The sequence below is a fragment of the Lytechinus pictus genome, chromosome 14 (assembly GCF_037042905.1).
Source record: "Lytechinus pictus isolate F3 Inbred chromosome 14, Lp3.0, whole genome shotgun sequence".
Classification (NCBI taxonomy): domain Eukaryota; kingdom Metazoa; phylum Echinodermata; class Echinoidea; order Temnopleuroida; family Toxopneustidae; genus Lytechinus; species Lytechinus pictus.
In genome coordinates, this window is record NC_087258.1 from 25993453 (window position 1) to 26065541 (window position 72089).

At 37.1% G+C, this 72089-nt stretch overlaps 2 protein-coding genes across 2 annotated transcripts; one reads left to right on the plus strand and one right to left on the minus strand.

Annotated features, from left to right (window-relative positions):
- Nucleotides 1-4296: 4296 nt before the first annotated feature.
- On the plus strand, nt 4297-33723 carry LOC129276857 (alpha-2B adrenergic receptor-like). The gene is made up of 2 exons (XM_064109183.1): nt 4297-4423; nt 28977-33723. Exons 1-2 carry the CDS (start codon nt 4297-4299, stop codon nt 30155-30157), a joined length of 1308 nt encoding a protein of 435 aa, XP_063965253.1. The 3' UTR covers nt 30158-33723.
- Nucleotides 33724-45199: 11476 nt separating this feature from the next.
- On the minus strand, nt 45200-50033 carry LOC129276406 (uncharacterized). Its single transcript, XM_054912779.2, has 2 exons — nt 49683-50033; nt 45200-48689 (listed from the first exon to the last, which is right to left on the minus strand). Exons 1-2 carry the CDS (start codon nt 49897-49899, stop codon nt 47734-47736), a joined length of 1173 nt encoding a protein of 390 aa, XP_054768754.2. The 5' UTR covers nt 49900-50033; the 3' UTR covers nt 45200-47733.
- Between the last annotated feature and the right edge of the window lie 22056 nt (nt 50034-72089).

Here is a 72089-nt window from a genome sequence, read left to right on the forward strand (position 1 = left end):
ACTGGTCGCATCTGAATTTGAACATGTTCAAAATCCAAACGCGATCAAATACGATTGATTTTCTCGCATCAGGTCGTACCATCGGTCGGGCGATCATCGTGTGAGTGTTGTTCAACGTTGTACGACTTGGTGCGAGAGGTGACACAACTACGTATAGTCGCATTTAGTCGACTGGAGGTCGTACAACACTTGCACATGCGCTAGATACCTACAGAGACCAGTCTTGCGACTGGTTGCGATAATACAAGACTGTTGCAAGACCGATCGAAATTACGGCTTACAACATTCCACTACCGTTGCATTCGCATGTATGCGACTGTACAGCCCCTTTCACAATTGACATCCGACCAGTTTACGACCGCCTGCAACAGTTTTTTCCTGCTGTTGCACGATCGATCTCTTGGTGACTTGCGAGCACTCGCAGTCGTTGTAGACGGTCGCACGAACTCGAGGTGGTCGTGGCTGGTCACATCTGAACTTTGAACATGTTCAAAATCCGAACGCAATCAAATACGACCGATTCACTAGCATCAGCTCGTATCCGGGGTCGTACCATCGGTCGGGCGATCATCGTGGGAGTGTTGTTCAACGTTGCACGACTTGGTGCGAGAGGTGGCACAACTAAGTAGTCGCATTTACTCGACTGGAGGTCGTACAACACTTGCACATGTGCTAGCGACCTACATGTACAGAGACCCGTCTTGCGACTGGGTGCGATAATATGATGGGCCATAAGACTGTTGCAAGACCGATCGCAACGGCTTACAACATTGCACTACCGTTGTGTGCGACCGTTCCCCTCGCAATCCCTCGTGCAACACTCGCATGTGATCGCACGAGCACAATATGATCATAAGCGACTTACTCGTGCAACGGGTTTTACTGGTTGTTTTTGTTGTACGACAGCTGTTGCAACTGTGAAATCCTCTGTGCGATATTATGAGATGACTGGCGATTGATGCCTGTTGCAGCCTGTCGCACGACCAAAAGGTCGCAAGTGGTGGTACGTCAATTGTGAAAGGGGCTTAGATTTACACCAAGAAAGATATAAATTATGTTTCCTCTCTTTCATTAAGAAGCCAATCTCAATGTTCATAATTCCCACATGATTGAGTTAGAACAATAGAAAGAGGTGCTGGTAAATTTATTTTTGCACAAGCAAATTATAATTTCAAGTGAGCTTTTCTTGCTTTTACTGTGCTATCTATTCGGAAAACAAAGTTCATTACTTAAATATCCATTTTGTCATCTTTCATACGAGACCTTGTGCGTCAAATATGATTGCCGCATGGTCGAGAAAACGTTGCTTATGAAAGCATATGATTACTTTATGCTTGGGCTTTTTTGTTATAGTTTTTTTAAATCATAATTATAGAAAGTTTACAAAGGTTTAGAAGCACATTAACGAGTGAAATGTTCTTATATTATGCTCATCAATTGCAAGTTTTGAATGAATTCTTATATTTAAAAATTATTTTAACAAGCTATGTATTAAAGGGAGCCTTCTCTTCAATCATTCGATTTCCAAGGTTTCTTCCGCATGACACACTATATTCATGTAGCGTAAAGTATCAATGCTTGCTAATAATGTCATTATATCAAAATTTTGTCATGGATTGGTGGAAATAAAACTTAAATGAAAAATAAAAAACGACAAATTATTCGATACAGGAAAATTGAATCCTCATTTTCAATAACTATTATAACCACTAGGCTCGTTTCTTATTAATTGTATCTGTGATAAAATGGAATATAGATGTCAACCAATCGATTTCCGTCTATGAAGAAAAATAATTGAAAAACTGCTTCTACGTCTTTATGCAATGAATAGACTTCTCAGAAAATATTTTGTAGTATTTAGTAATATGATAAAGTGTGATGCTGAATGTCGGGGCTACGTAACAGGAAGGTGAAATTGACATCATTGATATCGAATGAAACTATTATACATATTTACCAAAGAGCGAATGGAAAATTGTCTGAAGCACGACTGAGCTCACCTTTCAAAACAAACTGCAAACACACTTTAACTTTCAGACCACGATTGCAAATGGTCGAGTGGCTCTCCTATTCTTCAATTGGTTGTATAGGGGCAAGGGCGCGTAAAACAGGTTCATCATTTCATTGCCATTTTCATCATTCCTGTCAGTAGCTGATTTTGCGGCGGGTGGTAAGTGTATATTGGATTTTTTTGAATGACATGATAGAAAGATGATATCACATTAAAAACGATTTTGGCTGACGCCATGGTCCTTAGATAAAATAGGGAAAGAGCTGGCCATAAAAATATGAAGAGAAGATAAAGCGAGAGAGAAGGGAAGGAGTGGAGGATACAGCAAGCGAGAGAATATAAGATGTCGGGTAAAGGGGAGTATAAAAGCATGTGAAGAAATTCTGGTATGAAATAGATATTCGCAAGGTCACTGAAAATTGAAGCGAAAAATGATTGGGAGCTACATTCTTCGTGAAAATAGGCTTATTATGAACCCTATGAATGAGTTATGATACATTAGGACCTTTTTCACATTGAATATTGAATCATGATTGTATTGATGATTGCAATTCGTCTTTAAAAATAATCGGACCTTTCACCTTTCGAAAACTGTGAATTGAATTCGAATTCCCGAGCGAAGGCGGTATGTGTCCTTGGTGACTTGTCAATCAAAGCACTACATCGATACGATGCGTGCATGACAATTGTATTATCTACGGAGGCACTTGAAAGGAAACGTAAGTTCCATCCCCAGAAAAGGTTTTGGAGGTCAAGCCTTTCACACGTAAAATTCGTACCGCTATTTGAGTGAAACTTAAGTGGAATTCACTTCCGAAGTAGAATTTGAATTCGTGATTGTGATTAGCGTTCGTGATTGAAGTTTGGTTTCACACGTGCTAAAAATTCGTCAATGACGAATTTTTAGCACGTGTGAAACCAAACTAGAACATGATAAGAATCATGAACGTTAATCACAATCACAATTTTCGAGTGAACGTGTGGAAGGTCCGATGATTCTAAAAATGAATTGCAATCATGATTACATGATAATTCAAGATTCACGTGTGAAAAGGCTGGCTAGTAAAAAAAAAACACTTTTCCAGGTTTATCTTACATTGTTCATAATTCATGGTCAAGCCGAGGGAATTTGATTTTTTGGAGGATTATGCAGATTATCTTATTGCCCCATCAGAGGTTACTTCAGCTATACTGAGAAAGAAAAAGCTAATCTCCTTTCAGACTCAAATGGGGCCTTTATAAATAATAATTTTCTCATCATTGTTTTTCCCAAATTTCAACACATTTGGTGGAAAAATAAGGGTACTGATCAGTGGTCGTATATCATTTCATGTGGTTTATTTCCATTTCGATCAATAAGTCGTCTTCTGTCATACATCTTGGCAATAGATGATGCACATTATACAAGAAATGCACGTAAGCGCGTGCATGCAGGGCCAAATAACGAACTATGTGCGATAAGAGCCAACGGCGAGTCGAGCACAGAGTTCATTATTTAGGTCCTCTATGCACAAAAATGCGTGCATTTTTTGTTTTATACAACCCATGTTACTGAGCTACCCCGAATGCTATAGTTGATCTAAATTCTAGATAATTCTAGATAATTCCAGACCTCGTACGCACTATCCTGCACTCTGACGACAGAGTGCAGGATAGTACATTTGGTATGACGTCAGAGTGCAGGATAATGCATTTTGGATGCCATAGTGCAATTTGCTGAATAACATGTGATCCGATATGGACCAATCAGATTACAGAACATTCTTGTGAGTTTTATAATATGAACTATAAATTAGCGTTTTTACAGTGTATGGCTGTGATCTAAAGTAGATAGTAACATACTGGGCGGTGATAGTATCAGAAACTCGTGATTTTGGCTAAAATGTTTTGTCCACAGTGTGTTAACAATGTGTTCACAGTGTGTTTACAGTGAGGGGGCAATGTGAAATCATTTTCACACTGTAACAATGCCCAAAGTTAACCTTGGGTATCGCATATTTACATAGTATGTGAACACATTGTGCGACATTATGATTTTCAGCAAGGGTAAGTGCGATAGGTTTACTTCCAATTCGTCTTATGCCAATTCGTCCAATTGCAAACTCGTCTACAATCAGTTCGTCCATTATCTTCATGTTCTAATTGCCAATTCGTCCACTCACCATTTCCCAGTTGGTACAATAGCCATGTAGTCCATATACCATTTGGTCTATTTGGACTAAGTGTTAATTGTGTAAAATGAATGAAAATGAAACGGATATTAGACCAACTGGTTATGATACGTAATGGTCATGGACGAAATGGTGGTTAGACGAAGTGGTGGTTGGACCAACTGGTTATTGGATCTAATGGTTCTTAGACGAAATGTTGATGGATGGAATGGCATTAGACTAAATGAAAGTAGACCATGTGGTGAGTGGACGCAATTTACCAGTGCGATATTAATTCAGACCCCTCTCTTTAAATATTAAAGCAAAATCATTATCATTGTATTTGTTTATACAAAATTATACAAACTGCCGATTTCCTGCGACGAGTGGAATTACATAAACCAAATATTGTATGCAATGACCTTTGGTATCAGTCACGATTCCTAAAGAAACTCGTCTGTTATCATGGCTATTAATCCGCGATAAAAAAACCCTCCCCTTTTAAACTGTTTGAACTCATGAAGTTTATGCCTTACGACGAAGGCTTTTCAATCGCCTTGAAGTAATGCATTTTGATTTTGTCAAGCTCTATATTGTCCGGCCTTGACGATATTGAAGCGAGCTTCGTGCTCTTTCTTGCAAGGAATTCATTCACGTGAACTCTAATTTCATAAGATGTTTTTTTTGCTCCTTTCTATAAAATGATGTTTGATATAGCGGTGGAAGTATCGAGACCGACTCAATTCAGACAAATTACAATCTTTATTATCCCACTGCTGCCAACATTATATGGGGTCAATTAATGTGTTACCATGGTAATCACCATGATGGAAATATTACCATGTCTTTATGAAAGCTTAGCAATCATCGTAGATTTTTTTTAATTTACAATTGATTGTATTGACTACAATGTACAATAAAATTGTAAAAATCAAGCGTGCAATTAATATCTTAGCTTCGTGTTACGGGACTCCGGTGCATCTCCCGCACACCTTACGAATAATCCACGGTCCTCCTATTTTGGAACAAATCGAATTCTGCTTGTTTTCTGAAAATGTGAGATTTGAGATTTCAATTAATTGTCATGATACTAATATATCTATCTTTGATGATTACAAGCTATTCTAGAGTGAGGCCCTATAATTGGATTCAAATCGTAGGATTGCAATGACGTCATTACGACTAGATATTCAATTCGCTTGTATTCTAATAAGGATTTACATATTTGAACGTATTTTTTCGATGATTTAGAACTTAAAACGGTAACACGGGCCTTCAAATTGTATTACGCTTTATTCCGAAATCGGGTTACAGGCTAATCATGAGATGTTGCAGAACTTTCGGCAATGGGGGATTTCAAGTTCAGTGTTGACCTTTTGGTGTTGGTGTTAGGTCAATTTTTACATGATTATAACACCAAACATAAAATGAAGATGGTCCCGAAAAGTCACTCACTAATTGTTGAGATGTCAATAATGTGATCTGGGTCAGTTTTACAAACTCTGAATAAGTTTTGGAGCAAGGGGAAGCAATCCAAATTTCAACACTAACACCAACACCAAGGCCAACACCGGACTTGAAATCACCCATTGTAATTTGAAAGTCAAGGAATTAATTCCGTTAAACTGGTAAGCAATCGATACATGAATTAGGAATGACTGCTAAACGTTCTATTCGACTTCAGTGATTTTAGTACAAACCTTTTATGTAATGATAGCTATTCCACCAATTGGTATTAGTAAGTAATGTCATGAACATTCTTTTCCTGGAGATGAGTTCTTTAACATTGTCATCTGTCAACTCTCCTTCAATTTGACTGGCTGAGAAAGACGGTTGTCCAACTCTTACTTTGGCAAAGATTTATAAACAAAATTATTGATTTTTTTTTTAATTTTCACATTAACAAATTAACAAAGAAAATTCAATAAATTGAGTAGGTAACAAAATTATTTGAGTTGAAAAACAATGAACAAAGTTTTATTATGACATATCAATCTAAAAATGTTCAAAAACTAACAAGTCATTTCATGAAACGCTGATCGGCATACTGAATGTATTACCTACGGAACAATATCTTCACTGACCTAAACAGATTTAAAACTTATATTTGGTTAGTTGTAAAATCATTTAAAATCAAATCTCATCGAAAGAGATATATAATGGAAAAGCATAAATACAAAGTACACTGAGAAGGTTCACCAGCATGACCAAGGTATTAATATATTATGCTAAAAAATTATCCGAGGCAAAACACTGTCAGGAGGAGAAATAGAGATTGGTAGAACGTAAATGCAAATTAGTGGGTCTATGAAGCGGGGCATGAGACCTTCTTATCAGTCAAAAAAATGAAATTGAAATAACCGGAGCAGATATACCGGAAATTCATATTGAATGTGCATTAAACCAGGGGCGGATGCATGATTTCCAAAAGAATGGGGGAGGGGGAATTTTCTCGTAGAAAAATTTGACAACCAAATAAAAAAGGTCTTCTCTTTCAAGAGTTTTAATGGCATTTTTACATTACATATTTTATGTGTGCCTCTCAAGGGGGGGGGGGGGGATGGCGGTCACGGGCCACCTTTGCCCCCCCCCCCCCTCCCATGGATCCGCCAGTGCATTGAACCATTGCGTTTGGTCGGCGGATCTCTCCAAATACCAGACTTATCGAATAAGATTTACCATGTCAGCGTTTTATCGAATCAAGATGAATGACGACCATGAAGACTGGGTGGGTGCCAAATGAAATTTGATCTGCCGTTATCGACCAAAATGTTTTGACCGCCAACATCGCCAAGCTCTTCGGGTGACTGTAGCTGATTTTCTTTTCTTTTAAATATTTATGTAGGCACGATATTTTATTGTTTGTTAACATTGACATAGACTCTTGTAAAGCCCCCAAACTATAGATTAGCACCACCTAACTACGTCTACTACTGCTGCACTACTACAACTGGCTCACAGTGACGATCATGAATACTGGTGCCAAATAAAATTTGATCTGCCGTTATCGACCAGAATGTTTTGACCACCAACATCGCCAAGCTCTTCGGGTGACTGTGGAACGACTACTGCTGCACTACTACAACTGGGTTACAGTTTGGGCGGGAGGGGAGGGGGCCTTGGGAGTCATGAACCCCAAATTTTTCACGAACAAAAAAAAAAGAGAAAATGGAAGAAAAGGCAAGAAAGAAGGGTGAAAAGTATTATTTCCTTTAAAAATTGGTCAAAATCTATCACAACATTATATTTTTGGTATTAAAATGTCAAAGATTTTGCCCAATCCCTTCGCCCGCTCGCAACTTTTTACAAATTTTGCCCAATACGCCTTTCCTGGGCCCCTTCAATTTTTATGACTCATTACGCCACTGAACGCTACTACTACAAGCACCGCCACTACTACTACTACTACTACTACTACTACTACTACTACTACTACTACTACTACTACTACTACTACTACTACTACTACTATTGCTACTACAACCACCACCACCACCACTACTACTACTACTACTACTACTACTACTACTACTACTACTACTACTACTATTGCTACTACAACCACCACCACTACTACTACTACTACTACTACTACTACTATTGCTACTACAACCACCACCACTACTACTACTACTACTACTACTACTATTGCTACTACAACCACCACCACTACTACTACCACTACTACTGCTACTGCTAATATTGCTACTACCAATATTTCTACTACTACTACTACTACTACTACTACTACTACTACTACTAATACTACTACTGATACTACTACTACCAATACACTTCTACTACTATTTTACTACTACTACTACTACTACTACTACTACTACTACTACTACTACTACTAAAACTATCACTACTACTACAATTACTTCTACTACTACTACTACTACTACTACTACTACTACTACTACTACTATAATACTACTACTACTACTACTACTACCACCACTACTAATACTACTACTACTACCACTACTACTACTACTACTACTACTTCTACTTTTACTACTTCTACTAACTTCTAGTAAGATACGTCTACTACTATTATCAATCCCATAAACAATGAATGAAACCATATGAAAAAAGTAAAAGATGAAACAAATAAACAAATAAATGTATAAATAAATAAAAATAACACAATAGCAAATTTAAAAATCGAATCGTGATTTTTTAATTAATTCATGCATAAACTTACAAAATGATCTTTAATCGTTTCTGATCTGTTGTACTTCCTTTTCTTTATAAACTAAAACAATTTTAACGCTATATTAAGGAAAAATTTAACCTTGAAACATAATGTATTTAGCGCATTTGCATCGTCGGAAATATACAGAGTTTACAGATATATAAAACATTCTACTAAAATGGATTTGTTCAAGTTCCTAGTTACCTAAATACATTAAAAAAATAATGCGTTTGTTATATAAAGTGATTTTTTCTTCTTGTGTTTTTAGGAATTTATCTTAATTTAAGGTGAAATGTAATCTGATGCACTTTCTGACCAGCATTTCTATCCAGTGTAAAAAAATGAGCATTGAACATGTTTGGCTACTGACACTGATTTTACGTTTTTGACATGCACTGACAATTACTTTTTACCGAAGCAATTTGATAATATAACAGTGCCAGCATGAAGAAGATCCTTTGTGTTTGGCACTTGTGGTATATTATGTATTATTATTTTTTTTTAGAAAATTGATATTTGATATTCAGGGAAAAATGCCTGATATATATTGTATCCCAGAGGAAATTGTGTCTTAAAATACTGTATCCAACATAAACGGAAGCTTTGGCTTGTCATAAAGATGGCACACAAACCCTTCAATGTCTGTGTTAACTAGGGAACGAATAAATTCTTGATGTATCATCTAATTTGTTTGGGAAATTACATCTTTCCAAGGACATAGGGAAGCCAGCCTCGTCATTATTACAGATGCCATGTTCAAATGTCATCCATACGACATAAGCTGGGCCCCAACTTTAGGAGGATTAATTTCATTTTGAGAAACCATGATGAGGTTTAGAGCTAATTAGCCAATGAATTATATATAGATTAATCGCGGTGAACATTCTCGGCCTAGAGTACACATGTTTTCCCTCTCGAACCTGTTCTATTGCTACGAAATAACAAGCATGCTTTATACCATGGTCACATTTGCTCTACGGCGGCCGTACGGCGAGTCGAAAACAGCCGTTTCAACATTTTTTGTACCAACTTCATATAGGTGGTTTGAATTAAAATTAATAAAACGGCTGTTTTCGACTCGCCGTACGGACGCCGTAGAGCAAATGTGACCAAGGTATTACGCTAATTCTAGCTGATTAATTGACTAGCTTGTTGTCCGCAATATAAAAAAAAAGAGCCAGGGGCGTCGCTAGGACTTTTCCGGTAATGAGAGGTGTGGAGGCCCTGAATACCTGAATACAATGGAGCGTTGTGGCCCAGTGGATTAGTCTTCGGACTTTGAAACAGAGGGTCGTGGGTTCGAATCCCAGCCATGGCGTAATTTCCTTCAGCAAGAAACTGATCCACAATGTGCTGCACTCAACCCAGGTGAGGTAAATGGGTACCGGTAGGAAGAAATTCCTTAAAAAGCTGTGTGCGCTATGAACGCCTAGCTTAGCCGGGTAATATAGGAGCGCCTTGAGCACCTAACAAGGTGGATATGTGCGCAATATAAATACCCTATATACCGACAAATATCGGTACCGATTTCTGACAAATGTCGGTACCGACATTTGTACCATGTGCCATGCTAGGGTTCCGCATTCGTCTTGGTCACATTTCCTTTCGCTAAACCTAGGGGCAGATCCAGCCTTAATCAATAGGGGGAGGGGCGAACAAGATTTCCATTCGCATTTCCCCCGTCGTGGTTGCCCAAATCTTATTTTTTAAGGGGTTACTCCTTGCTAAAATTTCATTCTTAGAAACAAGGTATTTCACGTAACCTGAATATAAAAAAGTTACCGTGCGAGCTCGAAGAGCGAGCTCAAATTTGTAGATATCTTATATATTTAGACCTGAGAATTGAACATTTTGAGCAGCTTTTGTAATTATGAACTAGATGCGTATATAACTAGAGGATCCATGCGAGCGCGAAGCGCGAGCTGAAATTGTTAATATACTTGGCCTGCAAAAAGATATGTTAAAGAGAGTTTGCAGGGATCCATGAATAAAATACTTATCTCACCAATCCAATTTTCTTTTTTTTTAATTCGACCTGAAAACTCGATTGTAATAATGAAGAGGATGGATGTATTATCCAAACAATTGATGCGGGGGCGAAGCGCGAGCTGATTTTTTTATATTTCGACCTGTATTAAAATCGGACAGTCATTGCAGATTATGTAATCGTGAAAAGGAAGGGATATGAACTTATGATGCGAGTGCGAAGCGCGAACTATTTTTTTTAAATATATGTTATATAAAGGAGCAAACTCAAATTCAGCATCTGTATTTGAACAAGGTGTGTTTCTCTATAAATATTAATGCGAGTGTGAAGCGCAAGCTGAGAATTTTTTTATATTTCAACTTGAAAAATAGTTATGTTACACGTTTCTATATAAGAAACACAAACAAACTCAGATGTCGCATCTGTAATTTAACGAGCTGTGTATCTTAATAAACATAATGCGAGCGCTAATTCAGTGCGAGCTAAAATTTTCGATATGCTCACCAGAAAGAAAATTTTCAAGCACTGTCCAAAATGAAGAAAAATTTTTGGAGAGGGTATGGATCTCACTGAATTATGGTGCGAACGCAAAGCGCGAGCAGATTTTTGTTTTTATATATTTTGATCTTAAGCCGGCATATTCTAATCAATGTTCGTTTAGGAGCGCGAGCTGAAAACTTTTGATCTCTTGACTTAAAAACTTAAAATTTTCACACGTTTTTATAAAAAGAATAAACTCAGATTCTGCATATGTAATTGAACAAGCTGTGTATCTTAACATAATGCGAGCGCTAAGCGCGAGCTGAAATTTTTGATATACTGACCAGAAAGGGAAATATTAAGCACTGTTTAATATAAAAGAAAATTGTGGAGAGGATGTCGATCTCACGAAGCGCAAGCTGTATTTTTTTTTAAAGATTTAAACCTGAAACCTGGACATTCTAATCACTGTAGGTAAATAATCTGACAGCTTTGGATATTCGAATTACTGTCGGTACAAAAAGCTCCCCATGTTCGCATTGCAGAAAAAATAATAAAATTTAGCGATAACAGTATTTTTCCCGACAGGCATCAGTCCAACTGCCCTGTGCTTGCCTAACAGAGAATTTATAATTTTTCCAACATCTCAAAATCCGCATCTTTAATTACTTAATCAAAACCTTGTCTATCCTCTTCCCTTCTCTCTGATTATTCCCCTTCCTTTTATTTTCCTTTTATTTTCATTTTGTTTCCTCTCTTTCTTTCTCTCTGCTTTCTTTCTTTCTTTCTTTTTCTCTTTTTGTTAACTCTTTCTCCCTCCTTTTTCCCCCTCTCTCTTCTTTTATTTATTTTTCCCGACGGCAGCGCATATTTACCGACGATATCTGGAGTAGTGGCGGGGGGGGGGGGGTGTCGCCACCCCCCCCCCCATTTAGCGAAGGCCCTGTCTAGAGCTCGTTACTAAATGACTTTTATCATTTTGACTTGAACACTCTTAAAGTGATTTTTTTTGCATTATTGCTTACATTGATATTACTATTTTATACTAACATAGCTAACACGCTAGCATGACTTAAAAACAAGGAACCCAATGTTTGTGCCTGTGGGAATAATACTACGTGACTCAGGAAAATGTCATTTGCAAGTTACGGGTCACGTAACCAAATATGTTTTTGCCCTTTTCTTTATATTCTTGACAAAAATATTCCTTATTTCTTCATTCCTACCCTTTTGTCAAAGCTAACGTCTACTTAAAGTATTAAAGCCTTCTTTAGTCTTTAATTGAAATGTCTGTTCACTTCTATATTAAACCCTGCCAACCGGATATGCCGAGGGGGCAATCAGATTTTTCCATTATTTTCACCCCTCTTAAGATTTTTTGCTATTCTTAATTTCCATATTGCATACGTACATGTAGGCTCCATTCGGCCTCATATTGGGAATTCGAAGCATCCTTTTTATAAATTAATTCATAGGTCTATTCCCGTGGGATACCCTCCTATTTTCTAGGTATAGTTCAAAGGATTAGGCTGAAATTGAATGGAACCAGCAGAATTAATTTCTTAATGGAAACCATGTACATTATGTCGAATAAAAGAAGGTTTCTCCTCCAATGCCGTTAACTTTATAGGGTCTTTTTTTTTTATAGGAATCGTGCTATACATGTATAATACAGTATGCTAGACCTACATTTTTAAACAAGCTTGATTAATTATCCTGAATGAAGTCTTTAATTTGGTACTGGATTAATTTTCATAATTATTTAAGTTTGTTTTAGACGGAGATGATTAAGTTTAAACTTTACCTCAAAATAATATAGACTTGCTGTCAATGGCGAAATGACCCCAATATTTTTAGGGGCCATATATGGCGTATTGGAAAAAAATATATTGAAAACAATTGCAAGAAAGCGAATCGAGCGAGCAAAACTTTCGAAATTTGTATTACGAAAATCAAAATTTGTGATAGATTTTGACGTAATATTCAGAAATAACACATTTCACCCTTCTCTCTCTCGTTTTTTTTTTTTTTTTTTTTTTTTTTTGGGGGGGGTAGGGGGTTCCTGAAGCTCCCCAATCTTTAGGCCACTGCCTGCTATAGTAGTAATAAAAACAGTAAAAATTTATTTCAGATTTATGTTGTTTTCAATCATTACAACATTACAATCTGACAATAAAATGATAGATGCATGTGAGCTACTCATCTCTACAAACATATTTTCTATCGATGTTCTACCTTTAAGTTATTAAATTTCTTCCGCATTCATTGTCATGACAATTTCTAAATGTAAACACTGGCTACCCACTTTCAGTTTAGAATTCATAAATGGCATAAATGTCTCTTAGTAATGTCACTTATAATATGGAAAAATATGGAGAAGGAAACGCGACTGCTCGAATGTTCATGAACTTAAAATGAGCAAACTCATTTTCACCTCAGCTTCCAACGAAGTTTGAGATATGGAAATATGAGTAGAAAAGTCCTTTTCATGAAATGAATACACGAAAATAAGAAGAGTGGCAAAAACAATCATTTAGATGGCGTTCTGAACTTTCCACCTTCTTTGATTTTGCTTTCCCATTTTCATCATCTGTTAAATAAATGAATTATGGGACTGGAGATTGGTCATCAAGAACTATTTGTACAGGTCCGTTGATATCACATGTTATATTTACCCGTACAAATAAATTTCGAGCTAGCCTTTCATCCGTCCACGGATTTTTTTGCCGCACGATCTACACTATACTTAATGTTTGAAGACACTGAATTATTATTTTTTTGTTCTTTGAAAGGAGCTTTAAGTAATTTTAGTTAAAGTATTGGCAGTGAAAATGAAAGAAAATCTTAAGATCCTTATATTTCGCAGAAAGAAAAAAAAAACCCTGAATATACTAGTTTGTATTCTGTTAAGCCATGGTTACACCAAACCCGGATTCTCCAGAATAAATTCGGATTGATTATAGCCGAATTTGGCCTAATTCGGATGGTTTCGATGGATTCGAATGTTCCCGAATCCTTCCTGAATCGCGGAGGGAGAACAGAATACTTCCGAAACCACCCGAATACGTGTATTCGGATGTATTCGCAGCTGATTCGGTTCCGGTGTAACCTATCCTTTATGTCTGTAATGGTCTCAGTCACACTAATGAACAGACTCCAAACCGACTGACGGTATAACGTCATTAACAATAATGTTATAGGTTTTGTCGATACGGACTCAGCTTAAAGTGATTGGTTAACATTGGTTTGACTTTTAAAAAATCTGAGCTAGAAGGTCACACTTGTCACCTGTGTCTGTGATATGTTACAAAAGTGAAGCCCAGAAAAAATTGCGTTCGAAAATAATTATTTAGTGCTTCAAAAATTGAAATATAAAGTGACCGAAAACACCATCTTGATTTCATCCCATACACTTATGTGTACTATTTAGGCGTCTATAAGACGCCTATTTACAAAATCGGGGTTTGCCTTGTAGTTTTAGCTTTTCATTCTCAATAATGGTTGTTTTCAGGGTTTATTAGTTCTAATACATGCACTTGTACACATGTTTCATCTTGGTTTGAGAATTTTTTAAATCGGCTGCTCACAAAGTTAAACAATACCTTTAACTTGTGTGACTATTGCATTACCTGGCGTAGCGCGACCGACTCAGGGTAATAATTAATGAAGTAAATTTCTCCATATTCAAGATTATGAGTCACTTTTTACCGGCCGTACGGAGAAGGAGGAGGGGGGGGGGGCAGACGGCAGTTGCCACCAGAAATTTTTGAAAGCTTATCTTTTTGTAAATTAAAATTTGCACAAAATCCACTAAAAGTATGTACGGAATCCTTCTATTTCACTTTGCTTCGCTCAGACACTTTCAAGTTTTTTTTCCGAAAAAGTTTACGCGTCCGGCCCCCCCAGCAAGAAAGTTGTATGTACGGCCAATGCTCTCTTATCAGTGCTACATATTCAGCATTTGGATTCATCACATAGTTTGTTCGTTTGTTGTTTTATTTCTTTCTTTCGTCTATTTTGTGTATGTGTTTGGGTTTGTTCTTCCTTCCTTTTTTCTTGCTGTCTGTTTTTTTTTGGTGTTCAGTGTCTATACTAATTGGAAGGGGGTATATAATATATTTACTCGTTTAGTGTTATTTGATCCAAATTCCCCCTTTTCAAACTCATTGTTTTGTTTTATTGTGTAATATCTTAGACTATGTATTTGCCTAGTTGTAGACTCATTTACATATCATATTCTGTAATGCTTTTGACTAATGATGTATCTGTTCGATGCAATCACTTTGGTGTGTTATTTTCTGAAACATTTATATTCAGATTATGCATGGTTATATCTATAAACTATATTTTTATCAAATCTTCATTCAAATTATTAAAAATGATCATGATTCAGAACGTTAATTATAAAGGAATTTACTTGAAATTGAAATGAAAAAGGTTTTATTATTATTATTGCACTTTTGCACATTTGCAGCCAAAAGGCTGAATTGAGTACAATTTACAGGTACAACTGGTTAAAAACATCAAACAGGAAATAACTCAATTATGAAGAGAGTACGTGCATACTCAAAGGAAAGGGAAAAGTAAAATAGGAAAAGAAGTAGGCCTCCTATTTATTTATCTCGCTGTTTGTCTGGTTTTTCCCCTTTCCAATCGAGGCCTTTATCAATTTCAAGCTCTAAGCTTAAGTGGAGGTCTCCCACTTTTCAAAATGTATTATGTCGATATATGTATATATATTTTTTTTTTCTGCTATTTGTTTTTATAATAAAAAAAAATCATCAGGTATAAATATATTTCAATTAGATTGTTAGAATGTATGTATGCATATGTTATTCATTATGTCATTTGCTTATTGTAATGTTATGCTGAGAAAAAATTACTGCACTTGTATATACTTTTGTTATTGGAATGTGGAAATAAATCAAATCAACATCATATCAAAATATTTAACACCATTTAACACGGGGCTACTTTGTTACACACCGTTAACATATCTTGTCATACAGAGGATCATTTCCACAGTCAGTCCATGTTTCTGTGCTTCCTCGGGCAGATTCATCAAGTTTGAAAACACTTATTATCCAAAGATTTTGTCGATTACCTCGTAACGCGCGAGCTTTAAGATTATTGTAGCAGTATTTTGTAACGCCAGATAAAACTTCGTCTCCTGATCGGTTTTCCTCTTTTTGCAGCTCTCTGTACTCAAAATCTGTATTACAATGTAATACATTCGAGGACAGATTTCAAAGATTTCATAGTAACATGTTATGAAATACATTCTTTTTTAGACGAGGTGATGGCATCTTGATTGGGGGCATGGCGATCTTATAAGATTAACCTTTTTTCCGGATTCATAAAGAGGGGATATTGTAGAGTTTAAAGACAAAGATCATTATTTTGATGCTCTCTATTTTGTTACTTCCTTCATTTTATCTCTCCCCCTTTCTACGTATACGTATGTTCATGACTTGAAAAACCATAGGTACCCCCGGACACGTACCTTTTACCTTTTTAATTTCAGATTCGCTGACATCAAAGCTAAATTGGGAATATATGTTCGGTTTCCATAGTTACCTTTTGGTAACTAACGAAAATAACTATTATATGGCTTTGTCGGCTACTTAACTTATTTAGTAAATGTTACGTAAGTCCTTTTATATTAATGTAGCTATACGAATAAGTAGTTACCATGTTTTAGGTTATATTGGCCTAGCCACATTGCGGGGACTGCGGAACGATTTTGAAGGTGGGAGAAATTACAATATGTTATGATCAACTTCACTTTATGTGCATTGTTAGTAAAAAAAAAAAAAAAACGGGGAAGGGGGGGGGGGTGATTCTGCGCCCGTACAATGATGACGAAAATTTAACGAAGCTCATTTAGCATGTTTTGTTTGTCAGTATTTTACTCTGTTAATTTCAGTATTCGTTTTAGGCTGGTGGTTTAAAGATGTCATAATCTACCGGTTTGTACGTGAACAAAACGGTATCCATGGACAATTCACGAGCTGCATGTCAAACTAATTTGAGTGTGCCATTGATTCTTTCGTGTGAATACAGAAGGAATCGACCTTGAAATCATCCGTCTGTTTTTACACAAAATCAATTTTGAGAATATGTAAATACGAATGTTTACGTTACATGTTGATATAGGGGTGCGCAACTCTCCGGTTACTCTATAGCTGTCGCGTCTAGCTTGCGTTTACATTTAGCTAGCTCTCTACAAATACAGGAAAGAGTTACCTAGGCTCATTTAAAAATAATAACTTCGCCATAACAACGGATGCCTAAGAAATAACGAGCTTGGTGCTTTTTTGGCAAAGGCGCCTCATGAATGGAAGTGGGTGTCTGTGGATGGGAGGGTGCGTGGGTACGTGTGTGGGGTGTGAGTGTGTATGTTTGGGGGGGGGGTCGAGGTGGAGTGACCGAGTAGTCTAAGGTGCCTGGCAAGACATATGGAAGTCCGAGGTTCGATTCCCTGCCATGCCACTTATGCCATTGAGCAAGCCATTTATTCATCATTGCTTTTTTATACTTCATTAATATAAATGAAAACACTGAAGGCATTATTGAATCAATGTTGCAATGGGAATGTTCCCTATTGTGGTTTAGTCAGCTGTGCAAACCCTACAGGGCCTGAATTGCAGCCTATTCATGCCTTGTGTACTGAAGGCCCTCACAGCAAGTTTTGTATGTGCTGGTCTTTGCGTGGAGACACACTTGTTGATCAGAGTTTTAATCAGGGTCTGTGCCTGCAGACTAACTATGGTTAGCGTTTCATGTTTGTGAATGGGACTGATAGCTCGCCTTTTTCACGAAAAAATGAAATTTTCTGCTCCTACTCTAGAAAGTATAGAACTTTCACAGTCTGCTGGTTCATTATATCCTCTGAAAGATGCATCCACCAATCTCTCAATGTGGTTGGTGATTTTATTCAAATGTGCGTCTTGGAAGACGCATGAGCATTTTTATGAGCGGGCGGGGGGGGGGGGGGGAGAGACACCTATACAGAGATTTGAAATATAGTTGCCCCACCTATACGTCTCTCTGTTATACTTTTTTTTTAATCTCCTTTTTCCTTTTTCCCCCTTCTATATTTCTTGAATTTTCTCCCTTTTTTATATGCTCCTTGAACAACCTGGTGGGTGTTCGCCCCCTGTCGACCGGTGCCACAGCCCCTTGCCAAATCATTTGATAATATGCCTCACACAATCATTTCCACTCAATAATACATTGCGTTTCCCCGGCATCCTCCTTCCGACGCCAGGAGAAACAGATGGTGTGCAGAGTGCACCAAACTCTGTTGCCTAAGAGATGTCTTTGAATCTGACTTGGGTTATTGATTTCTGTTTGCAGTCTGCCATGTGATGGATGACATCCTTATGTTTTTTATAGCGATTGTACCTACACATGGGTGAATTCGCCATGTCTTCTTTGATTCAATAAGAGTTCATAATAAATATCTAAGTAGGTCTGCACAGAAATTTATTCGTTATTACTTTTATAATATTATTTAAAATGGTTGTATTACTTAATGGTCGTATAAAATGGCGGTTTTTACCCAATGCATTATGTTTGATTAAACTGAGCAGTTTATTCGTTCATAATTAATGGCATACTTGGAAAATTACTTGACATATGTCTTATGCAATGAGGTAATGCATCAGTACATTATCATTGCTCTCCACTACGCCTCTGTCAAGAAATATGATAACTTTAATTTTAGGCAGTACATTTTATTCAAATAACTTATGGTGATAGTACTTGCTCTTTAGTTCAGTTTGCGTACTTGGGGACGTGTGTATATGTGGTGTGAGGGTGTGTGCTTGTATGTTTGAAAGAAGAGAGAATGAGCTGGATAAGGAGAATTGGGATGGAATAAAGAAGGAAAGAAGATAGTGAAAGACAGAGAGAGAGAAAAGAGAGAGAGAGAGATGTAACAGAAATATGTAAACAAGAACAAAGTATGAATAAAATTTCGGCAAGGAAGGTCGTGAGTTTTAAACTGAACGAAATCCCAAATTTGCACCTTCAGTTAAAACGTTCTCTTTTTTATACTATTGAAATCCAATCGGCTGTAAATGCACATAAATTGAATCATTTTAATGCGTTAATGGTCATTTTAATCCTCTCCGAATCCCCAATAATCAATTAATTCCGAGTCGTTTAACAGTGCGAAATTGTGTTCGTTTATTGATTCAATTTCGCTGGTTCGAATATTGAATGCGCGTGACGGTCAGTTAACATGAGGACTGTAGAGACGTGTGGGCGCCGCAAACATGGATGAGTTCAAATGCTATATCCCGTATACAGCTATATCAAATTCTATTAATTCAAAAGATGGACAATGGCTTATTTTTCAGTCCATTTCTAGCTTCGCCATTTTACATCAGAAAAAAATAATCAGGATGATTGCATTTGGATATCAATAGTACAGGCCTACTCCTAAACTTTGGTAGAAGCGGTAATTATCATGATTATTATGTACTTCTCCTAATTGCCTCACCCCGGATTACTTTTAGTTATATATTTGTTGATTGATACTGGAATCAACCTTGGCTTGCTTATGAATTTATTCATCATGTGTATGCCAAATTTTTACATTTGATCCATTTTTTAGAATCATAATGTAGATATAGATCATGGAAGGTTATTAAAGACGGCTCACGCACATAACCACACACACACACACACACCCTCTCACAGGCACCCTCATGCACACAATAAATGTTCGAGGACTAAGTCACTACTTGGCTATATTTGACAAAAAAGACAGCAAAACCTACATGGACGCACACGCACACACATATACATACACCCTCACAGATACAACTGTATACCCATCTCTCTCTAACTGTCTCACGCCCCCATTTCTTCAATTTTCAACCCCCTTCTGTCTACGACCCCCATTCTCTTTCTATAATTATTCTACCCCTTCCCCTTTCCTTGGACTTCTTGCTTACCCTTTCTGTCATTGCCTTGCCCTTTGTCAGCTTGTCAATTCCCCTATATCAACCAAACTATTCAAATTCTCTTGTCGAGGATGATATTTCTGATTGCATTTAACCTTAACTTTGTTTCTTCTTAGTTTCATGAACAGTGCATAACTCTCCCTCTCCTTTCCACTTTCCCCCTTTTTTCTACCCACCATCGCTCATTTTTGCAACCCCCGAAGCTAAAGTCGCACCAAGGAAACCAACTCCAACAGACCGGTGATTGGTTATTGGTAATGACTTAATAGCTTTGATCGATCTAGGGTCAGATTTCGCCGTTGTGACTGCAGCCCCGTCTCTAGGCACATTTTCCACGTGGATGCTAGATTGTCATTACCATATCGAGAAAATGGACGTCAATAAATTATACCTCATGAGTAGTTCGCATGTCAAGTTAAACTTATCTTTTGCTCATCATCTGAGGGTTTTTTTCCAAAGGGACTGACACACTCTCAAGAAAATAGCCTTCCCCGATATTTCATCTTTTGCCATGAATTCAAATTTGAATTCGATTTCTTTAATTCTAATATTAATTTCAATTTGTTTTTGGAATATGAACTTAAATCTAGATTTCAATTTAGGCTTGGATTTCAATCTAATTTAAGAATCGAATTTGATTTTGAATTTGAATTTCAATCTATATATTTGGATATGAACTTGAATTTATAATCGAATTTGAATTTGACTTTAATCTTAAATTTGAAGTTGAATTTAGATTTGACTTCAAATTCAAATTTTAATTTCGAATTTGAATTTGAATCTCTAACATTATTATTAATATGAGTATAGAGGTCATTAAACTGGATTTGGCACGGTTGCCACATATTCTGCCCATTGCAAAAATGTAGAGTGACTGTTTTCACCATGAGGGCGTATTTTCTTATTCAACATGTTGAATGCTTTGGTTTTGCCATTGCTATATCGATGTTTTTTTTCTTTATGCTTTGTTTCATCAATAACGACGTATGATCCATGCACTTCTATAGGATCATTCCCTCCAAGAAATACGCTAGCTACTGAAAGTCGTCATGTGAAAATATATGCACATGGAACTAAGGAGAAACGGATTGAATTGCTTGCAGCATTAATTGTGCATTTCACCCAGAAAGCTCCTTGATTTCACGCAAAAAATGTATTTTCACTTGTGTGTATATATGCGTTTCAGAAAGATATCGGGATGACTTTGCACTAATCAAATTCACCGTTGCCGATCGGAGCAGCAAGAGCTTGTAATGAAAACACACATGAGAAGTCCATTGATTTTCAGGGACATTATACCTCTAAGTTCTACTTCAGCAAGATAATGATGATAATAATAATAGGCATTTATAATGCGCCATCTATCTAGAAATATTCTATTCCGAGGCGCGTTGTTATCATTATTATTACCCCGGCTTTAGCTCGAGCTGCCTTTCAGCGCACATGCATTCAAGGAATCAATCCTTCCGGGTACCCATTCACCTCACCTGGGTTGAGTGCAGCACAATGTGAATAAATTTCTTGCTGAAGGAAATTACGCCATGGCTGGGATTCGAACCCACGACCCTCTGTTTCAGAGTCAGAAGACTTATCCACTGGGCCACAACGCTCCAATGCGATGCCCCGTGATTACGATGGCATAACTATTTCAGTCCAGACCCTACCATCCATGAAGGCCTACACAGAAATACAAATCTGCACCCCACATGGAAAAGGTGAATCCCTGCGCCATCATAACAAAATTTCTTTGCACCCTAAACATGCTAAATGGTGCAACTCCTATAGTATACGGGTGCGAAACTATTAACATACAAAGGCGTGGAAATTTTGACACTTTCTTGGAGGGTACAACTCTGCATCCATTATGGTGCAAAATGTAGCTAGCTGCAACAATGAAAACAAATCTAGTTCTTGTGAAACGTACGTTGCGCCCCCCCCCCCCCATTGATTAAACGTACTTCTGAGTGATGTGATCTTCCTAAAGCCATTAAACCTTGTTGCTTCTGCTTTACGTGTATTCAGGAGTTACTGACAGGTATATAGTGTTACAATGATGAAATATCTAGTTGAGGTGGCGTCCGTGATATGAAGCTGGAATAGATTTTAATAGAACAAATACAGAGCGAATGTGAAATTTCAACAATAATTTTTTGTAAATGTATAATCTGATATTTACAAATGGCAAGGTACATGTACTTTGTGAAACAGATGAATGTTTTTCTCTGGCCCTGTTCTACAAGAAATAATTGAAAATAGAGGCAGATTTCCAAGAATAGACAGGTGGATCGTGCCTGGGAATGAGGAGCTTTTTTTTTTGTTTAGTCGAGCATAGAGATCGGGTGTGTGTTTCGAAAAGCTGTTCGTAATTTGAGAGCGACTTTAAGAACGACTGGCGAACCTTTCTTACGCGCTAAATAATCACCAATGAACATTCAATGGTCAATATCATTTACCACAAGAAATGATCACTAGCCGGAACAGCTTTATGAAACACACCCCCTTCACAATTTGTTATTAGTCTGTATAAATCTTCCCTTGGAGACAACATTCTTTTAAATGATTTATTTGCTCGGCAGATTTCTAAGGATTCAGTTGTGTTCTTAAAGCAGTAATAACTTTATTTATGGAGTGGGCGGGAGGGGGGAGGGTCTTTCGAAAATTCTGAAATTTCGATGTCCCCTTCTTGTATGAAACCACATGCTTGTCCATGGTCGACAAAATACAGACATAAATGATGAATTCAGTGACCGAACATATAACCTAGGGCAAAGGAGATAAAGTGTCTAAGAATATTACTTAGTAGTAAAGCTGAATTTGAGCTATTACTACACAGAAATTACAGCTTTTAGCCTTTTATTCTCATATTACAACCTGTATATTAGCCGGTGATAGAACTATGATTGTGTCAGCTTCAAATACTGGAATAATTTGCCACCTATGATAAAACAGTTTCCATCAATATCAATTTTCAGAAAGGCAGTAAAACCCATCCCATTTGTAGGTTTTAGTTTTAGCATTATTCCTTTTATTTTATTGATTTCCGCTTTGGGCCTTATGGGTAAAGCGCCGTATATAAGTAATAATAATCATTATAGACGTGAGATAAGTAGGTTAATGAAGTTTCGTCACTACATTGTTTTCAAGTGACCCAGACGGAGTACACTAGTGATGACAGATAAATTTGGTAACATGATTTCCAGGCAAGATCCATCCTGTTTATTCCTGGAAATCTGCCTCTTATATTTTCAATTATTTCTTGTAAAACAAGGCCAGTGGAAAGTATTCATTCTGTTGCACAAACTACATTTACTTTGCCATCTGCACATACAGGTTAAACATTTACCAAATTAATTGTTTATATTGCACCTCCTCTCTGTATTTTTTTTTCAATAAAAAACTCTTCCTTCACGGACGCCTCTTCCAATCCACAAGTTATCACATAACTGTAACACTATACAGCCGTCAGTAACTTCTGAATGCACGTAAAAGCAGGAGCAAAATGGTTAATTTTTTCAGGAGGGTCACGCCATTCAGCCGAGCATTTTGTCATTTTCTGGAATATAGAAATGTTATTGGATGACTCGTCTTGGAAAAAAAGTCTTATAATCCAAATTATTAATGGGGGGGGGGGGATATAATTGCGTAGAAATGAACGCATTGATACAATAACCACATATTCGTGTTTCATGTCATACAAAATATGAATGAAATGGAATTAGGGTGGCGCCATAGCATTTTTATATGGGTATTTGGGGTGTTTTTTTTTTTTTTTTTTTTTTTTTTTTTTTTTGGGGGGGGGGGGGTGTTCTCATCGAAGGAAATTATGCACTTGCACTTTTCATCCGGCCCCCGACGTACTGTGTCCTTCACTTTAGGACAAGGTCACAAGAATCAAATTATAATGTATTTTTCAATTCAAAAGGTGCAACTGTTTTTTTGTTTAGATTAACCGTGTGATTGAAAGCAATAGTAACAATCATTTCACTGTGGAATCGTTTTAATACCCAGCGCGTGGAGATTGTGCTTTCGTGTAGATCTTCATACTCTTTAAGCGGGCTAGAATGATCAAATCCGTGGATCAGGGTTAAGCGCCTATAGACGACTAGCTATATGTACATGTAGCTCTTCACACGCGTAAATCAGAAGCCTCGGAATGCAGAGGGGGGGGGGGGGGTGGTGGTTAGCCTCACTTTTTGATAAATGTCTTGAAAAAGGTAAAATTTACAATATGATTCCTCGTTTTGCAAGGCCAGTACGTCCCTTTGTCCCTACGGAACACTTTCAAAACCGTTCCGCGGTCCTTGGACGATTGATTCGGACAACAAGTCAAGGCAATTTATTTTATTTTTTGTAATGGCGATAACCGTGATAGTGCATGGCACAGCATATTACGCGTATACGTGTTCTTAAATGAGTATTATTTTTCATGGGAAAGTAAATAACATGGGAAAGAAAAGCTTTACTTCTTTTGATCACATCCTGTCCTCAGGTCAGAAGCCTGACACTGCAGTCACACCAACGAAACCGATATCAGACCGACAAAAGTTTTTACGTTGTTTCCTATGAATATATAATCGGTTGATTAGGAGTCGATTTCACGGTTGTGGCTACAGCCTTATCCAAGCTCTCAGTCGGTCGTATCACTGACAACCAGTGACGGGTTTGAAACGTTATCACCGTATGACAATCATTTGACAGGATATTGATCGAGTTGTTTGTGTGTGAAATAATGATATTCAAGCTCAGGTTTTGTTTATTTAAGTCAACATATATTAGGAAATCGATCATGAAAGTTCATACGGCTGATAGAAGGTATTAATAAATTCAACCTTTGCTGCTAAACGCTGGAAAATGTAGCTCGAAACGTTTGGTATTCTACTGCCCCCGCCTCCCATTATCGATATAAGCAAAGGCATCGCATTATCTCGTGAGATGATTTTTTTGGAGGGGGGGGGGGGTGATTGGGGCATAAGGTGACCCAACCTGAAGAAGAAGAAAAAAAAACCGTTATTCTGAATAGGTCAATTCCCATTTCCCCTCTTTTCTAAAAAAATATGAATAGGAGAGCGGGGCGAGTCCGCCCCCTTTTTCACGCTCTTCTAGAATCGTCATTTCTTTAGCAGGAAGGTCGTGCTTCATCATGTATAAAGGTCTAGGTAATATTTGCCTAATACCTTATTTTCGGCAAGGACATGCATGCGGTTTTGGCAAAAATGGGCCGTAAAGAAAATTTACAGTGCAGGGCGAACCTGCCCCACCCTGGGGTAAGTTCGCCGGTTACGTGGGGCGAGTTTGCCCATACGGAAAACAGTGATATATGAAACAAAGTGATGTGTTCAAAGACACCAAACATTTTTTTCACATTTTTTTTTTGGAACAACGACGACTTCTAGTTCGATAATCTATGAAACGTTATCATGATTTAGCACATATACCGACATACTTGCATGTCATGTCATGTTAAAGATATTTTTGTAGGCCTATATGAAGATAAAGTCGGGGCGGACCTGTCCCGTCGCAAAAGGAGCGAACTAGCCCCCCCCCCCCCGGGCAGACATTTTCTTTTATCTTGTTTTTCTCAAAATGTACAACATATTTTGAAGTATTAAAGACATATTTCAGTAAGCAAATATCACACCTTTCGAACAAAAACAAAAAAACACTATGCATGTAAATGCATTCATAAGTGCCTATAAAAAATATAAGTAATTTGAAAAAAAATATTAAAAAATGGCCTCGAAATGGACGAGTCGCCGTGATTTTCTGGAATTCCGAGCAGATGATATGTTGCTACCTTTGGGCAGGTTAACATTACATCATCAACAAAACTTACGTGCAGTCACAGCAAAGTGGAAGATCACGTGGTGGGCGGACCTACCCCGGGGGCGGATTAGCCCCGCTCTCCCCTACATATCATCCAGTTACTTTCAAATCAATATTCAAAGAATAAATATTAGAGCTTACTTTTTCTCAAAGACCCACCCTTATTTGCATATTCTATATTTTGTTTTTATACATAATATTATGCTATAGTCGCACCAACGAGACTCTAAACCGACCGATGTTATACGTCATTGGTAATAATGTAATAGCTTTGATCGATCTGGAGTCGGGTTCGTCGGTGTAAAAGTGGCATTAGATAGGATACTTTTTAACGCATGTGTCTTCCGGTAATAGGTCTACAGTGATTTAAAGGTAAAGTCCACCACAGATTTGAATCATTAGAGGAAAATCAGACTAGCACAATGCTGAAAATTTCATCAAAATCGGAAATAAAAGTTACGACCATTGGAAGTTTCGCTTATTTTTCACAAAACCGTTATATGCACAACCAAGTGACATGCAAATGAAAGAGTCGATGATGTCCCTCATGCACTCATTATTTGTTTTGTTTTATATTGTTCGAGTTATACAATAATATTGTATAATTCGAACAATATAAAACAAAACAAATAGTCATTTCAATTTTGACAGATTTGACAATAAGAACAAACTTGTCTGATCCAGAAATTGTTAACACAATGGTAATACCATATTTTCATTGAGGAATGAAACTTTGTTTCACAGGGCAACGGGGGAAAAATTTGAATATTTCATGTTTCACATAATAAAATATAAAGAAATAGTGAGTGAGTGATGTCATCAGGTGTCATCATTTGCATACCGACCAGGATGTGCACATAACTGTTTTGTGAAATTAAGAAAACCTTTTAATAAACAATTCATAATTTTCTTATTTTACATCCAATTTCGATGAAATTTTCAGTGTTATGCATGTTGGACTTTTCTCCTTCTATTCGAATCAGCTGTTGGGTTGGACTTGTTTTTTAACCATATTTCGAACCCAATATGTTTTCGTTATCCACAGAAACTGGGCCAGCTCTTTTATTTCCCACCCTTAAGATTGTTATCGCAGACTAATAGTCCATGATCTGGATAGTTACGAAACGAAAAGGCAATCTTTCAGTGGCTCGCGGATATCCGCTGGGATAAGATATCTCATATCAGACTGACACTCGGCTCTTCCGTCCCCACTAGAGTCCAGTTTAAAAACGCCTAAACCTGAAAAGTCTTGACGCCAGCACATAACAAGCCATACGCAGAGTTATTTTCCGAGAGGTAGGAGGGTGGACGAAATATGTTCAAAAATGCATACAAGCGATAGAGCGAAGCGACCCAGCTGAGGGTTTGTTTATTTGCAATACCCCCATGGCTTTGATGAGTCGGATGAGTTGGTGTGGAGCAATCCCCATCCCCCCGCTTTGTTTACGAAAAATAAAATCCCGAATAGGCAAATGGATGCCATGCGATGTAACATAAAAAAAAAAAAAAAAAAAGGCCAAGCCTATCATACCATTGACCCTGTAATCACGTGTTTCTAACTGTTTAATTTGTTTTTGTTTCCACCAGAAGTTATCTGGTTCCCTTTCCCCCTCCCCGCTATGTGAAATCCGTGAATCTTAACATGAATCAAGCTTTGTCAAAACTTTGTTTAATTAAAATAATTTTTTTTAAAGAAAATTGAAAAAAAAATATTACACAACACCCTTCATTATAAAACGTCATACCATTATCATCATAAGAGAAAAATGGTGATGTTATAATATTGGTACAGAAACTACAGTAACTCAACATCAATAGTAGCAGCAAGGACAACAACAATAGCAAATAATTGAAATTACAGGGATGGTCCGGGCTGAAAATATTTATATCTTAATAGAGTAAAATTCACAAATTAAAATGCTGAAAATTTCATCAAAATCGGATAACAAGTATTGAAGTTATTGAATTTTAAAGTTTATCAATATTTTTTTTAAACAGTTATATTGCACATCGCATGAATATACATTAGGTGGGCTGATGACGTCATATCCCAACTTTCCCTTTTCTTATGTTATTACGTGAAATCACAAATTTTAATTTTTTTCTTACACGTGTAAAATTGTGTGTCTCCATTTTGATGAAATAAGATGCTGCAATGAATAACTAATGCACGTAATCAGTTGTCAATCCAATTGTTTTAGTACTTGGTAGAAAATAGTTGAATAAACCTAATTTCATATAATAAAATACAAAAGAACAAATGGGGATATGACAGCATCAGCCCACCTAATGAATATTCATGAAGATGTGCCTAGAACTGTTTCACAGGAATAATGCAAATTTTTAAAATTCAATAATTTCGTCATTTTTTTCCCATTTTGATCAAATCTTCAGCATTTTGCTTTATGAATTTTACTCTATTTATTGAGACATAATTATCTCCAGCCTGGACCATCCCTTTAACACTAATTTCTTGTTGGGATCGATTTGCACATACCACATAATGAACACCAATTTGACAACGTTTGACAATGCTTGTTATGGCACCAGTAATGTTTTGACTACTAGGGAAGCAGGGTTCGTCGGTTATTTCCTATCCCATAAACAGAAGACCATGAGGCATATCCCTGCCAGGATGTCAGTTTCATGATTTCCTCATGCATGTATTCATTTCGGATCCCTGTTCAGTTGAACATTAACGAATTTACAAAGAGATCAATTCCAGAATAATAGGGGTCAATGGTGCCTGGGAGAGGGCGCCAAACATCCTGATCTTCCTGTTTGAATGTTGTTTCCTTGATCCGTTGGTGTGCATTACCAAGCTATTGATATCGTCAACACATGATCTTTTATAGTTGTCTTGATAACATTTTTCACACTGCAGTACTGTAGTGGTTTATGAGAAAGATTAAGGGAATATCAAAAGCACGGAACTTATTCAATAATCATGTCATCAAATTCATTCATAACATGGACAAAAATATATGGTAAACCGGATGAACTATTAAACAATAACCAAGTCAAAATGTCAACATGATCAACTGTTTTTGTCTAGCCTTTTCAATGAATGATGACTTTTTTAATGCAACATACTGATACGGCGATAACTGTATTGGTATCTATTTTACAAAGCGTGAAGTTATACTATCTTGATTCCTTGGCATTTTAGTGTCTCCACTCAGTGCATCTTTCATTCATTCTATTCACATTTCTGTCTCTGATTTGCTTTAAGTTTCCCAATTCACACAATTTGCATCCTCTTATTCAGAAAAATCGTTGCCTTTATTCTACTAATGCACGTTTCGTATATACTAGCTTTGACAAATCTTATCCTCTTTTCTTTATGCAGGTGTGTGGACCCTTGCAGCAATCCTGTCTTTACCACCCCTCACTCGGGGATGGGGAGACTACGGCTTTCTTCCAAACCAATCCTTCTGCTTCTGCAGATGGCGAACCAGTATCTCCTACACCTTCTTCATGGTTGGTGTGTGCTTCGGTGGACCATGTTCAGTGATGACCTTCTGCTACGTCAACATCCTCAAAGTCGTCCGTCAAAGCAGGAAACGCGTCGCCAGTAACCCGATGCCAGCCATGAAGCCAAAACCAAAGAAACTTACAGGTTCTCCAAAGGCAGAATCAAAGAACTCAATGCCATCGTTCTGTGTGAACAATGCTAATACCGGAACGCGGTCACCGTTAAAGAGCGCGGTCCACGATTCGGTTAACCCAACCGTTGATGCGGTAAACGGAAGCGACGCCCGTCAAATGCTGCGGTCCCATCTGAATGATATCATCCGGACAAAAACGATCGAAATGTCGCAGAATAGCATGTCGCATAAGAATTCTCAAATTGACCAATCCGATTCGGATGATTCCGGACGTGACAGTTCGGGACAAAATGGGACCGACAGTGCAGAAAGCTCTCCTGTAAAAACAAACGGTATTAGTTCACTTAGACCCAAGCCAAGAGAAATCAAATGGATTGTTCCGGAGAAAAGGTCATCCATAGCGAGCACTACAGGATCAACATCCCCCAATAATGGCGAAGACAGTAACAGCAACAAACTTCACGGAAGGCCAAAGGGCCAGAAAGAAACAGAAAAAAGTTCCTTTGCCCGTCTTGCTGTTCCAATGCCCGCTGACCTGGTGAGGAGAAAGCAGCGAAAGAAAAACAGATCCGAATCGGAGAAGCGGCGGAAAGAAGAGGAACTTAAACTAACCAAGTCTTTTTTGGTTGTCATCTTTGTCTTCATTCTGTGCTGGTTTCCGTTTTGTATTACTATGTTCTGGAGCGTTTTTTCAAAAAGGGACAACGCCGTCCCACGTCCTGTAGACATGGGCACCTTGCTTCTCGGGTACCTGAACAGTTGCTGTAACCCTATCATCTACGGTGTGATGAACAAGAGGTTCCGCGCTGGCTACAAGAGCATTCTCTGCCGATGGAGACACAAGAAAACCGATAATGGTAACACTACATTCCAAGTAGACGGGATAAACTTAAATACATCCACAATGGGATCTGTTGGGTAACAATTCCAGACCTGGTGAAATAATGAACCTCTTATTTTATAACTGTACTAAGCCACTGTTCATGGATAAATGCTATGCACACCGTACCGGTAAACCACCTCAGTACATGTATTGGGTCAAATGTTGTGTGAACCCCAAATATAGTATTCTAAATGGTGTACGTGGATTTATCTTATTAAAATTGATCAACTTCTCAGACACTCTAATAACAGATGGACTATACACAGTTTCCATATTAATCTGGTCTATTGCAGTTTGGCTTCACAGCACTTGGTCTGAGACTATCTTGTACTAGTGTAATGGTATACTTTCCACTTCGTCTCCCTATCATTTTACTTTGCCAAATGAACAACTGGTTCATGAACAGTAATCTAACCATAAGCATGTAGACTACGTGGTAATAGACCGAGTGGATGATAGACGAAATTGATATAAGCGAAATGGATATTAGACAAAGGTCTAGTGTGCGTAATTTCAATTATACCATGGAGGTAGAAACCAAACGGTTGGTAGTCAAACTGGTTGTAGACGAACTGGTATTCGACCGTTGCAGAAAGAGTTGCGTTTAAACGCAAGTCAAAAAATCAATCGCAAGTCCCAAATGCGCGCTGTTGGTTGGTTGAAAATCAAGTTGCGCATGATTTTTAGAGTTGCGATCGATTGCAATTCTTTCTGCAACGGGCCCCTGGTGGGGAGAGTAAACGAAGTGAATTTAGACCTATCGACAATCTACCGAACTGTCACAGTTTGGTAGTTTGTCGACAGGTCTATATCCGCTTCATCATGCGAGTCCCGTCCCGCTGCAGTACGAAAAAATATTTTGCCAAGATACTCGCCACGTTTTGTCGTTATCTACCCAGGTGTACATGGGTACCGGAAATGATTTTGATTTTAAGGATTTAAAAATCCTTAAGAGATTTGAACAATAAAACTCGTTTCATGTCTTTATGGTATGGGACAATGTTCCCATGTTCAGAGTGTTGCGATCAATTTATATCGACATCGTTGTGTTCAAATTCATATAAGTCTCAAATCTTTGTTCGAGGTGGTCTAAATATTATATTTGGATTAAAGTCAAACTCGTCAGGTAAAACGGATCCTGGTAGTCTTCATCTTAATGCTCATGATGTATACAAATTTGTGCTACAGTGTATATCAATAGAGTACCGAAGTGATCACGCACAAAAAGTGTTAGATGACCACATGGATTGATTCATAATTAGCCCTATATGAAGTCAGTGTATTATTGGCCTGGTTCCTAAAATTTAGAACCAGGCCCAATAATACACTGACTTCAATGGGGTGAATTATGTATTCATGGGGTCTTATCTAAGACCCCCATGGACTGATCTCCACCACATTTTGGTAGTGGGGGGTTTTCATCACGCTCCACCAAAATATGGTATCAAAAATGCTGATGTGCAAAAAGGGAAAATTCATGAGGTCACACTACGGTACTCTATACAGTGCGTATCAAAAAAAAGTTTACACTTTGAAAAAATCCTGTAAAATTATACATTTGTAATATCCTGAAGATTTTTACACATTTTAACATAGGTACAGATCCATTTAAGCAAATGACGATATAACTGTCGAAAATATTTCCGCTTGAGTGAGCCCCACTTACTTTCGAAAAGTAAGTGAAAAATGATTTGCGCAGAACTTTGAAATAGTTATGCGAATAACACGTTGAATTTAGCTAGTAAAATTGATTTGAAGATATCTTTTACCTTTTTAAACTTGTTTCCTTGCCCAGAACACTTCGAAGAGTGATTTGCTTTTAATTACACTGAGCTGTGATTTACATAAAATGGCCTAGGCTGGATTTTCAATTTGTTAATCATTGTCAAGCTTGGAAAAAGTGTGGAGAAACAAGTATTAAATGAAAAATGAAATGTAAACCCACTTTAAATGATAAAAACTTAGTGAAAAAATGCTGGAGATGTCTGATATAAACTTTCGTTCAGATTCAGTTATGTCCTCAGATCCAGCTGGCACAAAAAGGGTAAAGGTTGTGCTTACTAAGTGTTGAAATTTCAATATGGGTGGCAAAATTGTTACAAAATGCTTGAATGTATCCGTTTTATTTCAATTGACTAAAAGTGCAATGTATGAGAAATGTTTCGCAGGGTAAGTTTGATTTCGCCCTTTCCCCTTGACACAGCGTGAAAACGAGCATTTCTGCGCAAACAGATTTCTGCGAGCTTTAAAAAAATGGACAGTGCTCACTCAAGTGTAACATTCTGTCAAAACTTTTACTTTAATTGGATAGATGAGACCCAAACCCAAGATTTTATGTGAAGAAATTACAATGGAAATGTCAGTGGCCTTCTTTTCTAATCTCTTTACTAGTTTAAAATCATATTATTTTCAGCCCGATGTACCTCCTGTTTTATATAATTTTCTTATACACCAGACAGAGCATTTAGATGCTATACAGTGCGTATCACAAAAAAAACGAAACCGAAGTTTATCGGTGATTTATCATAACTCAAATACAATAGACAAATGACCTATCACTGTAAAGCTTTACTTAGAATGTCTTCGTTTAGCTTGTATAACATGCAAGATTTTTCATCCACGCATGAGTGAGTGAAAACAATTTGAAGAAAGGATAGCAAAAAGTCATTTGGCGGGGGGGGGGGTATCAAAATTTCAAAAAGAAAATCACATGCCTAAAAAGTTCAATATCTGCTCTTTAATTTCATAGCTAAATCGCAGAAAATGGTCAGGAAATAACAAAGTATGTTTCTTCAAAACAACGCTTGTCATTTCCATAATTTCATGAAACATACGTTTTTTCACCGGTTTCGCACCGAAGCTATCGCACAGTTAACAAAAGATTTTCTGCATGTCTGATCGACAAAAAAAACCCGGATTGTCGAGTAAGTCTAAAAGCTATCCCGCAAAACCTCTTCACTTAATGAAATTATTGGAATTGAAGCCTTATTTCAAACAAACGGAAGTTTTTTATTTCTCGACCGTTTTCTGTTATTCAGGTATCAAATTAAAGAACATATATTGAACTTTTTTAAAATGTGATTTTCTTTTTGAAACTCAGATACCGCCCGCCAAGTGACTTTTTGGATTCCTTTCTTCAAATTGTCTTTGCTCATTCAAGCATGAATGAGGAATAATCTAAGTTATTTCAAAGGAAAGAAGAGACCCTACGCTTTACAATGATAGGTCATTTGTCTATTGTATTTGCGATTAAGGCACGATAAATCATCTATAAATCTCGGTTTCGTTTTTTGTGGGACGCACTGTATTGCACATGTTGAAAAGAGTAATTTGCACTTTCGTACAGTGGTCATGTTTTTTACACTTTCAATTTATCAAGCACTAGATCAATGTGTTTACTATCCTTTATCTGTTCAGTGGTTTTCTTCTTAATAACACTCTTACTATATCTGTTAATTGGAAGTAACCCAAAATGATTTTGTTATTTTTATGCAACAATAAACATTCCTTGTTGTGTGTCGGATATCAAATATATGTTTTTTATTGAATGTGGAAATGAAAAAAAAGTGAAAATCTGTAAATAAACAGTACTGTTACCACCGTGACGACTGTGTGTCAAATTATTGACTGTTATTAGCCCTTATCGATCTCTTCGGCTAATAGACATGCCCATCCCCTATAGATTTCCACGATGAAAAGAAAATAGGGTAAGAAGGAGAAAAGGAAAGGAAGGTGAAATGGATGAAATGAAAATATAATATTGTTGAATTTTATGTCACAATATATCACAAAATATGGGTTTCATTAACCCCCCCCCCCAACAAAAAACAATCGTTTGGCTCAGTCATTACCCCACTATATATATCAAAGGTAAAAAGTGACTAAAAGTGTTTGAAATAGAGGGGGTGTGATCCAAATATCCTAAGTAATGGTATGTAGTGTTACAGTCACAACAAACGGATTCGAAGCTGATCGATTGTAGTCTCTGTCATTGGAAATAACAATAGATTTTTGTCAGTCTGGAATGGTCTTTGTCGGTGTGACTGGGCCACTAATGGAAACATGATGTAAGAGAGATAGAGAGAGAGAGAAGGGAGATGAAAATTACAAAGGCTGAGGAGAAACGGAAAGACAAAGTGAGAAATGTGTAAGAAAGATCCAACATCTAGGAAGAGAGAGAGAGAGAAGGTGGGGGGGGGGGGGGAAGTGAAGAGGGAGGCATGGAAAGAGACTGATTGATTGAATTTATTCTTCTTCATTTCAAACAAATTTACAAAGTAAGTAGGAACAAATCAGAATATGAATAACAGAAATGAAAAAAAGTGAACTTATTGGAAAGAGGGAGAGAGGGAGAGAGAGAGAGAGAAAGAAACTTAAGAAAGAAAGAAAGAAAGAAGGGATTCCCTAATTATGTAGACCTACTGTATCCTTATACCTGTCCGGTAATCCTGATTTAGCACGCTCTCCTCGGACTGGATGGAAAAGCCGTTGATGGCGCTATCTCAGAATCACTGCCCTGCCAATATGACCATGGACCCTGATAGGATCAACTTCAGAGTTAAATTTTCGGAACTCGATTTGGAGGCTTGTAGCAGTTGGGCCAGAAATTTGACTATTATATATTATATAACTCTTGCCATGCCTCCATCAGGTAAGAGGTACTTTAAAACTCCGAAATTCCTTCATAATTACATTTACATCTTCTTTTTTTTCAACCCTTAATCAATATCGGTAGACCTCTTCTGCCATGAGATGGCGCTATAGCGCAAACATGTTCACAAAACTTGAAGCATGCGAAATACATGTTAGTAAATGAAAGTGACATTTGTGTAAAAAGTAAATAATTTGCAGAATTCAAGCACAAATAAATAGAGGTATACGCCATATTAAGAGGTAAATTGAGAAGAAATAGTATTAATGTACATTCTAACGTCAATAAGCACCATGCAAGTTTTACCGCTGTGGCGTGTGATACGCGGTGACCTGCAGCTACTCTGACCCACTCATCAAATGTACGAGGTGGTGAAATAAGGTTGGAAATATTGGCTTATTTCCTCTTGTTCTCGGGGATAAATGCTTGATTTTTGATAATGTCAATTTTAATTCCAGTCATTCATCATAGAATTTGGGTCTAAAGTAAATTGAATTTTTAAAAATTTTAAAAACAAAAATGTGCTCACATTTAACGTATTTGAGCGCTCTGGTGTCTTGGTGAGTAAAAAAAAAATGATTCCCAGGTTTATAATGAAAACAAATTATAGATGAATGAAATGAGTATGTTTTGTTGCAAAAGTGATATTTTAAATACTTTTTTTCTTCAAATGTGCGTTGTACGTGGCATAGATCTACATGTCCACGCGCATGCGTACGACGAAATCATGAATATTCATATTAGGATCCGGAACTCCCTCGGACCGGACAACAAATCGCAAATATGTCGTTTGTCCAAAGTCCAGGGCGACTCTGCTGTTTTGATTCACTGATTTTCGACAAAAGCTGCTTTGTTATGAAGGGCTTTTGACAAAGGATTCTCTGCGTCATCGCAAGGTTCTACGAGACAACATCCAGGCTGTCTCTGCGTTTTTATAGAAAGCATCATCGAATGGGTATACCAACATGACGCAATTTCTTTTTACCATGTTGTACCCATAGAGATGTATACTAATTACGCTAGAGTGCGGAGTCGCCATAGGCGCGCGTACTTAACGTCTGTGATTGCGCGGAGCGTGGTCGGCCATTGCTCGATAGGTCTTGATTTGCAAAAGTACCCGGATGTACACATAGCTCGTGCGTTGTAACGCTGTGAAAAAGGGAAAAAGGGATGCCGTCTCCGGCCTTTTTTCTTGAAGAAAAGAATCCAACCTCATTACAATCGAAAATATTAATGACAAATTGCATTTCGATTGATTATATTAGTGTGATAACATGGGGATTATGCTGTGAATTTGGCATTTATACCTGACTTCTCGGGATGAAATTCTCTTATATAATTTTTGCATTTACCTCTCTGTTTATAGGCATATTTTAGATAATAATATATAATAATATATATTATATCAGATAAAATAAAAATATACAACGTACATTAATGGAAAAATTGACAATTAATTCAAAAGACAGTGAATTAGCTCATCTTCTCCGCTGGATATCCCTACCTTTAACTGCATCGTCCTTTTCCACATTCCTTCATTCACGTCACTTGATGTTCTTATGACCAATTTGTTTATGTTGGATATAATATTTTAATTTCTATATAGGCCTACTATATGTAACTTGCTTTAATTTGTAAGAAATATATCATTACCAATAATTTGTATAAGTTAGTGTTTTGATCTTTGATTATGCGCTATTATAATAGCAAGTAGTAATTATAAAGGGTATCTCATTACTTTTCTTGGCGTTACACCAGTGTACATTCTACAATCGATTTTTTATTCACTTTTTAAGGGGTGGGTGTAATTAAAGACCAGTGTCATACGCACCCAATCAAAATTACTTTGACACACTATGATCAAAATAAAATAGGGGCGCGACTGCATGGATCCCTCCCTAAAGTGAAAATGAACATGAAATAATAAATTATTGTGATTTTATGCACCCCCTGTTTCAAAATCATTCTGCGGCCCCGTATGTCAATGATATTATAAGTTTGTTCATCCGTGAGAACCTTATTATAAAACAAACCTGAATAATCAAACTCAGGTCCATAGGCTAGCCAATGAAATTAAAAGAATAAAATTAGGAGATCAAATTAGTTATACTTTTAAAGTGACAAACAAAACTGAATATGCAAAACGCATGTTTACCGGTCCATGACATAGGCCGGTGCCAGTGTTTGGAAATCTTTGCAAATGAATTATAAAAATTATCAAAAGTAAAGAAATAAATTATCAGCAATCAGCATCATAGTAATTAGGAAACTATACTTGAAAAAAAATGCAATCGTGTTTTTTCGATAGCTTGTGTCTCGGATGCATCAGACACTGTGAAAGGGCCTATGAAATTTCTAAGGTAAACTTGAACACCAGATCATGTTAAATTTGCAGGACCTAGAACGATATGCCTAGGCCTAGCTGCATGTTATTTTTAATATTCATCCCTTCCAAATCATCATAAAATAGAAGTCATATATATGATACATCGAAATATTATGACCAAAGCAAAAACGATTGGGGATGTATCTTTGGACTGTATTATTGTATAGGCCTATATATAGGATATATTATGCCCTATATAGATAAGTCTATATAGGCAGTTTTGTCCTCAGTTTTGATAGATTCTTTGTTAATTTGAACTTTAAAATCCAGTGCGATTTACAATATTTTGCTTTTCCATTTGCTTTCAAGCTCATATGTCATCATTTTGTTCCGTTTCTGTGCTATCACTGTACATGCCCCATAGGTAATGTACGCGCATGGCAGGCTGCGAAGACCTATCGAGTAATGGCGGCCGGTCTCCGCGTAATCACAGAGATTTGACGAAGTACGCCCTCTAGCGTTATTAGTATACATCTCTATGGTTGTACCTCTCTTCAATGACTCTGGTTTAGATTCTGAGATAGCGCCATCTACAATCTGTGTAGTCACTGACCTGTATAGCGGTTGAGGAGTGTAGCTGTAATCCAAGCTACACTGTAAAAAAATATGAATCAGTTGTTAACACTTAATATATATAAGTAGAATTTATAATTTGGAATTATTTTTCGGTTTTTTTTTCAGAAGTTTTAACTTATCTTTTAACTTACTTGATTCACTTGATTTATTTGGGTTCAATACCGGTATACATTCACGTATTGCTAGCTTGCTTCGATTGAGTGAATCTGACTCGATTTATAGGCAAAGTTGATTATTACTTATACAATCATGTTGAATGTACTTTTTTTTTTTTTCAAATAACGCCTTATTTAAATAATGCATGAATATTCATTAGAGCAAGTAAATGTTTTTTTTTTAATAACTGTCATATCTATTTGTGTTTAAAATTGTTTTGGATAAGGGTGTGCTAACTATTCTATTCTTTTGTTGAATAAAAAAAGAGCAACATTAAATAGTCATTTAGCAGAAAATTTCAGATTTCTTTTTAGGTTTTCGGAAAATGCTTATATTATTCTTATTGTTTTATTTGTAGGAAAAAAACGATCGCGTATAAATATCAATGTCATGTACAGGTAAGTGACAATGCACAAAGTCTAATATTTGGATAAAAGATGTCTAAGATGAAAATGATGTCACTAAAAGTGGGACGATGGGGAGCGGACTTTCGAATCACGAAAGTCGACTCCCCCATATTATTTTTTCAAATATTTTAGTGATTGTTTTACTAAATTGAATTAAGTTATTGTAACTCAATTTTCTTGAGTAAAATGGATGCAAAGAAAATAAGTAAATTTTACTTAAATTGCCAAACTCATAAATACTTGAAAAAAATAATGAATCCGGGGGGGGGGCACTTCCTCGAGTGGATACCATGCGTGACCATGGGGTTTCGAAAAGCACCCTAAACAAGTATTTTCCATGTTCTGAAAATGCACCCCTTAACGAGTATTGGCAAGTGAAACCCTACGCTTAACAAGTATTGGAAACAGAACGGTACCCTTGACACGTATTCCCTGAATTGACCCCCTAATCAAGTACAGCGATATCCTTATTGTTATGTCACGGACGTGATCACGGACGTCGGCTTTACCTTTACTTTCATCGGGTTTAGTATACCACCCCACATATACCTCACTCAAATCGGACCCTAAACACTTAGTGTCGGAGCAAAAAGTACTTATTATACCCTTGCAAATTAGACCGTAAACACGTAGTTTTCCTATTGCGAAATATATACCTTTTTTACATTATTGTGGAGTTTTTTACACCCTTATATACGTTACGTACGTAACATGCCCTATCTTGAAAAAGAGATCATTTTTTACGGGTTTGATTGGTCAGGCATGGTATCCACTCGTCATTGGAAGTGGCACCCCCCGGAAATGAATAAAACGGCTCTTTTCGACTCGCCGTCAAATGATCTTATTCTATTTATTTTTTCCAGTTGGGGAAATGTGACTGCGGCATTATAAATCGATGCAGTTTTCGCAGTACGAGCCCTGGTCACGTCTTTCGGATGGTGACGTTGAATAAAGGTCGGTCCCTTACGCAAATAATCGTACCTGATTGATACACGTCTTACAAAACTCAGTTACACACACACACCCGCCCCGGCGCCCACACACCCATGCAGCGGTGGATCTAGGGTCTGTCAGCCTTCTTTCTGCTCTTCTCTCGTACCCTCGTATGCTTTGCACTCTCTCCCAATTTTTCTCTCTCTTTATCAGCCCTCATCAGCCGCTCTTTTTTACTTTCTCTTTTCTCCATCCCTCTCTCTTTGTCAGCATGATGTCCTTCATTTTTCACTATCTCTTCTCTCCACCCTTTCTCTCTCTATAATTTTATAAGCCTTCATTGCCCTTTCTTTCTTACTCTCTTTTCTCCACCCACTACCTCTCTATGTCAGCCTTCTTCTCTTCGTCTCTCTTACCTTCGCATGCTTCTTATCATTTCACCTTTTCACTCTACCCTATATCTCTGTCAGCCTTCTTCTGCTCTTCTTTCTTACACTATCTTCACTTCACCCCTCCTCTCTCTATGTCAGCATTCTGCCCTTCATTATTTTTCATTGTCTCTTCTCTCCACCCTTTCTCTCTCTATATAAGCCTTCTTCTTTCTTACTCTCTTTTCTCCACCCGCTATCTCTCTGTCAGCATTCTTCTGTTCGTCTCTCTTACCCACGCTTTCCACCATTTAACCTTTCTCTCTAACCCCTCTCTCTGTCAGCATTTTACCCTTCTTTCTCACTCTCTCTTCTCCCCGTTCTCCTTTATCTGTATCTCTGCATTCTACCCTTCGTTTTACTCGCTACCCCCTCCACCCTTTCACTCTCTCTGTAGAAGCATTTCAATCAGGGTACTAATGGATAATTCGTTTTTCATTCCCGGTCATCGCAGAGCAAAAACGGAAATCAACCTCATGGTTCGGTCTTTGAAAACACAAAAACGAAATCACAACGAGAAAAACCTGTTGTGATTTCGTTTTTGGAGATCAAAAACAGAAGAATGAAATCAAAAATACTTTTGGGCTCTTTCTGATTTCTCATTCTATACTTGTGTTTGTTATATACACAACAAAAAAAGTAAGTCCCCCCTAAATCAAATTGCTGTAACTTTTGAACGGAGTTATTTTGAGATATGATATTTCGTAGGTGGTTTTTTATATTCATTAAGCAACTCCTGGAGAAAAATGAGATTGATCGGTTGAGTCATGCATGAGTAATTAAAGATTGAATTAAAAGTGACCATTTTTGAAAGTCACAAGAGTCGTTTTTCAGATTGTGCAAATACAAAGTTGGGCAAAAGTTGTTTTTAGGTGAATTTTATGGTGTTATGCTGTTTTACTATCCATCATTTATCCACTCCACACACAATTTTGATATCGTATGTTCATGGTTGAGTGAGCACAATATCGCAGGGGCCGCGGAAGCGGGGGTGCGGGGGGCCCACTTTTTTTCCAAAATCATGTACAAAAATGTAAAAATGACCATAGATTGTGATTTTTTGCATGGTCAGCCTTTTGGCTCAGCCCCTTCCCCACACTTCAAAAACCGTTCCACGGCCCCTGTATTGTGACGTATCATCATAGGTTTTTTTTGGTAGTATCCTCTACAACTTGTTAGGTCATATTAAAATTTGAAAATGTTGGTGGCTCCCCCGATTATAGGCCCCTCCCCCATTTTTAAATTCTGGATCCACCACTGATTTGTCCATAAATTAAACTGATCATGAGAAATTGTTAGGAAAATAATGCATTTATGCAGTATAAAGAGTATTCATTCCTAAGTTTTCGAATGTGCTCGCTCAACCATGAAAATGTAAAGTTCGGTAAGTGTGTGGTGATATAAATGATGGATGATAAAAACAACAGCAATTAAAGTCACATTTGAAACCGAATTTGCCCCCAATATTCACCTTATTACCCTTAAAATGAGTCTGTGACATTGAAAATACCAATTTTCTCACTTTGATGCGTGCTCACTCATCCGTAAATAAACAAATCGATTTCATTTTTGCACAGAATTCTGCCCATAGATTGATAAACATTACTGCCAAATGACATTGCTGTAGACAGCCTTGAAAAAAAGTTCCACCATATTGAATAAGGGGTTACTAATTCTTAAACATATGTACCCATAATGTACACAAGTCTATTAGAGAGGAAGTCAAAATTTAACAAATATGAAATAAGGGGTTTGTTTCATGGACGGTTTTTGTTACTTCTGCCAACAGTTATTTCATGAAACTTCGCACATGGCTTCAGAGTAACACTATCCAAAAGGTGCGCAAACCAAAATAACAATTCGATGCGGCACAGAGTGGGGCCAAGGCCTTGAACTTTCTTCTCATTTGCATAATTTTCAAATATTGTGTGCTCACTGATGCATTAAACATCGGGACTTTCATAAAAATCAAATCAAATGAACCATGCACGGAGGTTTGTGACAGATATCCATAGTTACAAATTGCATTTTTTCCAATAACGTAAAAAAGAGCTAATCACATTCCACATGTTCATTCAAGCGTGAATGTTTAATTAAACGCCTTTGAATCATTGGAGCATGTCAATTGGTCATGAACATAACGAAAAAGTTGATAAAAGATCAGTTTCAGTTACCAAAATGAAACAATACTTGCCTATGATATTTGAAAATCGTATTTTTTGTTTTCAATTAATGTTCATTGAACCGTGAAACGATGAATATTGTTGAAGATACTCTTCCCAAAAATAATTGTCATCATATTCTATCATTTTTATTTATGAAAATGTGTAAAAAATCCAATTATAGCAAATTTGGACTTGTGTTTATTCAACCGTGAAATTTAGCCCAAAAAATTGTATCGTCTTTTAGAAAATACCTTTTACAAGCCTTTTGACTATTTTTCATGATGAGAATGTGGAATTACTTCCAATAAAATGGAATCAAAGTCATGATTTTTGGCTTGTGACTTTTGAAAAGTGACATTTTTGCCTTCTGACGGTGCTCACTGAAGCATGACGTAAAATACGTCCATAACATTTACTCAGAGGGTAGCTTATAAAATTACCTACACACTCGTGTAAAAATATATCAAAAATTCGCATTGGTTCGGAAATTATTGATGTTTGTTCAAGGGGGGACTTACTTTTTGTGTTGTGTATATATCAAAAACAAAATCAGAACACGCTTTCCGCTCCGTGATTCTGTTTGGAAAAACGCAGACAGCGAAAACGAAATCGGAAACTTGCTTTCCACTTCCTGCTCTGTGAAGGTCCGAAAAGAAAGTCTGCCCCCCCCCTGACGAGCTACCACCCATGCAAAGGACGTATCCCTGCCCCCCCTGACGGGCTTGAAATACCTTGTTTGCCCCCCCCCCCCTCCCCCTGACGAAAATCCTGGAAAATCCTAGGTACGCTAGTGCTGTCTGCGTTTTTCCAAACAGAATCACGGAGCGGAAAGCGTGTTCTGATTTTGTTTTTGATATATAACAAACACAAGTATAGAATGAGAAATCAGAAAGAGCCCTAAAGTATTTCTGATTTCATTCTTCTGTTTTTGATCTCCAAAAACGAAATCACAACAGGTTTTTCTCGTTGTGATTTCGTTTTTGTGTTTTCAAAGACCGAACCATAATGTTGATTTCTGTTTTTGCTCTGCGATGATCGGGAATGAAAAACGAATTATCCATTAGTACCCTGATCCATTCCTTTTCCTTTATTTCTTACTCTCTTTTCCTCCATCCGCCTCTCTCTGCATATCAGCATTCTGACCTTCATGTTTTACTTTCTCTTCTATTCACCTTTCTCTCTATATATGGAAGCCTTCCTTTTCCCTTCTTTCTTACTCTCTTTTCTCCACTAGCTATCTTTTTGTCAGCCTCCTTTTGTCCGTCTTTTCAACACGTAATCTCCTCTCTCTAACCCTCCTCACTCTAGATATCTCTCAATGTCAGCATTCTAGCCTTCTTTATTACTACATCTTCTGTCTACCCTCTCTCTCTACAGTGCGCATCAAAAAAAAGTTTACACTTTGAAAAAGCCCTGGGGATAAAAAAATGTACAACATGTGGGTAATTTTTTCACATTTAATCTTGGGTTTGGGTCTCATCTATCCAATGAAAGTAAAAGTTTTGACAGAATGTTACACTTGAGTAAGCACTGTCCTTTTTTGTAAAGCTCGCAGAAATCTGTTTGCGCAGAAATGCTCGTTTTCACGATGTGTCAAGGGGAAAGGGCGAAATCAAATTCACCCTGCAAAACATTTATCATTTCCCTTGCACTTCAGTCAACTGAATAAAACGGATACATTCAAGCATTTTGTAACAATTTTGCCACCCAAATTGCAATTTCAACACCTAGTAAGCACAACCTTTACCATTTTTGTGCCAGCCGGATCTGAGGACATAACTGAATCTGAACAAAAGATTATATCAGACATCTCCAGAATTTTTTTTCACTAAGGTTTTATCATGTAAAGTGGGTTTACGTTTCATTTTTCATTTAATACTTGTTTCTCCACACTTTTCCCAAGCTTGACAATGATTAACAAAATGAAAATCAAGCCTAAGCCATTTTAAAGCAAATATCGTCACGATGGCCTTGATGTTTGGGGTAGTGGGATGGGGCGTCATGCACTCTTCGAAGTGTTTTGGGCAAGGAAACAAGTTAAAAAAGGTAAAAGATATCTTCAAATCATTTTTACCAGCTAAATTCCATGTGTTCTTCATGATTAAGGTCTACTTTTATTCACATAACTATTTCAAAGTTCTGCGCAAATCATTTTTCACTAACTTTTCAAAAGTAAGTGGTGCTCACTCACAAGCGGAAATATTTTTCGACAGTTATATCGTCATTTGCTTAAATGGATCTGTACCGATGTTAAAATGTGGAAAAATATTCAGGATATTACAAATGTATAATTTTACAGAAGTGTAAACTTTTTTTTGATACGCACTGTATATAATGCTTCTTCTTCCCTCCTTTCTTACTATCTTTTCTCCACCAGCTATCTTTCTGTCAGCCTCCTTCTGACCGTCTTTTCAACACCTACCCTACCCTTCTTTATTACTACATCTTCTCTCTCTCTATATAAGGCTTATTCTTCCCTCCTTTCTTACTATCTTTTCTCCACCCCTATCTCTCTAGATAAGCTGTCTTCTGCCATTCTCTCTTCTCCCCCACTCTTTGGCATTTTCTCTGTCAGCTTTTTTCCGACCTTCTCCATCGACCATCGATTTTATACTGCTCCATTCTCTTTACTCTCTCACTACATGTGAATACCTCCTTCAAAAAAAAAATATTAGGGGATTTTTACAGATTACCTACTGCGGTGAGCGCCTCTTAATTTCGATAGCTTCCGCATTGACAACATGGTGGAAGAAAGAGGGGGGGGGGTAGTTACTGCGTTATGGGGGTTGTAATTACTGCTTATTCCGGGGGGGGGGGGGGGATCTTGAAATTTCCAATTGTGCAAAGAGCAGTAACTGCATGTTAGCCATTTTTCACTATTAAAAAAAAAATTGGTCGATTGCTCACTCGTAATTATAACTTAGAAATAAAGATCTTGCTGCAAACATTCGTAACAAGTGACGTTAGATATAACACTTTATGAAAGAAAACACTAGATAACGCAGCCTTTAAAGTGCCATCGACTTGACGACTTGGCGAGATACTTTATTCAATGTCGACAAAAGGACCTTATTATGTCGACAGGGCGAGATACGTTATCTTGCCAAGTCGACTTATAAAACATTATATGTCCAAGGCCCGGCGAGAGTCCAAATATCTCACCATGTTGACATTTAACTTTTCATAAGTCAACTTGGCAAGATTACGTATCTCGCCATGTCGACATATAACCTTTTATAAGTCGGCTTGGCGAGATAACGTATCTCGCCAAGTCGTCAAGTCGATGGCACTTTAAAGGTTCCGTACTAGATTATATTTCTACAAAATATAATTCAAGTGCTTGTCAACAAAATGAATACACAATTGCCGGCCTAACGAGTTGTAAGAAGTATTCTTTTGAATTTAATTTATTGATAGATATAATTCACATACCGTATTATACATAGCACACATAGTCAGCATGCTTAAAGCAATACCTCTATCATTAATCATTGAGCAGATATAGAGTTGAAAATATCTGATACAATACTCTTCGATTAAAGCTGCATGAAGAATGATGATATTATATGAAACTTAATAAATATATTATAAGATCATTTTACTTGGATTTATTAAGAAATAAAGAGGCTAGGAAGTAAAGATCTTTCATATAATAAAAGTTTATTAATTTGAATATATTATCTAAAAAAATCTTTGTTATTTTGGAATGCCCAAGCTCCTAAATTGTATTTTAATTTATCATGATTTTTTAATATTACCGCCAAATATTTTTTTTTCATTTGACGAACATAAAGCTATATATTTCTACAGATAGCATATTTAATTAGACTGCACGTGTGCCTTCATTCACCATTAAATCTGTTCATTTTCTTTTTCATAAAATCAATGTAGTTTAAAGGTTTGCTTTATTGAAAATAGAGATTTTAAGTCCAGCTTTTACACACACATACATGCACACAATCATTGTTTTGAATTGTTAAGTCATGATATATTTCTTTTCAATTCTAATCGTCGAGTACTGTTGATGATGCAAATAAGTTAAATAAGAACGAAATAATTTAACATCAACACAAGAATATACAAGCTCTACATGTAAGTTTTAAAAGAGTGCACATAACTAAGAGGTTTAAAATTATGTTTATTTGTTTTCAGGCTTATTCAGATCTAATTGCACATTCACACTTTCAGCATAACGCCCTCAACAGTTCGTACATGGATATGTTTCTGTCTATTTGGAAACAAAGTGAAGTCAAAGAAAATAATGAAAGATTGAACAAAAAGATCCACAATGCATTTTAATTCGTATCATGAATAAAACAAAGCAAAACAAAATCGAAGTTGATGTTTGACAACGACCTCTTTTGAACGTGACAGAAACAATATATCTGTATTCCATTTTTGCTACATTTTCTTTGAGGGAAGCCAGAAAATAACTTTTTGGAACTTCACCAATCTGGCGCTGGAATGTGCATACATGTATGATTACTTTGATAATAACAACACAGAAATAGAAGTTCGGGTGAATTTTCCTTCGTAGGCTAACATATAAAATTCTAATAAAGATCTAGATCATTCTCATGATTCGTCAAACCTACATCCACTTTTATAAACTACATTACCTCAACAGAAGAAAACATAAAACAAATCGCGCTTTAAAACGAAATGATAAGGATTGAAGTAAGATATCAAACAAAAATATGTATTTTTCTCCACGAGCTTACCCCTGTTTACTTGAAAGAGGAACAAAAGCTCTAATCAACTTGAAAACACGAATTCTAAACCTTTCTAAACATGAGAGGCCGAAGTTAAGAAATGACGATTTCATATTCTTATCAATGTTTCATGCATTATCTGGAATGTTGTGTTTTTTAGTGAATAACTTGTAGCTGCAAATCTAATATGTCTCATGAAATCAATATCATAAATTAATTTTGCCAAAATGACCACCATTTATCACTTTCAGTGGTCCATTATTCATCAACACAACTTGAATCAGTAAGACATTCTAGAAAAGCAATATGGACTACGCTTGTGACCATAAAAAAAGGTCCCGGAGCATTTCGTGAAAAATTCGGTCAGTATAATTTTCACCGACTTATTCGCTCTCGACCAATCAGATGCAAGGATTTGCAGTAGCTTATAACACTTTACGCTGAAAATCACTGACAAGAGTCTTCGTGAAACAACCCCAGGCACCATTCCACAAAGTTTGTCAACACTGACTAGTTGTCAGTGCCTAATGCTTCTCAGCGAATGATTTCACTGGAATCGTCTGAGCGGGCTATTTAGGCAGTGATGACAACTTTCGCCAAACGTCAACTAAAATTCGAAAACAACGCAGAGTTTTTTTTTACAGGAAACAACATTAAACGGGATAGATCTTTAGGTAAACAAACAATGTATTCCTTTGCAATAACCATTTTAGATTGAACAATAAGAATCCATGTTTCCATGTTTACATATTGAACCGATGTGCAATCATGTTAATAAAATGTTAATCCAATAATTTAAGGCTTAAAACAATAGCCAAGAAAAATAAATTTTATAAACAATAACCTTGATTTTTTGTTCACAAGAGTAATAATCCATAAGTAAGAACCGCATAGAGATTACGGTTGGTGGGGTGTTAGTTTTTGCGCCTGCTCTAAAGAATGGAAGAAAACAGTAATGTAAAAATAAATTTCATTGAAACTTTGAATATGTAGCGAGTCAAGGAAAATATTCAAGGTATAACAATTTAAGAGATTAATGTTGAAAAAAATGTATATTAGTAAACAAGAATTAATATTAATATTACGATTCCCAAGAAAATAAAAAACGAGTATCAAGATGGCTGTTGATATTCTAAATATATACCTCTGAAGTAGGGGCCGAAAAGCACGAACTGAGTCCAGACGGAACTGGGCGGAACATCTAGTCTTTTAAAAAGCCTGATTGAAGCGGTTCAAGAGCACCATTATTAAATCCTTTCTTGTCTTTTTCCATATCCTCTTCGTGGAATCCCCTCTTACCCCCGTGGAAACCTGAGCTTATAGGCTCCATTGCACCGCTGTAGAATCCGCGTTTACCGTCCATAAATCCGGAAGCAAGTGGTTCCATGGCAGCGTTGTTGAATCCTTTCTTGATGAACCCCGACGACAGTGGTTCCATTGCACCACTGTTGAAGCCTTTCTTGATAAATCCTGATGATAGAGGTTCCATTGCACCACTGTTGAAGCCTTTCTTGATAAATCCTGATGATAATGGTTCCATTGCACCACTGTTGAAGCCTTTCTTGATAAATCCTGATGATAGTGGTTCCATGGCACCACTGTTGAAACCTTTCTTGATGAATCCAGATGACAGAGGTTCCATGGCACCACTGTTGAAACCTTTCTTGATGAATCCAGATGACAGAGGTTCCATGGCACCACTGTTGAAACCTTTCTTGATGAATCCAGCTGACAGAGGTTCCATGGCACCACTGTTGAAACCTTTCTTGATGAATCCAGATGACAAAGGTTCCATGGCACCACTGTTAAAAGCTTTCTTGATGAATCCAGATGACAGAGGTTCCATGGCACCACTGTTAAAAGCTTTCTTGATGAATCCAGATGACAGAGGTTCCATGGCACCACTGTTGAAACCTTTCTTGATGAATCCAGATGAAAGAGGTTCCATGGCACCGCTGTTAAAACCTTTCTTGATGAATCCTGATGACAGAGGTTCCATAGCACCACCGTTGAAACCTTTCTTGATAAACCCTGATGACAGAGGTTCCATAGCACCACTGTTGAAACCTTTCTTGATAAACCCTGACGACAGTGGTTCCATGGCACCACTGTTAAATCCTTTCTTGAAGAAGCCAGACCCTAAGGGCTCCATAGCACCTGTTATGCATTGAGAAGACATGAAGAATAGGTAAAAACTAATTTCATTATCCTGTATCACGAAAATAAATTCATCTAGAAAAAGTTAAATAGAATTGTTCTGGACTCTTAAAGATGTTATGGTTCATAGTATCTTCAGTTTGTAAACAATATAGATATCAAATGGTATTATTTAGAAATGTTAGAACATGATAGGTGCTTGTGCGTAGCAGCTCTAGGTTTTTAAAGTGACTCAATGATACGCTAAAGTAATCATGGTCGGTCGCAATTAAGATTGCATGTGATTATCAAGAACTGATATCATTGAAACATGGTGATTTTGGTTATGCATTCTAGATAGAAATCGGTGTGCTCATCGCCACCTTTGCTTGGCCTTGGGCTTGTTTTTTAGCCTTTGACGTCTGGTTCTTTGTTTTGATCTCGGCCTCGGACAGAGGGAAAATAATTCACTGTCAGCAATATATTCAGATGATTTGTTTTTTTCATAAACAACACCTGTGATTGTTATTTGGATTCCAGTGCATATCACAATATTTTTTGTGGGGATATTTAGCACGAGTATCATATATCGATAATAACTTTCTGTTGTTGATATCTACCGTCCGACAATCACGCTTGGGGGCGTTTGGCCTTTTTCACACTGGCTACCACCATTCAATAACAAGTTGTCATTTATTCACTGACAATTTCATTGATATCCTTAGGTATATGATTGGCTGAGTAGCATTGTCACTATGGCAAATGCCTGTGAATATCTTGTATGCCAATGATGATGACACTCATGGAACGGTAGCCAGGGCCTCGCCACACGGACGGTTGTAACAATCAATGGAGCAATATGAAACTTAGCATGCATCGTATATGCTGTAGTCACTCCGTCGAAACCTACTCCAGACCGATCAAAGCTATTGGAATATTACAAATGGCAAACCATAGATCGGTTTGGAGACGGTTTCGTTTGTGTGACTGTATCAAGAGTGTGGTATAGCCTACCTCCGTTAAAACCTCTCTTGATGAATCCGCTGCTGATGGGTTCCAAGGCACCTGTCAAAAACCTCTTCCTCTGGCCAGAGTAGCGGCTGGGGAGAAACCCTGTAGCCAGTGGTTCCAGTGCACCTACGTGCAGGGACTCGGAGGGGTAATATGACGGTCTCCACTTGTATCCTCGGGCACCGTTGGGGGTCATCTCGTCCATGTCTTCACGCAGCATCGAGAGCAGGAGCGACAGTTCTCGATCTGTGATGACTGCCTCATCGTCGGAATCGTTTTCGGCGTTGTCGAGTTCCGCTTCATCTGCCAAAACTTTCTCCAGAGCGTTGATGAGACTGTCCTCTTCTTTTTCGAGATCCTGCAGAGATATAAATGGAAATTGAATTTGTTATAGACTAATAAAAAGCGCACCTTTGCATTATTTCGTATCTTCCTTACGTAAAGGCCGTTTACAAATTTTCCAATCTCCCTCTGGTGTTTTGATTTATGCAGACGAAAGTCAAGAGGTTGATTCGTATTTTTTAAAGATGAACATTTAAGTGTAAATCCTTAAGAAATAGGGGGAATTAATTTCCTTAAAGACTAACTTTTCTGGCGAAGCAATACGTATATAACTTACAGAATGTACTCAAGGTGTCATGCTCCTTCTGGAAAGTGAACAAAATTTTGTGCAATTTTGCTAATAGTGGTTTAATGCCTAAATGACTCCATTTAGATATCAGTGCATGTACTGTACGATACAGAGTGAAATTCATGGATTTATCGATTCGATTTATTATACATTTATTGTTAACTTCTATGCATTTTTGTTAGCATCAATAGATTAACATGAATCATGTTACTGAGAGAGGGAGGGAGAGAAAATATGGAGTGGGTGGGAGAGATGGGGATGGGAGAGAGGGGGGTGGTTGGTGAGATAAAAAAAGAGAAAGAGGCAAGGTATAATCACGAGAAGTGCTACTTTCAGGTGATTATGAGTAAATATGTGAATAACACTGGGGAGTAAAATTGAAATGACACTGTCGTCTGGTCATTAACCATCGAATCTCTTCCCTTTAGCATAAACCTTGCTAGAAGGTTTGTGATTACCCATCGTTAAGATGCATTATGGCTGTATATTTGCTCATAACTCATTACCACATCCGTGCATGCACTCGCCTGCCATTTGCATGTCAGTTAGGACAATTTATGAATCTGACAAACATTTTGATTTTGAAGTTCCTTATGAATTCGAAATCTTGAATGGATCCGGTGATTTTCGAGAAGAGCGTCTTGCGCATATAAGACTATACAAATAATAAGAGTCTCGGAAATATTTAAAGAACAATAACACTATCTCGGATTTTTTTTTATTATAATAGTTATTCGACCATTATTTCATGAAATCCTAAGAGAGGTAATTGTGTAAAAAAGGAAATTTTGTCATTTTAGCAAGCCCAACAGTCAAACAGTTGGTTTAGACACATATCTTAAAGGTCAAGTCCACCTCAGAAAAATGTTGATTTGTAAAAAATTGTGAAAAATCAGACAAGCATCATGCTGAAAATTTCATCAAAATCGGATGCAAAATAAGAAAGTTATGACATTTCAAAGTTTTCGCTTATTTTTCACAAAATAGTTATATGCACAATTAGTCACATCCAAATGAAAGAATCGATGATGTCCCTCACTCACTATTTGTTTTGTTATTTATAATTTGAATTATACAAAATTTCGTTTTTTTTTACCGATTTGACAATAAGGACCAACTTGACGGAACCATAAAATGTTAAACAATGGTAATTCCACATGTTCAGTGAGAAATAAAACTTTTTTCACAGGACAAAGAGGAGAAAATTAGAATATTTCACATTTCATACAATAAAATACAAAAGAAATAGTGAGTGGGTGATGTCATCAGTTCCCTCATTTGCATACGGACCGGGATGTGCATATAACTGTTGTGTGAAATTAAGCGAACCGATTTTGATGAAATTTTCAGTGTGTTGCTTGTTGGATTTTTATCTTTTTATTCCAATCAACTTTCTGTTGGGGTGAACTTGTCTTTTACGTAAGAGCATGGGGAAATAACTCCATCACTCGACCTCTCCGCCCCACCAGCCCTTTAATATAAACAATAGATTTATACTGATCTTTGGGCTTAAGGGTGAGGGCTAAATATTCTTCATTCGACCGTGCCAGTTACAAGCTCGTATGTCGTCTACGCGTGTCTGCGCTAACATCATCCTAAATGGTGAGATGAGTATATACCCTACATGGCCTTAATCAAGCGCGCGCGCATCCTCATACACCCCCCCCCCCCACACACACACACCGAAGTTATTTTATGACACAGTTGCACCAAACAAACCGAATCTATACCGATTTACACTGCAAAGTTATTTTCCAATGGCATGCCTTCGGTCATTTTGGAATCGGTCTCGTCTGTGTGACTGCATTACCACATGCATGACGGTCAATAAATCCTTGTACGTTTCTATTTGTACAAACAAAATTGGAGATTTCGATTTTTGAATTCGATTTAGAATTAAGGTTCGGGCTGAGGGATCATATTCCTTTGAAAATTTGATTTCCATTGAATTCTAAAGCAAATAAATGTGACCGTTTTGGACACGAAACTCTGGGATAGAGAGTTTTGTTTTTTATGGCATTTCCATGTGCATAAAAGCGATAAATACTCGAGGTTTGGCATACACTACACTTATTATAATTCCCAGTTAGTCCATTTACCCTTGCCCAACATATTATTTCTTACTTTGTCCAATTAATATTTGGTTAAAGAACAGTTCATCTATAACCATAATGTAAGACCACTTTGATATTAGCCGAAATGGCTATCGCCAAACTGGACATATTGGTGAATGGGATAAATAGCATTTCCACCAAATGGTTTAGTAGACGGAATGGCTGTAGACGAACTAGGATTAGACCATGTGGGATGAGACCAACTAGAAAGTTGACGAAACAGGTGTAGACCAAGTGGCAATTGGCCAATGATGCATCTTTTATTAAAACGACTGGAGTCATAAGACTGTCACTCAAGACGAAGTGATGATCGACTATTAACCGTCGACGTCGTATAAAGTGAACTCGCCATGGGCAAGCACGTCGATTCCGTTACCGACCTCCAGGCACATTGTGATGATCTCGTGATCGAGAACAAAACCGATGAAGTAACCCGCCCTGGTCGCAACACTTGAAAACTAGGTGAAGGAGAGAAACTCTATATTGTCCAGGAAACGAAAATTCGTTTGATTTCACTGAACTTTCGAGCATTGTGTTTCAGTTATGGCAAGGGGGGGGGGGGGGGTAGGCGGGGTATGGGTTAGGGTGGGTTGGTCGTGTTGATCGACGAAGAGAAGACGATGGTCTCTCATTAACTATTTTCCTTGAACTTTTCATTATGCAACAATTGAACAACATTGTCGAACATGTGTCTAATATTGACAATTTAAACGTTCCATTTAATTGTTAAGTTATCCTGGCCGGGCTGAGACCAAGGTAAGTTGACTCAAACTTTTGATACATTTTTCATACAGAATGTCTATCATTTTAACTTACTTTTTAAATAGTCAACAAAAGAGGATATAGACAACCAAAAAACAATGAAATGAAAATTATGAATAAGAGAAGAAGAAAAATGAAAACGAAGGGGAATCTTTTCTAAAGTTAGTTCGATGGTTTTCGCCATTCAAATGTTATATATAAATAGAGAGCCTGATAAGCAGAGAGGGAGAGGGTCGAAAAGGAGGAAAGAAGAGATTGTGCATAATTATGTCTGAGAGGTCTAGAAGATGATAAAACTTAAACCTTTTACTTAGAAACACATCTTTTACTATCTTTTTCATTTAAATGCCTTCAACGGTACCGATACAGATGTCGATACAATCTCTTATATGAAATGTAGAAAGCGAAGTATTATCATATTTCTTCAAAACAAGAATCGGACAAAACTGTACATGGCCGTGACCGTGAGCGAAGATAACATCTCCGATTTCATAGGACGTTTGATATAGAGCATGGTGTATACAGTATTACGATGGGTAATTGGTGGAAAATTGATTTGAACTGGAGCGTAGGGATGTTATGACGGCTTTTCGATCGAGATGGAGATGATCGCCGGGGAACGGCCGAGCAGAATTGACATGGAGGAGAGGGAGAGTGGAAAAAGGGAGAGAGAGAGAGAGAGAGGGGGGGGGGCGACGGGGAGGGAGAGTGCGAGAGAATTTAAGACAGACATTTCAGAAATAGAGCCTTTCCAAATCCTGCAGCGTACCCAATCAATATTTCTTCTATAATCATGACAATGTTATAATCTCCATATTTCACAAATTGTGCACAGTCATGTGTCGTGGTTTTTAAAGAGTTTAGTTTGTCATAGCTATATACAATTGCATTGATCCATTTGTGTTATTTGTTATTTCTATCAATAGTTTTCTCTGCAATTCCACGTTGTATATTAAAAAAAGAAAGAAGACCTTGTAGAAGCGTCTGCAATTCAATTTTATTAAACCACGAAGTAAATTGAACTGAATGTAAAACAAAACATAAGTATAGAGGTTAGAGAGAAAGTGTGTGAGTGTGTGTGTGTGTGCGAAGGTCTGTGTGTATGTGCGCTTACACGCGGCAGTGTGGGTGTGTTGATAAAATATTGTTTGTGCGAGAGAGAGAGAAAGATAAAGGAGGAGATAAAGAGAGACAGAGAATGGGAGTTCGTAATTATATCTAACGAAGATGTGAACATGTCAAAAACATTGTTTTTTCATAAAAACAATTTGCTTGTTAGTAGCATCTTTTTTGGAAGCCAATTGAACATAATCTATTATCAGATGAAGACCCAATGGCAATAAAAATGCTTTGTAGAATCGACAAAAACAATATTAAGTCATGCTTCTTTTCGCGAGAATATGACCCGGGACACCTAACCAAAAAGACACTTCGCTAATCGTTAATATAGGTAAGTTTCTCCTTTTACTGGAAGAAAATTTTTAATGAATAACAGATAGTCAGTTTGATAGCATTGATTAAAATACATTTTTATTCAAAAGTTTGATATCAAGTCTTGAGCTGTGGAAGAAAATGGTTCCAAACTAATATTATCTCAATTCGTATCATGACATGGATAATGGTTTTCAATTCATATTTTCAGCAATGCTAATAGGTCTTAAAAGGCTATTAAACACTTTGCCGCTGGTCATGTACGTCTTAAAATATTCATTTTCACACTCTGATTTTGCTCTTAATGAATAGTAATAATGCGGGGATTATCGTTGTTACATGGCGGTCTAACTGTTATTCATCAAATCTTTCGTCATCTCAGCTCCCCCATATCAAGCTATTGTCGGCGTTAAATGAGAATTTATTGGTGGAAGTTGCCCCGGGGGCTGAAGAATTATCGTCATCAATTACAATTAAGATCCGATTAGCGAGAGAAATGCTTTTGTAAACATCGCTTGCTCCTCCTCGTGAAACTCGAAACGGTAATGCTTGCAGGAGACATTCCTTTGGGGCCATCTACCGATTTGTAGCGACTTATCTTCGTTCTCAGATTGTATATATATATTCGTTAAAAAAGAGAAGATAGAGAAGGAGAGATGTTTGAAATAACAAAAGATATTTGTTAGTTTTCCGGTCATGCCCGCTGAGGGTTCCTAGAAAAGACACGGCGAACAAAAATTAAATTGTTTCCAAGGATCATACGTATCAGAAGAATCATGACAGTGTTGATCTTATAAAACCGGTCATTGCACCGAATTGTAATTACAAAATGACTGACAGTTAAGCATAACAAGGACTTAGGATAACAGGTTATTGAAATTTATTTGCTTTTTTATTTTGTATATATAGAAATATGGACGTTTGGTTTTATCGTGTCAATCAACACCCACGCAAAAAAAAATCGATCCTAAATCCGTCATGATTGAAATTATTCTGCATTTTTTACGTTTTTATCCTCAAAGGGCTTAATTTTGAAGATTGGATAATGACTTGATTTAGGAGAATATCTGATCTAGGCCAAAGACATTAAGATACGAGATTCAATTCTGCATCCTTAAAATATAACAACCGGATGTCCTAACTGGTAAAAACTCTAAACTAAAGAGGTTTGACTGAGTTTATACATGCAACACCTCTACGGGAATATAAATATGAAAATGGATTCGTAGTGTCACCCTTTAATAGGTAGAAATTAGATACAAATGATTCTTTCAAGACACTGGCTAAACTGAACTATTTCAGTCACGTCTTTCAGGGGCTGGTCTAAAACGTATGTAACAAATCATGTTCGTTTGATAAACACTATTAGAAACTCGTCCTCACATACAAACAAACATACACACACACACCCCCACACAAATACCAGCTTTCGTATGCATACGTTTACCATGTTTAAGCTAAGAGCGATTTTCATTTGTTTAATGCTCGATGAATGATAAAAAGGGGACTATGCATTCGGAGAAATTGCCCTGTAAACGCATAAATGCCGGAATCGACCATCCATTTTCTAGCACTGTTTACCTTGTCACAAGACCACTCGTCCGCAATCACACATACACACACACACGCACACTCTCTCACAGGTGCATGCACATAAATCCCACGCGCACACATCAAAACACCCACTTCCCCTTCTCTCCCACACACACGCATGCGGTCACTTATCAACGTCATTTTTCGCAAATGCTTGTCATACTCACAGCTCCCTGAAAAGCGGTCCGACATTTCCACATTCTTGATACCTTGGCTAGCTGCTCCGTCACTTCGAGCAACGTTCGCAATTATCATTTGATGTCTTCGCCCCTCAAAGCATCAAAATTCAATCTCCACTAGGAAAACAAAATAGGCAGATGTCCCCACATCTTTCGTATCACATTTCTTCTGCATGTCTACATGAAGTACAAACAACGGGTACAGCTATGCACCTGATACAACACCAACGGCATTGGCGTAGTATAGGAATACTTACAATGAAGGGTGAAGGCAGTGTTGATGGAGGGCAGTATCCATATTTTACCAATGATTTCAATATAATAAAAACACAAATGGCATCTTATAGGGGACAGAGATTGTGGACAGTGAATAGGAGTAGCAGGGTGGCAAGAACGGAGATTTGCGCGAAGAAATAAATACATGTATGTATTTCATAAACTTGGGGATGAATTTTTGAGTGTTAAGTATTTACATGTTTTTGGCTTGCCTTACTTTCTTTTGAGTGAAACATAATTAACTCTGTAGGCCAGGTCGTGTTACTAGAGAAAACGTTCATTATGGACATCATAATGCTTCTGAATGAAACTTAATTTTATAATATATGAATTTCACACCACAAAACACGCACACACTGACAGTCTCGGTACTTTCCCGAATGTTGTAATATCAAACCAATGACAAATCTTAAAAGATAATTATCCCTGTTACCTGCAGAGCTACAGGGTACCTGAATAATAATTAAAATGAAAGATATACCGGTCTTTCCAGGAGTGTAATATGCTTTGTGAAGTTTGCCTCTCCAGTGACTTGTCAGTCAGACGATGGCGCCTGGTGTACAATGTGCAGGGTCATTTACGAATGCATCAACACCTAAAATACCTTCCCTACTTTATATTGGTAAAACAAAAAGGTGTGTGGTTGTATTTGTATAGTTACTTGTCTTTACTAAGACTGTATCATACATAGGATGTAAGTACTCAAAGAGGATGTGTCACTTTTTTTTATTTTGTTTGCAAACTAAATATCTAGCAAACTATAACGCGTCTAAATGTGTCGATTAAACAACTTGAAAGCGGGCAAACAAGAAAGTATTATTAATTAATGTTTGATGAATACCAAGCAAAACATAGCACAGTTAAAAATGTGTTCGAGCCTTAATTTTGTGACGTCATATGAGAGCTGAAGCCAAAATTTCATGTGATATAAATTCCATAAGAAAATTTATGGAAATGGTTATACCTGTTCATTTAGTATATCACAGACACACTATCATGGACCTGGCCACAGATAATTATCTATTGTTAATGGGGGGTGCTGTGATAATGCTCAGCACCCCAGTAACCTTGGGGCCCTGCACACTCTATAGTTATACGATATATTTGCAGCCATCTTGACCCCGTCCGCCCCCAAAAAGGGTAAGATTTGTGTGGACTTTATTACATGGGATACGGGACAGCTGATAACGTGTGATGTCACAAAATTAAAGTTTAATCAAAGTTTAAATCAAAATAATGATTTTGTTTTAAAAGAATTTTTCGTCAATATTTAATTGATGCGTTTTTTTCCTATTTTCTTTGATTAAAAAAAAAACTTGGTGTCCGAGTGCACTTCGCATTTAGGGATGCTGCACCAACGAAACATTCTAAGTACTGTTGTAAATGAAAAATTATATTAAAAACAACAAAATCAAAGGGATATGAGTATCGAACTCATTATCTAAATTTCTCATTTTCTTTTGAAAAGTTTATACAGGCAAGGTTAAGGAAATGTATAGGATTCCGAGGACTAAGGCAAATCCTTACTAGTCTGAAACTTAGTTTACATTATAACATCTGTTGAAGTAAACGACTAGAAATCCATGCTGGATTTCTGCTAATATCACTATCTAGTGGCTCATGCATATTTACCACAGCGTGTGTGTGTAGCACTGATAATTGAAAGGAACGATATCGTCCTTTATTATTTTTCAAAACAGCTTAGCCTCGATGGCATTACCCTTCCGGATTTTTCATAAAGAATAATTTTTCAATTTCCATAACTTTCCTGACATACAGGACTACAATCAAATCCCCGTTTGATTCCGTGGAGGCGTCTGTATTTGAGTACAAATATCAATCCTGGGAAATTCGATTATCCTCAAATGCTGAAAATTAGCATCTATAAAAAGTATGATGTTTCTCTAACCGTCCTATTGTGCGCCTAATAACACATTAGGGATATAGCTTATAGTTTATAGCTCGTAACCACCCAACAATGAACCGTTAACCGGCGCTGCGAACTAGGACAGCGGTATTCTAGAGAGTTTTCATTACGTCGGAGAATGTTTCAGGAAATATGGTGGGAAGAATTGCATGTACATATATTACGCTGAACGGCATACTATAAATCCCTTGGAGGGTAATGCATGTATCTCATCAGCTTTAAAAAAACTGCTCCCTTTGGAGGTTCCAAAATTATGCAATAGTCAAACCAAAGAAATCGACTCCAAAACGACCCATGGTATATCATTGGTGAGAATGTAGTAGCTTTGATCGGTCAGGGTCGATTTTGTCGATGAGACTGCGGCATCGCTGTAACTACAGGAAACCTAACCAATATTATTGATTTCGATATCATTAACGGGGTTTTCAGTGTGCCTTTCCTGCAGAATGTGTTTTTCTTATCTCCGAATTCTATTTTACCCGCCGGTGTTGCTGTATCTGATACCCATCGGCCTGATATTTTGCCGTTCTTGATGGTTCAATGCAAGGCTAAGAAGAGAAATCAATGGGAACATTCTTCAATTGCGGCACACCTTAAAAATTGTACAACCTTCTCAATCATGTCAATGATCAAAACTCAAAGATACAATGCAACTAGGCAGGATCATTCGACACTGCTTTGTATAGAAACCTCTGTATATAAGACGTATACGAAAGAAGAAAACAAAGTGCGAAGAACTGAAGCAACAAACTCTACATCTAAAACAGAACCAAAAAGTAAAACTTTTTAGAATAAGTTATGAACGCAATTATGCCCACATCAAAGTATGGTTCCAAACAAACTGGCTCGAAAATACGAGCAACAGTAAGTTTCTATAAAGAACCAATGCATTAGATATTATACTATCATAACTGTCACGTAGCAGCGTAATCACACAAAGTATCGCATTAATATATTTCTTTATTTTCCAATAACATAGCATCGGTGGATTCGGAATCAGGCTTGGTTGGTATGACTGTACGTAACATTAAGACTCATATCATATTCCAAGTCACCCGCAAACGTCAATTTCTTATCAGACTTTGATTTTTGCTCGTTGAGGATGCCAGTAATACCTCCATTGCGTTACTTCGGAATGAGGAATAAGCTGAATAATTAACATATTGGAAATGACGTTAATGACTTGAGAAACCGTTCTGAGATATCAAGGGTCTTCATTTTACCAGTAGTCTCAGGATTAATATTTCATTCGTAGTCACCCGTTGTAGAGTAGCTTAAAATTCATGTTTAATTTTGAACCATCCCATGTGCCATGAGACATTTACCTCTGCCTCCGGCTCCGCTAAATAAAATATCACTGCGTACATTTTAGGTTTGACAGTTTTCACACCTCTTCCTCAACATGATTACTGGAGAGTGTGCATATCTTTGAAATGTATTTCAGTGTAGGAGTTTTTAAAAAATCGATTGTGTTGCTAGTTGATGCGTCGTAAACAACGTGGTGTGCTTCAAGAGGGTGGTGGGGGTGATTTGTCTGTACCTGATCGTCAAAAAGCAAAGAATGTCTGTACATGTAAGTAATTAACATTATGACTGAAGGATTAAGGTCTTCTTCGAGAATCTGGTTATGAGGATAAATGTCTTACCAAAAGGGCGCTAGAGCACCAAGTTGGAATCGAATCTGGGTCACCAGAATCAGAAGCTAGTGCTCTACGACTGAGTTGTCACGCCTCAGTGCACGGGAATGACAATTTTCGTCTGGTGTGGACGACCCCGGTGGCAGAATTTACGATCTCTACATTAAATGATCTAAACGAGAGACCCAAGTTTTCTGCTTTCTAAACATCACATTCCGTGATGGAAAACACGATGGAAAACACCATAGCTCATTAGTGGATTTGCAATTTTGTATTTTTGCAATCCGATGTTTAGTAAATCACAGTCTGAAATCATTTACGATCATTTACATTTAAAAGTTCCTTGTCTCATAAATTGTCAGACATAAGCCTCCACTGACGTTTATAGATCCCCATAAAAGAAATTAATTTCCAATCCATTAAACAAATATGTTGGTGTAGACCAAACTTTTCTGTGTATAGATTTACATTAAAAAGAGACGATATAAAAAGTAACGGTATTTTTAAATTGAGAATACTGACACATTTCGGCGGGCATCGATTTTCTTATCAGTATAGCTGTGTCACAAACACGAGAGGGCGCGGCTGATTTAATAGCGTGATAGTTAAGTCCGGGGTTCGATCCCCGGCCGCGGCACCTATGCCCGTGAGCAAGGCATTCAATATACAATGCTCTTTTATCCTGCTTTCAAATAAATGCAAATGCTATATGCATTATTGGTATCTAGGTGTGCACTTGTAAAAAAAAAAAAAAAAAGTTAAGTTGAATAACATAAAGGGGAGGGGTTTAATATTTTGTTTAAAAACAAAATCGGTTCTTGTCGACAAAAACAGTCGACCATAGAGGATTGAATGAGTCGACATGAGCCTTTTTGAAGTGTGACAAGTCAAACATAATGTATATTTTTTGCAAGGTTACTATTTCCAAGACCGGTCGACATTTTCATTTTGAATTCACTTTTCCCGGGAGATTCGCGCGACTTTGTACGCCCCTGATGTATGGCATTTACACGCTTCAGAATTTTACAATTATTTTGGAAGCTTGGTCGTTTATTTTTTTTTTATTCACACTTCAAATACCATCTGGATCCTTATAATTTATCATCCAGTGCTAATGGCTTCTGATTAAAATCCCCGTTTGAACGCAGAGCATTGGTCGTTAATCAAAATAACAGTCCCGTACGGTTTGTTCCACGTCATGATTCAGAATTGTCTGTCTTCACTTTAGATGGGTTGTCGTAATAAACCGCCTTTATTGTGAAGATGTGAGAAAGGCGTACATGAATTCAAGTCCACGGGGAATCAGCAATCAGTGCTATCGTCTTAGAACTCGGGTACCCAGATGGGCTCTAGACATTTAAAAGGGATTTGCTCAGCTTATTACATGTCTCTCGATACCAAATGAGCATCAGAACATGATTAGAGAGAGGGGGAGAAAGGGACAGTTTGAGATACATAGAAAAAAGAGAACGAAAAAATAGACGGGGGAGACAAAGGGAGAGAAAGAGATGAAGGGAGGCGCAAGAACGAGCGAGGAGAGAGAGAGAGAGAAAAAAAGAGGGGTTGATTTAGATGTGAAAGGGCAAATGGGGGGGGGTGTAGCTTGTTTTAATAGTAAAAGTTATATATTTTACAAAATAAATAGACAAGTACATGAGCAAATGAGTAGACATAAATTTCCTTCAGCAAGAAATCTATCCGCAATGTGCTGCACTCAAACCAGGTTTAGTAATGGGTTCCGACAGGAAGTAATTCCACAAAATGCCGGAATCGGTTGCCGAGCTTAGCTGCTATAGGATCGCCTTGCGCACCTATCAAGGTGGATACGTGCGCTATACAAGTACCTTATATTATTACTATAAATATGAATTCATTGAAAATATGGAGAGACAGACAGGCGGCCTAATTACCAACGGACCAACATTCGGGTATATAAAAAGTAATGAAAAGGGTTAAGAGTCAGAAAGATGTATAAATAAACGAACAGAAATTCAGAAAAGCAGACTAAACAATGTGACGAAAGTTAGATCATGGTGACGTGTAAGAAGTCTACGATTGTAATTAATACATTTAAGACAGAGAGAGAAAAAAATATATACCCCAAGTACCAAATAGTATAGTGAGAATCCTCTATAGGAGAAGATAATAAAGAACCAGAAGAAAAAGAAAAAAAACAGAAGAAGAAGAAGAAGAAATAAAAAGAAGAAGAAGAAGAAGAAATAAAAAGAAGAAGAAGAAGAAGATAATGAAATAGAAACATTGAAGTTTGGTAGAAGGAGCTTACGAGAATGAATAGTTTAAGAGAAGCAGTCTAGAATTATCGGTGTACGCACAAGCATGATAAGTGGAAGTAGGCATATTCATCTATCGACAATAGGACATATTTATTTAGCTTTTTTATCAGCAGTGTCTAAAATGTCTTTTGCATTTTTTTTCTTCAAAAAATCAACACATACAAGGTCTTTTTCGAGCAATGTTGAGTATTCTGGCGCCGCGTCTGATCTAGTTAATACTACAGTGTACATTTGGCAAAGTACATTCTAAATTGTCTTTACGTTTTTCGTATAAACATTAGCTTATTATCTCAATTTACATGGTTTACCTAATGTTGTATACATGACAGTTGGGCAGACGCCACCGACTAAGAAAGATTACCTCCCCTTCTCTTGAAGAAAGATAATGCAACTTAATGTTTGTTCCACTTCGACTTTCTTTACCCACGTTGTTGGTTGTTTCTCTATTTCTTAATAACCTTATCATTTTACCATCTCATATAAATTAAGTTATTGAATTATTATCCGCTTTGCATATTTATGAATTCTATAGATAAATATGTTCTATTGTTGTTTAATATCATAACGCACCAAGCTTCTTCAATAAATAGTAGTCCTGTTATCCAGTGATACTATAAATGTTTCATGGTATTTGCTCCGGCGATTATTGCTCCGAAGGAAAATCTTTACTATATACACTGTTGAAAAAACCCTGATTTTACCATGTTTACAGAAAAAAAAAGATTTTGCAGAAAGCAATAACAGAATCATTCTGTAAATTCATAAAACATGAATTTTTCTACAATTTAACAGAACAGATCTGTTTAAAAAGGGGAAAATTGTGTTTTATTTAAGGAAATGTGTAAGGTTCCATACACCAAATACCAATTTCCTGTTATTTTACATGATATAATGTAAGATTACGCAATCTGGTAAGATTACAGGTGTTCTCGAGACTCTGCTGCAAGAACTTCTTTTATTTAAGGATAAATTTTAGTGTAAGCCAAACCAAACCTCAAAAAAAGTATGTAGACCCTAATCCTAATCATTACATTATTCTGCATCAAAAACTTCACACCTGAGATACTAAAATAGGAGCAAATGTCGCAGGAGCATAAGTCGTGTCACCACTTGACAAGACGCTCAAGCATGGACTTCCGCCCTCTTTTAATAGCGACCAAAGTCACGCCACCATTCATAATGTGATATGCGCTATACAAGAACTATTTATCATCATTATTACCTGTAGCAGTTAGGCTACCAAAATAATATGGAACGAATAAGTTAAAGCGTTGCAGGTGTAACACCACAGTCACACAAACGGAACGGTCTCCAAACCGACCGATGGTGTGTCATTGGAAATTACGGTAAGCTTTGATCGATATGGAATCAGTTACTTCGGTGTGACTGTGACCGATCAATGTAAGCCTAGAACGAAATTTTATAAGTTAGGCTATTTAGACAGAAATTAATGATTGTCAAAACAAGGATATTAATGTAAGTAAATCGTAATGGCAAATGTGGGGGCGCAGTGGCCTAGTGGTTATGACCCGCTTCTTTCAATCTGAGGGCATATATGGGTAGGGCAGCAAAAGCCGGGGTAATAATAGCAGCGCCTTCTAGGCCTATGTTCGGGCAAAAAGCGCATTACAATTCCAGCTATTATTATCATTATTAAATTATTTTTGTTTCGTTTAACTAAAAACCCAACAATGGTTAATATTAATATATTCGAAGGTTATAAACCGAAAATTATCATTAATAATAGAAAAAATAAGGATAGGTTAGAAATTGCCTAAATGTCTTGGTCAGTTAATTTATTTTCTACTTCTATTTCAATGCAATACGGGTGAAAATGTCCATCATTTTGCTCAGTCTCCAAATTCTACCTTCCTGCGGAGAATTGAATAAAATGTCTAGATTGTTCAAGTTGGTTCACCTCTCCGGGCAGCAATATCTAACTTGATAGACTAGTTGAGCAAGGATGTGGCAGTAGCAGACACTCACTAACCACGCCAAAGCTCTGGGGACGCATCACGATGAGGTTGCCTTATCTCGCAAAGGTCTTACACTAATGATGCCGTAAACACGATAAAATGTCATATCTTGGTTAAAATAAGTATATTCAGCATGTTCGGGGCAAGGCCAAGGGGGTGGAATTTTTATCTTTAGGAGATTTAATGAGCGAAAATGCACATTAGATGAAATGTGCTCGTCCGTCATTTTTATTGATTAATTTAGGGATGTGGAGGCAATCCTTACTATAGTGCGGTGGCGAAGTGAATATTAATGGTTGTCACCATTTTTATCAAGCTGGATGGAAGGGTAAGGAGAGTCTGAAGAGTGCCCCCAACCGATTCCCATCCCACCCCTAAAGCCAGGGGTAAACTGTCACTTGGTTTACACCTTCATCGTCTACTTTGCTGGAAAGAACGCAGTGTCACACTGCTGTGATCACAGTGTGTTCACATAGTCGACTATGTTTCTGTTTGTGGTAACTCTCGTATAGAACTCGGCAGGACAGCATTTTGCTGGTAAACGCCAAGGTGGTATATAACCAATTACCTATGAAACATTATACAGATATTGCCTACCTAGAGTTTGAATATAACATTTCCTCTCCCTGACGGAGTTATATTTTTCCCAAGGGATTATATTTTGCCCGAAGCGCGCAGCGCTGAGGGAAAATATTATCCCGAGGGAAAAATATAGCTTCGGAGGGGAGTTGAAATGTTATTCATTAAAACGATAGACCAGGCAATATCTGTTATATTATATAGTCTATGTGGATTCGCCATCAGAAATTGCATTCATCATCTGGCTCAAACCCGAAATTCTTGCTACAGCTCTAATCCATCTACGTCATAATATATATTTTTTTGAAAATACATCAAGCGCGTACTTCATGCAATCGCCGTGTTAACATTAGCGCGTACATCAAATAAACTACCTTGTTACGCAACTTGTATGCAGCGAGTGACGTCACCTTAGTGAATATAACGCCGCAATTGACAATACAACGCAGTATATTCCCTGAGGTGACGTCAAAACCTAGAATATAACAAATGCGATCCTCGCAGTTATGGTCACGTGATGGTGTATTGACCTATCACTGATTCGAATCTACATAACCTATGTAATATTATACAAATAGCGAATAGGCATGAGTACAGTGCGATGGTGCGAGATTTCGCATGAGGTGAAAGAAAGATGCTCTATTCAACGAGGCGTGAGCCGAGTTGAATAGAGCATTTCTTTCTTTCACCGAATGCGAAATCTCGCACCATTGCACGAATAAGAATATTCGCTATTTGTGTTGTACAACGCCTCGGAATTTAGCGAAAATATGAAAAAACAAAGAGTTCATCCCTATAGTAATCTATGAAATGGGAGCAAAAATACCGAAAGCAGAAAGCAAAATCCCACAAGCGAACACCTCGGGCAGCATTGCGCATTTAGCCAGCAGGCTATACGCGTATTGCACCTGCATTTTTACTGAGCGCAATGAATTGAATCGTATTGTGACGTCACCTCCTAAAGCCGTGCAACGGTACATTTTGGTTGGTACGTCTTTTGTGCATGCAACGGTACGAATGTTTGACATTCAGCCTCCCATTTGCTCGCGTACAACAAGCTAAGTAGGCGTTGTACAATATAGGTTAATCAGTCATAGTGGCTGACGTTATAGACGACAGATATCACCCTCGGGCCTTTTTATCAAAGTGGAGACAATGGCAGAGTTGGGATTCGAACTCACAACCTTGCGATTATGAGTCCAATGCTCCAACCACTGGACCACACGACCCGTGGAGATACCATTCACACTGTCAAACTGCATGCTCAAATTCATATAGTGTGAAGATATGTTCACACTGTGGACACCTCGACAGTGTGACTGTTCAGAGCGTGTTCACATGGTTGACTATGTGAATGTGTGATTCACTCGGTTGAAATGCACAAATTTAACAGTGTGAAGGTGATTTCACATCGGGTTCCACACTATAAACACACTGTGGCACACGCCGTGTTCTTTCCAGTAAGGCTCCTCCATGATCTTATCCTAGTTCGTCTACAACCATTTTATTTTATCATTTCTATGTTCTTTTATTATTTCATTGTTTTGTCTATTTGCCGTTTATCCCATTTACTATTTTTTTCTAATTTATAGACTTTAGACATTTTTTTATAATATCCACTTGGTCTAAACAGTTTAGTACATTTGATTAGATGAACCGTTAATATACCATCTGGGCATTCAACTAAATGAGAATTAGACGAAGTGGGTATTAGACCTAGTGCAGTGTATACCTAATAGGTTTAGTTCATAAGGCATTAGACTATCTGAGCAGAAGACTGCTGATAGACCATATGAATATGAATCAGCCCCCACATATCCTTCTCCATCGGGCCGCAAGGAGAAGGAAACGAATATGAATTGTTCGGTTGGAAGCGCTTCCCCCGCAACAAATTGATGGGTGGGTCGCTGGAAACGAATCATTTCCCCCGATAGAGCATTTTTTATCGTGACTTCCGTAAATACCGATGTTTATTCGTGTACTATACACTCTCAGAAAGTGAGAGAGGGTGGGGGGAGGAGAGAGGGGATTACAGTTCGGCAATATAAAAAGGATTATCAAAATATTTCATGCATAGAAATCACACTGTATGAATAAGAATAGACAGAATTCCGAGACAGGATTACAAATCTGATACAAGACATTCACATTACTCTAAAAAGAGTTACATAGACGCTCTTCGAATTCACACAGTGGTTCACTGATATCCCCTATACTATTGTCTGGGAAAACTGGACACCACGTTTAGAGGAAAGTGACCCACTTAGACATCATCCTCTATACATTTTATGGGTCAAGCATCGTTATTTTGCCTTGTAATGGAGAAGCGAGATGGGATCGTAAACCAGTAAAATGCTTTACCCACTTACGTGCTCACGATCGGAATCGTTCACATAATTTGAGAATTAGACCGCGACAAATTTGATAACGGGCATTTTTACCAGCTCTTCCTGAGCGCGCGGATCGCATTCTCATTACGGCAATGCCAAGAATGCGTTTTAATACCATATAGCGAATTGCTAGTATCATAAAGCGTGTATATCCAACTCTGGGGGGGGGGGGGGGGGCTGCTCACATGTACTGAGCGACTTTAATCCCGCAAAGATACGGCAGTGCAAACGTAGCTACATTACATGATTACATTTACTATGCTCTATTCATCCCTCGGATTCTCCCAGACTTTTTGAAATAATTTGATTTGGGGAGCACGAAATGCGAGAATCAAACATCAAGTGATAGCTGTCCGCGTGTCACCATAGTATCCGAACTACATTCATATCTTATGCTGATTTCACTCTTCTTTTATCGCGATGAGAGGGAAGTTTATAAAATAAAAAATTGAAAATGCATAATCATACTTTTAAATATCTTCCCCCTTTTCCTGCAATATGTGACAGCCTGAACCGGTGAACTTAAGTTCATGGTGTGTTGCTCTACAAGCATTTTTTACGCATGTATTCCGATGAATGATGGCAGTTGTAAATAAGCACGTTTGGGCGAACGACGGGATTTCCCCCACAGATAGTAGTAAGTGTAGGCCTACGCAGAGGGAGGGCACTTGCCCACGCCTCCCCCAAATTTCACAAAAGGTTTTTATACTTTAGTCAGAGGCATACTTATGATGAAAAGGTAAGGGTTGAGGTTGTGCTTTAGAAACATTATGCATTATTATGGAAATTTATGGGTGAGTGAAGCGAGCAAGCAAAAAAATATATTATTCTATGAATATCACTGAAATAATGTCGTTAGAACTTGGGCATCCTCCCACATTCCTATTTATGAGCAGTGACTGTTTCACCTTTGCTATCTTCGAACAAAGTCATCGATTTTCGTATTCTATATTCCATTATTACGCTTCTGGTGACAAAAGTGAGTTGATTTAGTGCGACCAAAGACAGTTGATTCACGAGATGTATATATCCCCAAGGTTAGGTAGCCTATATTTTGCACGATGAATGTTACATATACCCATCGATCTATTCTATATACAGGATCAATACTAATCTTGATTCTATATAGGGAGTGTCAAAGCGATGGCCTACATTTAATTTGTTTTTACATGAATATGGGGAATCTATGCGGCAAAACCCACTTTGAAATAAAAATCATTATGAATAAAAACATTAATCTAATTTTGCATTTTTTCAGTTGTAGAAAGTGATGGTATATTCATCATCAAAGGACGGAAAAGGTATGTAGCTCTCATTGAAATTAAAAAATGATTTTCGGTTATTTCGGGTACTTTCTGTCTTTCCTGTTTCCTGCATCTATAAAGAAAACAATGAATTCTATTTGGAAATGTTGGAGGGCATTAATATAGCATTAAGGTAGCCCTGTCCACGGAAAAAAACTTTTTTCCACAATTATGATAATTGGTTTAAACTCTCATGAAAAAAAAAACAATTTCGGACATCATGGGGGCAGAGGGTTATCAATTGTTCATGTGGGATCTATTGTTGCGCCCCCCCTTGTTGCGCCCCCCCCCCCCCCTCACACACATACAAAGACAATCCTCCGCTCCGCCGCCCATGTCAGATATGGTTGGTATTCATTGTTTTCTAGATGTTTAATCCACTTGGTCTAGTAGCAGATGGTCTAATGTTCAAATCGTTTTACACCATCATGGTTCAAACCAACATGGTCTCATACTAATGTAGTCAAATTATTGTCTGAGCCAATTACTCGGTCTAACTCATTTAGTCTTATGCCCGTGTGGTCTAATGTTCACTTCGTCTTGACTCTACTTAATACTTTGTCAAATGACATTTTGGTTCATTATCAGTTCATTTAATCAAATAGACCAATCAGTGTTAGACCTTGTGGATAGTAAGTGAAATCGGTATAGCCTAAGATAAGACCAACAAAAAAGAGAAAAAGATGCAATCTACCTTTTATGAATGACATGGAAATATAATGCTCTATTTCATCTCATTTAACCGCTTAAGACGCTTCGCTCGACCCATTTTGAAAACAGAAATAGGGCACATGAGATTTCGTTTCCAAATGAGATTTTACCCGAGTTCTTTTGGATTTAATAGAACATGACACTGATCTGCATTGTATTCTTTTTGTGACGTAAGACCTTTATGATGTTTATCCAGAGCCCCGTCTTACAAAGAGTTACGATTGATCCGATCAATCATAACTATGGACGGCCAGCAACGTCAACATCTATTATGCACGTTTGTTAAAAAAAAATTCCAGCTATGATGTACATCCATGCATTCATTGTTTTCTTGAAAATTCACTGCGCTTCTTTTTGCATACAGAGGACATTGTGCAAGTTTTTCGTAGAAAAAAAAATATGACACTGATGGATTTCCATAGAGTTACGATTGATAGGATCAATCGTAACTCTTTGTAAGACGGGGCCCAGATTCGGATTCCAACCCTACAACACAAAGCAGATACAGTCGTAATCGGCAGAGGATATTTGATTCAATGTGGTGGCATTAGAATAAGTATCCCGTTTCATAAAAATTTGCTATAATAACAAATTTGCAATAGCAGTTAAAAGTTACTAAAATCCTTCCATCTGATTGGCTGATAGTAAATTTGTTATAGAAATTGTGCATTTTTTATTATAACAAGTCTTAATGGAACGGGACCCTGGGCACACGTTCAATTAAATTCAATTAAATGTTGGTTTTGTTGTGAAAAATTATAACTTGACAAAAGTCCGAAGACTCATATTACAAAGTAAAAACATGCACATAATTATACCTAGGTTTAAAAAAAACAATAGAATGTATAAAAATGACAGTGCTAGACTCTTAATCGAGATACATTGAAAGGCCACATTGTGCAAATCATCATTCTAGTGAGATCCAAAGATTGCAATTGATTGAAGAAAGATTAACATAATTTTTTTAATATCGAATGAACAAAAAAAAAGTTAGAGTATTTGAATTTCAAAAAGAGTAGTTTTGAAAAGTCTTTCATGGCAAACAGTAAATCAGCAAAGTTGCATGTACATGTATAGGAAAAAAATTATTTATAATAATACATATAAGATAGATTGTCGAATGGTATTTTAAAAAATTCATGTTATTTAAATTGGGCAAAGACCTTGCAAAATAACTTCAAAAAGCAAGACAATTTAGATTTAGAGAGAGAGAACCAGATTAATGTTGCGAATAATTAGTTTACAGTCAAAATTATTTTTTGAAGTTGGGGTATTATTAAACATAAATCAAAGGATAAGTAAATATAGCCATAGTATAACAGAAACGAATAGTCTGGAATTAATCATGTGATATTGATAGCATGAAATCTTTACCATGTTTATATGAAGAAAACAGAAAGCATTCATTAAAGTATACCAAAGTTACTTAATACATCATAGATATTCGATAATCATATTAGGTGGAACTTAGGTATAAGAAACATTGAAATTAAAAGGAGGCAAAACCTAACGTTGATACAAGGATTTTGGTTGAAAATAGAAGGGGTTGGGGGTAAATGCTACAGGTTGCACAAAACACTGACATTGCATTGCATTACATTACAGAGTTCAACAACTTCACAAATTGGGATATTGGTGATTGCTGTTATCTCTCTGTTATATACCTAGGTATTTCGAGATGATGTGCATTTCTTTTAGAAACAAAAGTCCGGTTTTGAAATGAATTTATATTTATAACTCTTAAAGTGGCACACGAACAAATCATATTGCATCTTGGTTTTTATCATTATAATTCATATTCATTGGACATGTTTACTCCATATACCCCTATTACAGACGCAAATATACACCAGCAGACCATTAACCTTGTGTAAGTCTTATACACGGAAGCTTATCCCCCAAAGTTGAAAGAAACAATGTTCATCGAGGGAAGAATATAATGCCGATAACACTATATTTTACATTTATTTTTAATACCAAATGACGTCAAAGGATTCATATTTTTCCATGGTATTCACAAATTAACATTAGCATTTGGAAAACAAGACGATTCCCAAGTGACAGAAAGAACAACAAGCATGACAAGCGGCTTATGTTCTTTAAAAAAAATCGTCAATGATATGGCTAATGATATTGGCAGCTTGACCATTCCTCTAAGTGTCAAGGCATGTTTTTTTATTATTCAGTATTTCCTGTCATTCTGCCGTTTCACACACTATGACGTGTCTGGTGTTTCGACGTCGATAGTATAAAAGGATATTAAAGGAATGAAGATCTTAAATTTTTAATTTGGAATGAAATCGTACCAGAACGACTTTATATTTTGATTGCTCGCAATTAATTGTTACTTTGTATTATTTGACTATTTCATTTCACTTATGTAACTATGAAATTTATGTTTACATTGTAATCTTTGTTTGTATCAGTCTCCCGACTGTTTTAACACTGTTTTAACAAGGAAGTATTTGGAAAATAAACCGAAATGAATGAAGGAATGAAAGGAAGTCTAATAATCAAATCTAAACGCTTCTCAATTCACCATTATCTTTTTTAAATATGCGATGAAACTTCTTCCAATAACACCAATGACGATAGAAGAAAATAGA

What these genes read in the sequence shown, in the direction of transcription:
- LOC129276406 (XM_054912779.2), bottom strand. Translation starts at nt 49,899, where the DNA reads ATGCTGCGTGAAGACATGGACGAGATGACCCCCAACGGTGCCCGAGGA. An exon ending in CAAGAGAGGTTTTAACGGAG is followed by an intron (nt 48,690 to 49,682) that starts GTAGGCTATACC and finishes AATGCATAACAG; the next exon opens with GTGCTATGGAGCCCTTAGGG.
- LOC129276857 (XM_064109183.1), top strand. Translation starts at nt 4,297, where the DNA reads ATGGTCATGGACGAAATGGTGGTTAGACGAAGTGGTGGTTGGACCAAC. An exon ending in AAATGAAAGTAGACCATGTG is followed by an intron (nt 4,424 to 28,976) that starts GTGAGTGGACGC and finishes TTCTTTATGCAG; the next exon opens with GTGTGTGGACCCTTGCAGCA.